This window comes from Procambarus clarkii, chromosome 75, assembly GCF_040958095.1.
Source record: "Procambarus clarkii isolate CNS0578487 chromosome 75, FALCON_Pclarkii_2.0, whole genome shotgun sequence".
In the NCBI taxonomy this organism is placed as follows: Eukaryota; Metazoa; Arthropoda; class Malacostraca; order Decapoda; family Cambaridae; genus Procambarus; species Procambarus clarkii.
The window spans coordinates 22,447,871-22,519,959 of NC_091224.1; the positions used below are offsets into that span (position 1 = coordinate 22,447,871).

Below are 72,089 nucleotides of genomic sequence, written 5' to 3' on the forward strand. Positions count from 1 at the left end.
GAGTTCTTTTTCACGGTGGTTTTTATTCACTGTTGTTCGCAGAGGTTTTTTGTTCACTGTTGTACGCAGAGGTTTTTATTCGCTATTGTTTTCAGAGGTTTTTATTCACTGTTGTTCGCAGAGGTTTTTTGTTCACTGTTGTACGCAGAGGTTTTTATTCGCTATTGTTTTCAGAGGTTTTTATTCACTGTTGTTCGCAGAGGTTTTTTGTTCACTGTTGTACGCAGAGGTTTTTATTCGCTATTGTTTTCAGAGGTTTTTATTCACTATTGTTCACAATGTTGTTCATAGAAGTTCTTATGTCATTGTTGTTCAATGAGGTTGGAATGCCTTTGTTGATCATAAGGGGGTCTTATGTCTCAGGTTCAGAGAGGTTCTTTTGCCACTGTTGTTCATGGGAGTTCTTGTGTCACTCTTGTCCAGAAGAGTGTTTGTGTAATTTCTTCAAATCTCGCCTTTAGGGACATATTCATTGCACGTTCGAACGTTGTTAGTGACTTTGGCTTCGTCTTAACTTTGTTTATGTAAAATTCGTCTAACACTAAATAAAACGTTATAAAAATAAGTGGTATGTATTTCGCGGTTACGATAGGTATCAAAAAAATTTATATTATGCAAATTTTATTGCATATTTTCTAATAGTTATAATAATCATAGTCAGCAATGTGACATCTTCAGAAGTAAACTATGTTGCATAATGCCGGATATTAAAAGTTGTTCAATGACAATCAAACTTTTGACTAGTTGTATATGAAAAGGGCTGCAACTGTTCTAAGTTTCAGTATCGCAGCTTAAATAGAAAGGGAGAACAAATAAACAATTATTTTTCAACAAATTTTCAACATTTTCAAAATTACTCTTACAACCACAAGTTTTAATTGTCATTTATCTTCAACAACTACAAGTTTCACTTCATCATAGCGACGCCCAGGACTTCTTTGTTTCATTCTAAAATGCTCTGATGAAGGCGAATTGTGCCGAAAACACGTTGAGCTTTCTATATTTTTCACATGTGATTTTTCCGTATACTTCTTGGGTCAGTGTTTTTTGTGTTGTTTTGTGTTTTTTTCGTGATCGCAGTGAATATATATATATAAGTCGTACCTAATAGCCAGAACGCACTTCTCAGCCTACTATGCAAGGCCCGATTTGCCTAATAAGCCAAGTTTTCATGAATTAATATATTTTCTCTAATTTTTTGCTTATGAAATGATAAAGCTACCCATTTCATTATGTATGAGGTCAATTTTTTTTTATTGGAGTTAAAATTGACGTAGATATATGACCGAACCTAACCAACCCTACCTAACCTAACCTAACCTATCTTTATAGGTTAGGTTAGGTTAGGTAGCCGAAAAAGTTAGGTTAGGTTAAGTTAGGTAGGTTAGGTAGTCGAAAAACAATTAATTCATGAAAACTTGGCTTATTAGGCAAATTGGGCCTTGCATAGTAGGCTGAGAAGTGCGTTCTGGCTACTAGGTACGACATATATATATACATATATATATATATATATATATATATATATATATATATATATATATATATATATATATATATATACATATGTCGTACCTAGTAGCCAGAACTCACTTCTCAGCCTACTATGCAAGGCACGATTTGCCTAATAAGCCAAGTTTTCCTGAATTAATATATTTTCTCTAATTATTTTCTTATGAAATGATAAAGCTACCCATTTCATTATGTATGAGGTCAATTGTTTTTTATTTGAGTTAAAATTAACGTAGATATATGACCGAACCTAACCAACCCTACCTAACCTAACCTAACCTATCTTTATAGGTTAGGTTAGGTTAGGTAGCCGAAAAAGGTAGGTTAGGTTAGGTTAGGTAGGTTAGGTAGTCGAAAAACAATTAATTCATGAAAACTTGGCTTATTAGGCAAATCGGGCCTTGCATAGTTGGCTGAAAAGTGAGTTCTGGCTACTAGGTACGACATATATATATATATATATATATATATATATATATATATATATATATATATATATATATATATTATTAAATATGACCGAAAAAGTAAGATTAATAATTCTAACACGAATTTTCTCAATCTTTCGTACATTACGCTTCACTGTTGGAGGTAAATCAAAAATCACTTCTCCAAAATTCATTTTTATTTCTAGTCTGACGCGACACGGGCGCGTTTCGTAAAACTTATTACATTTTCAAAGACTTCACAAATACACAACTGATTAGAACGTATCTCTGATTTTATATCTACATTTGAGTGAGGTGGGAAGGGTGATGTGGCATTAACACAAGACAGAACAGGAGGGGATATCTGTCTTGTGTTAATGCCACATCACCCTTCCCACCTCACTCAAATGTAGATATAAAATCAGAGATACGTTCTAATCAGTTGTGTATTTGTGAAGTCTTTGAAAATGTAATAAGTTTTACGAAACGCGCCCGTGTCGCGTCAGACTAGAAATAAAAATGAATTTTGGAGAAGTGATTTTTGATTTACCTCCAACAGTGAAGCGTAATGTACGAAAGATTGAGAAAATTCGTGTTAGAATTATTAATCTTACTTTTTCGGTCATATTTAATAATATATGTCTACAGGAAAGACTGCTACCAAAATATATATATATATATATATATATATATATATATATATATATATATATATATATATATATATATATATATATATATATATATATATATATATATCGTTTAAGTACTTTTATTTTGCTATTTTGGTTGAATTTGTAGTTCACATCTGTAGTAATAATATTTGTTTTAAGTGCTGGCGAAAATTATAACTGTTTTGAATTTCTATAAAAAATATAATTCATAGACTGCCAACTACTGAATGCAGAGTAAGCCTATCAATACCAAATTTATCTGCTAACATCTGAGAACCGGTTTAACAATGCAAAATATTTCGCAATCTGCCAAAGCCGAGCGAGCATGTAAATACCACGGTCATTAAGCCAATCATACAAGATCTATATAATTGGAAAGCAATAATAACAGACATCAGGAAGCCATATATTGCATAGCTGGCACCCGCCGTCTTCCGCCTCGTCGTTTGCAGTGACTTGTTTGATAACTCGGGGATCAGTGATATTAATTCAGGGTGTAAAATGGTTGATTGCTAGCACGTGTGATGGTAATGGCAAGGAGGCTGTTGTTATCTGTGGAATTATAACTAAGTCCTTACTCGTTGATCAGAGATGCGATGAGACGATAATTGCATATTTGCATTTGTACGGTTCTTAAAGTTATGACGTCATGTACGATAATCGGTAGAAAAACATGAATAACCTCAATTAGCAGTCTGCCTGTCTAAAAGTTCAGCCAGGTGTAATTTGCTAAATTATATTTAAAACAATATTCACATCAATTCCCCATATTGCAAGACATGGAGGATATTTTCTCACTAGTATTGTGCTTTATGAAGTATGTAAATGTCCTCTGAATATCATACAGTTCAGCCACTTCCTTTATTAAGGTTTCTCGTTATTATTACAACGACGAGGTTTAAACCATAAAAAGAGAGGAATGTTAGTGGTGGACGCGCTATACAGGCGCGAGTGGCGAGAATGATCAAAACTGTATGACAAAGGCGCACAGGTAAGTCCGCAGTCGAGTCGACGTGGCGCGCATGGTGAGGACCTCTAATTGACTGTAAGACAGGTTCTCGTGAACAGGTGTTGTGTGCTGCTCTGCCAAGGTGAGAGGTGGTGGAGACGAGGTGGTGCTTACCTAGTGGTGACTACGGGAAAGTGAAGCCTAACACTTTATGCACCACTATTTAAATCCGACGGTATGTTGTGGATTGAGGTAGCTTGTTTAACTTCCTTCAGAGTATTTTCTTATATTTCTTCGACTCATTTACGTTTCCAACTTCCATCTATGTCCTTGTCCTACATTTTCTCAATTTAAAGAAGCTTTCCATCTCCACTTTATCTATTCCCTACTAGTATTTAATATGTTGTGATCACCTCTGTATCCTCTCTCAAGGGTATAAGATTTAGTCTTGCCTTTACCGCCTCAGTTCTAGCACTAATGTTTTTTCTGAGAAGTTGCGTCAAGGAGTCGATATGCTTTCGTTAAGATGGTGGTGGCAGAAGTGGAGATAGTGCCATTGGTGTTGCTACAGTTTTTAATTATAATTCTTGAGGGGGGTTATGTGGTAGGAAAAAATCGTTTCATTTTATCCATACCTGCGTTGTAATCCTGGATCACTGGAGCGTTCTATGCTAGTCCCGTACTGTGCTTGTAGTTTTCTGTGGGAGTTATAACATCAATAACTGACCCATCAATGTTGCCTCGATGAGCAGTTCACTGTAGTGCCTCTAGAATACAACGGCTTTCTGTCTCTGCTTGTTTTTTCCTTCTTCTCATAAGACATCATTCATGCTCTCCTGCTAAACCTTTAGTAGTGTTGGTACCTTCAATGATGCGCTTGTTGCTATTAATATTGATGACAATTTGTACAGTTGATCGTCACTCGCTGTGTATTCTGAGCTATTTCTTCACGCGCTGGCAGATGTTTCCTGATGTTGTCACAGCTGTTCTTGCTAGTGGTGTGGTTGTGATTGCTGTTCTTGCTAGTGTTCTCGTTAACGTTGCTGTTCTCACTGCTGTACTTGCTAGTGTTCTTGTTAATGTTGCTGTTCTCACTGCTGTACTTGCTAGTGTTGTTGTTATCACTGCTGTTCTTGACATTGTTATTGTTGTTGCTATTCTTCTAGCTATTGTTGTTTTTTCACTGTTGTTCTTCCTGGTGTTGTTGTGATTGGTGATCTTGTTAGTAGTCCCCTTGTTGTATTTGTAGGGTTGAGCTGCGGTTCTTGGGTCCAACCTCTCGGCCCTATATTGACTGGTGTATAAGCGTCAGGGCTTTTTATTTTGGCCTCTGACATACCATGTGCTTTGCCAGCGTTTGTATTAGAATTATTGTTATTGTTAGAAATGATGCTACTACTGCTGTTCTTGCTAGCGGTAATACGGTCATGGCAATTCTTTTCACCGAGTTGCTACTTCTGTCTTTGTTCAGCTAGTGTTGCCATACCCATTTTCTCTGGAGACTGTGTTTGTGTTGCATAAGAAGTCGAGACCAGTGTTGACTACTAGGCACTTTTAGTGCTACGCGAGTCTTGGCACATATGAGGACGAAACGGTAACTCTCAGGACTCTTGGTTGCTTTACAGAGAGCTACATTGGTGTCTCTTCTTAGTTACTCTACCCAGGGCTACACAGGTGTCTCTTCTTAGTTGCTCTACTCATGGATGCACTGGTATCTCTTATTAGTAATACTACTGAGTGCTACATTAGTGTCTCTTCTTAGATATGATATTCTACCAATAGATACACTGGTATCTCTTCTTCTTTGGTGTGAAACATAAGTATCTTTCTTGTTTACAATGATCTTATTAATAGAGTTGTTTACCTTGATGGCAATGACATGCATCCTATCGTGCAATGGTTTAGGTGGCATGTGCTTCGTTTACAGTCTTTTGTCTAAAACATATTTACTGTCGTCTTGTTGAAAACATTTGATTTACAATTGTCTTTTTGAAATAAAAGCCTTCAGTGTTGGGCTTAAGGCCTACCAACCTCATAGGAAGGGAGTTGGGGAGGGGGGGTTATTTAGGCTTCTCAACCTCTGGAGAGTTAGTATTGTCACCACAATTGCTTACTGATTAACCAACAGGTATACTTTAGTCCTTAATATTGTCCAGGTAAACTCAATGTGTATTCAACCGAAACGCTTAAGTGTTAATAGCTTAGCAAGAATGTACCATTTAATACCACAAGTCTGTACTTTCCAGCTTTCACAACACATTGCACCTTCTTGGTTTTATATATATATATATATATATATATATATATATATATATATATATATATATATATATATATATATATATATATATATATATAATATATATGCATCAAGTAAGTGTCTAATTAGGTTTAAGGCCCATCAACCTCGGAAGAATTACTAATACTTCCTTAATAGCAAACTGCGCAACCAGCAAAAATATCTTAGTTATGACATAATGAAACACACACACACACACATATATATATATATATATATATATATATATATATATATATATATATATATATATATATATATATATATATATATCAATTTTGGTGAAACATAAGTTCAACAACGTAACTACTGCTGACTCAAAGGTAAATTTAGCCAGTGCAAGCCTTTTCCTGAGAAGACTTGTGGCAACTGGACCTGCTGCCGTCTGCCAGAGTTGCTGACCTTGTGGAAGAGGCTGCAACATTCACTCGCTGATCGACGCCAAATACCTTAGCTGGTGATAAGAATCTCACACCTGTCCCGAGTCACCTGTGCACAGTCCATTAACCGCATCTTTATACTGTACATAATTACTTCTCTTCATCTGACGATGATAACTCACAAAATACTTAAGTTTTCTATGCTATTGACTTTGCTCCGCTCTTAATATTTAAAAGGTAAATTGGTAAATTAGAATCACATCTTTGAGAATTTTGCACTGGTGTTATTTTTCTTGATATTACGATATGTGATACAGATTCTTTAAGGAATCTTAGGATACTTCAATCCCCCCCCCATATATTTTTTCTTCATAGAAAAGCGTAAACAAATGTGGCGTCATTTAGGGCATTTCCTGAACCTATGATTTATGACTTGGTTCATGTTCCTAAAATATATATTGCAGAAAATTCGCTGCTTAACATCAACATAAGTAAGACCGAGTACCATCAAGTTTCTCAGACGCTTATCTCTCTCTCTCTGCAACATATCACCGGAATGTGCATGGCTTTAACTAGATGCATGGTCACATTTTATCGCGTATATGATTATTTACATGTCCGGAGCCAGTTTTTTACGAGAAAAAAAATAGAATCTGCGCAAGAATAACGGTATGACAAGAGGCGCTCGTCACAGCTTGAGGTGTCTGGCAAAGCTTAACCAGTGATGCCACATATTCCCCAGCAAGTATTTAATCTTTCCTTGTTTCAACTTGTTTTTATGTTGTTTTTTTAAGTTTTGCTAAGTTTTCTTCTAGTATACTACACTGTACTAATTGCTTGAACTAGATAACTCTTTCGCTATAAAATTAAGCCGGAAGATGCTGTAAAGTTTGATTGTGTGTTTAGGTTTTTAACCCATCATGCAGGTAGTCTTCCGTGTATATCAGCTTCAAGAATATTCTAAACCAAACACCAAACGATACAGCTCAGAATATATATATATATATATATATATATATATATATATATATATATATATATATATATATATATATATATATATATAATATATATATATAATATATATATATATATATATATATATATATATATATATATATATATATATATATATATATATATATATATATATATATATATATATATACTTGTATGGCCTAAAAGGTGCGTATATATACATCGTCGAGGTTTCATAATATGTACTGGTTTATTTAAATCGCTTCTCATTGTATATACACGGTGCCTACTTCTGAACTATGTCCAGTATTGAATAACTTGCTAGTTGGTCAGTAAGCACTTCTCTGGCCTTAGTAACCCTCCCGGGGTTGATAAGCTTGGCACTTATGCAAATTTCCCTATAAAATCACTGCGGTTTATTATTAACAAAGACAAAAGCTTCTGTAACCGCGCCTTTTCGACAAGGACCCTCAAAGCTATCGCCACCAGAAGCAAAGTAAAATGGATATATACTCGCAGAAAGGGGTACACCACTTCTCTGTGTATTCACACTGAGAGATGTACTCCACTTCTCTGTGTATTCACACTGATAGGTGTACCCCACTTCTAGGTGTATGTATACTGAGAGTTTTCTTGAGTCCCAATCAAATATTATTAATATTCACAGCCATGTTCCAGGGTTACCCCTAGTGTTTATATATTGCTCTCTCTAGTTTGTATATGTTCTGTCAACCTACTCTAAATAGTTTGAGAGAAAACTAAAAACAATCTAACCTGAGTGCAAAAAAAAGTTAACAAATCCAAAATGTGGAAAAGAACAGCCCAGCATTTCCTACCGTGCGTGTGTCTGTACTCGCCTATATTTACTCACCTATACATACTTGAAGGGCAAGTTTCAGCTCCTGGACTCCATCTTTCAATTGCCGTTCACCCGTTAACCATGACTCCCGACCCTTCTTGCTCCTAATCCTGCCTATCATTTAAGCAATGCATGAAGTTAGCCTCATCTGTCTAACCTTTCAGGTATCCCTTTTATCATTCTTCAGGCGAGGTCACTGCAGCAGGATAGAAATAGCCTAAGCTACTCTTTCCGTTTTGAGATATATCTTATTGTCTCATTAAACTTGAAGGTCACTGCTAAAGACGAGTCTACCTGTTGGTATCATTATCCAGTACCTGACTCTAGCCTCATCTTAACCTTCCCTTATTCCTCCTTACCTTTCTTCCCTCACAATACCCCACTTCCCTACCCCTTCTCCGCCAGCTTCCCTAACTACCCTACCCCTCCTCCTCCGATAATCCCTTGCTCCTCTATCCCTCCCAGCGCATCTGTTGCAAAGGTGCCTGTAGTTCTCCGCTCGTGGAAGATTTAGCCATTATAACTCATCTTTTATGTATGATGTTCTCCCTCACTAGTGTGTGTGTGTGTGCGCGTGTGCGTGTGTACTCACCTAATTGTGCTTGCGGGGGTTGAGCTTTGTCTCTTTGGTCCCGCCTCTTAACTGTCAATCAACTGGTGTACAGATTCCTGAGCCTACTGGGCTCTATCATGTCTACATTTGAAACTGTGTATGGAGTCAGCCTCTTGAGGTTATCTAGAGTTATCTTGAGATGATTTCGGGGCTTTTAGTGTCCCCGCGGCCCGGTCCTCGACCAGGCCTCCACCCCCAGGAAGCATCCCGTGGCAGCTGACTAACTCCCAGGTACCTATTTACTGCTAGGTAACAGGGACATAGGGTGAAAGAAACTCTCTCCCCATCGTTTCTCGCCGGCGCCCGGGATCGAACCCGGGACCACAGGATCACGTGTCCAGCGTGCTGTTGATGCTTTTGGCTGTCTCTCTACAGGCTGCCTGGCTCACTTTATTGTACACTCTGAGTAAACATAGTCTCATTTCTTCCACCCAGTATTGAGTACACTTCCATCCCGTATTGAGGATACTTCCACTCATTATTAAGTATACTTTCACTCAGCATTATTAACTGTTGAAATTTATAAACAAAAAGGTTAGCGGCCACGATTGTCCTGGAAGTGAATAAGCCTGAACCTCTTAACAAGCTGACGATGAAGATTAAAGATGATGAAGATTAAACCACCCAAAAGGTGGCACGGGCATGAATAGCCCGTAAGTGGTGGCCCTTTTGAGCTATTACCAGTATCAATAGCTGATACTGGAGATCTGTGGAGGTGCGACTGCACCCTGCGTGACGGGAGATGTCTCCCGTGTCTTAACAAGCGAAGTGTACTCGCACGCGTTCTTCCATGAAGGAGGCGAGTTAGTCCTGTGGTGCTCCAGGCTTATTAATTAAGATGCACAGCTCGAAGATTCTTCTCCCGAGCGCTCCTTCCTCGGCTCCTTCCGCTTCGATCGCCTTCATGGAACGTCTTGCTTTTGAATCAGCTGCTCCCATATCGGCTCTTCCTTCATCCGTTTTCTGTTTGATTGTGCGCTGTGTTTCAATATATTTTATATATTCTCATGGCCGTTGTCTTGGGTTTCAGACTTCAGGATCTCGTCACTGTTTCTTGTCTTTCTTCAATGTTTCATCAAATACTGCATTTTGGGTTTCGGTTTCACATCAAACACTGCTGTTTCTTTTGCTTAAGTCTTATGCATTGTCAGGCGTCTTCAAGAATAGCATACGTTGCAGGGGAAACTCTTATGGAGGTGTCTAAAAGTCTCTTGAGACATACAGGTCGTAATGGCACGGTGGTCCGCATAAATCGGGCTCGTAAAATGAAGTTTATAGGAAAAATTAAACACTTGAACAGTTCTACTGACATAAACATTACGTTATTCAAAGCAACCACCCAAACAAAAATGTTATAGTTACAGAGGCAATCATAAAAGACAGGAATTATATGAGATGTTGGTTGAAACTAAACAGCTTTTTTTCGTGGTTCGTGTCTGAAGGCTTGACTTAAATAATCCACAGATGTGTTAGTTTCAGGTGGGACGGAAGAACCAGATGCAAAGATCACGTAATTCATCCATTCAAACATAAATGTTTAATGTACAACTTTGATCCGCCTAATAATACATTAAATATCACACTTACAATTTTTTCTTAACTGTATCACACACAGATCCAGCTGGAGAGTACATATATGTGTGAAATGAGAATGAGCCTGTAATCTGAAATCCATCTTGATGTCACTAAGAGCCAATTCTCCTCCAATCTGAACCAGTTCAAAGGATATTGGCAATCATCCTTGACTAATGTAAGTAGAGCGTTTAAACTTTTCTTACAGATCGCTTATTGCTTTGGGTTATTTGTATTACTCTTCAGTTCACTTACTCTTGGTTTGATGTTGTGCTTAAGGCCTATCACACTTTGACTGGGGGAGGGTTATTACGGTCACCACAATTGCTTATAGACCAACCAGCAACAATACTTTAGTCCTGAACATAGTTCAGGACTAAATTAAACGCTCAGTGTATACACACCGACAAACGGGGTACACCTCTCAGGATAGATATATTCAGTAATGGTCTTCCCACATTATGTTGTAAGTTGTATATGTACTGAACATGTACAGTTTTATCTAGGTTACAACCTAATTCACAAAACGACTGGTGCTACATACTGTGTTGAATCATTTGTCATATATGAAACTCACACCTCATTCATGTGGTAATGTTTCATTTGTTCGTGAACCATTGATGAATCTAAGTTTAGGAAACTGGAGGGGGAAAGTAACCAGTATTTTTCCTTCATCTAACCTTAATGAGTACAAAAAAAGTTCTATATCCCATTACGCCATTATTTCTGCCCTTTTGATGTATTGGTTACCAACTAACTTTGAATTAGAAAGAGACCACAACCCTGCAGCTTATATACCTCCCCTTTAAGGACCTCAATGCTCGGTTTATTAGAGTGGCCTTGATAATGCAGCTGTGTGATTGAAGATAATAACGGCACTCATAATGGAGGGCAGACTACCTTAGTCATATAGTCATGGAGGTTGATGATTTCGGATGTTGCCAATGTCGAAAAATTTTAGGTGATTTTGAAACGGAATGCTGATACAGTATTTTAGTCTCGTCCCAAGTAGCGCCTCAGTATTATGTTAATAGAATAGCTTGTCTATAATTTCATACGTCTTTTAATGAATACGTATTACGTATTACCATAAATAGTCGTATTAATTAAAAGCCGTTAAACATACTAACAACATTATAATATGTATTTCAACAACATAATGCATTTTTGTTTTGGTGTTGTAAGACTTGTTAAACCTCAGTCACGTAAAGTCCATCAGTAGCTGGCTGTCTAACCAAATTTGCTTATTTCAATACTTAACAACATTAAAACTAAAGAAGCATATATATATATATATATATATATATATATATATATATATATATATATATATATATATATATATATATATATATATATATATATATATGAAGAATTTACTGCTTCTATGTATACAATTTAAAGTAGGTTATTTAGATAAGTGCCAATTCAATTTATTAATTATGTCACTACCACTTGATTTAATACCACCAACGCTAATTAACCTATCGTTACTACCATTATCAACTTCGCCCTAGTTACTAGCACACTACTACTACTACTTCTACCAGCACCATGACTATTGTGTAATACTACTACTGTCAGTATCGGCCATGGCACAACCTCACTCTCAATAAACAAACTCAAATAATGTCTGTTGATAACTTAATATTTTGTCCCTAGGCTGTGAAAAGGAAATATTGTGCATTTTTTTCAAATTGTCCGCCATCTTGGGCCCTACCAACGACCACTCGTGACGTCACGGGTGATCCAGAACTTGTTTCAACGTTATTACTAATCGCCAGTAAAAGGCAACTGAATTTTTTTTTCAATATGCAACCCACAACAGTTGCGTAATTCCTGGGTACTTATTTACTGATGGGTAAACAGAGGCATCAGGGTAAGAGGAAACGTTCCCAACCGTTTTTGTCTCCTTCCCGTCGGCTGTCCTGTCGGTTACGTTTTGGGTCCGTCTCCTTGCGACAAAGGTTCCGATTCTGACAGCAGTTCACTGGTCATTTTATGCGCGAACTCTGCTAGATGTCGCTACGATATCAAGACCAGTTTTTGTGACATCTTGAACCAGCTGTTTGCCTTCCCGGGCATCAGGTTTAGCGACCTCTGGAGTACTCAGCTTGGCCCTGAGTCCAGCAAGTTTTGCAAGATTAACTATCCACAAAATTGCACTGTTTTCACCTTACAACAGCGAAAAAACATTAGTTTTTTTATATATCCAAAACGTTTGATAAAAATAAATCGGCCGAATTACATCTTGGGTTTCAAAAGGTTTCAGTAACCTCTCAAAGATTAGTATAGATCGCAGAGGGGCATTTTTAAGACTCCAGGACATATATTATAGTATTGAATATTTCTTGTTCGTTGTGAGTTGTCGTGTACTCACCTAGATGTGTTTGCGGGGGTTGAGCTTCGGCTCTTTGCTCCCGCCTCTCAACTGTGAATCAACTGGTGTACCTGGTTCCTGAGCTTATTGGGCTCTCCACCACACCAAAATTCCTGGACATATATACGATACACAAAGAATAATTACACTAAAATGATGTATCAACAATAAATGTCGTGGCCTAGTTGACTTTGGTGTGTGTGCGTGGAGAACACCCACCGCATAGGTTCGAATCTTCATCACGGCTTCTACGGATTTTCTCATATATATGATTCTTATAAGTTTAAATATTATCCAACAGTCTTATAAATCCTCCAAGAACATTTCAATTTTTTTCAGAAACCTAACTTACTGAGCTTTTCTGAAGGCTTACGTAAACATAACACCATCATGACTTATATTGAATTTTGTAACTAGCTCATCAAGCTTGTAACTTGCTTAGCTAAATGAATTGTGGGGTTAAGTCCCCGAGCCCATTATGTGCCTCTGTAACCCTTTCCACTACCGCCCACAAGATGGGTATGGGGTGCATAATAAATGAACTAAACAACAACAACATTAATGCAACGCGTGGCGTGTCACAACCAACGTTGATGCGTCACCCGAGCCACAACCCTGAGTGTGTATGACCGTGAAGCTAGAGATCCTGTTAGTGAAGTGTGATCTTTTATAGTACTGAGGACTGCTTAGTGTGGCGTTGCGACCCTAACTCTGGCATGGGGAAAGTCTCCCTCTCATATGGCGGGGGATGGGAGGGGAAAGAGAGCCCACAAGCTCAACAATTTCTCTCGCTTGTTCAGATTTCTCTCTCTCTCATTCTCTCTCTCTCTCTCTCTCTCTCTCTCTCTCTCTCTCTCTCTCTCTCTCTCTCTCTCTCTCTCTCTCTCTCTCTCTCTCTCTCTCTCTCTCTCTCTCTCTCTCTCTGGGATCCTATGTTATAGATCTATGGTTTGGGGCATTTATAGGACTTGGTTCGAGGCCCTCATGACCCAGCAAGTATATTATGTTTACGTGAGACCCTCATGGCCAAGGGAGACCCTCAGTGGCCCGGGAACATGGCCTTTTAAATCCATGGGGGAAAGTACTGAAGTTGCTAAGCAACGGAAACGTCTGAGAAATAATGGAAGGTTGTGTGGCGCTCTTGGGGGGGGGGAGGGACACTATAACCTTTCGTTGTGCCAGATGAGCTGTGGTGGGAGGGGAGGAGGTGCTCTAGTGAGTCTTCTACTCTTGTCTTTGTTGGTATCTCACAGCCAACTTACCTGCCTGCCAGCCTGCTAGCTTGGTAGGTGCATAAATTCATGAATTACTGCCTTCTCTTCTGCCAGCTAGACTGCATAAATCACTGCGTGTCTGACAGATTGCCTGCCATTTTGTTATCTCTCTCTCTCTCTGTCTGTCTGTTTCTCTCTCTCTCTCTCTGCATTAAGTCGAGGATGGATTTGTTAAAGGATGGACTTTGTGGAGGCCGGACTGTGTGGATTCAGGATTGTATTCACCTAGTTGTGTTTGCGGGGTTTGATTTCTGGCTCTTGGGTCCCGCCTCTCAACAGTCAATCAACTGGTGAATAGCTTCTTGAGCCTATTGGCCTCTATCAAATCTAGATTTGAAACTATGTATGGAGTCTGCCTCTACCACATCTGCCTCCACAACATCGCTATTTAATGCATTCTATTTGTTAACTACTGTGTGGAGGACGGACTGCGTGGAGGGGGGAACTGAGTGGAAGGGGGAGACTGCGTGGAGGCTGCAGGAGTCGACAGTCCAGCAGGGAAGAGGCGCTGGGGACAGCAGAGGCCCCGAGGGACTTCGTGCTTCTCTTCCCTTGGTGCGTCTCCTTCCTCTTCCCGCTTGTTGCTGTTGTTGTCGTCTTTGTCGTGGTTGATGTTGCACTGGTTGTAGTGGATGATATTCTTCATCTTGCGCTTGTTTAGGATTTATTTGTTATTGAGTAGATCGATATTGTCGTTCTTGTGGCCGCTGTGGACGTTGGTGATTGTTGTTAATGGTAGTGATGCTTTGGTTATATTGTTGTGTTGTATTGAATGCCGCGCTTGTTTTAGTGTTGCATGTATTCAAGGTCAGTGACAGTGTAGGCTGTTGTTGTTGGCAGAGCGCTGTAAGGCGTCCTGCAGTTGTTAGCCTTGACTGTTGGCGGAGGCTGTGGTACTTACCTATCAGTAACAACGGACAAGTGGAGTTCTTACGGGCTCACTGTAGTCCGTGCTACATGGACATTTCGTTCTCAGTAGCTAAATCTAAGATAACAAGTGAGGTTCTAGCTCTTGATGCGCCGCCTGCTAGGCTTGTTGTACTTCTTGCGACACAACTCAACTCTTCTGACGTCCGAATTCCTTTTTGTCGAGTCTGGCCTTCAAGTTGTGGAAGGAGGTGGTGGCTTCCATAACTTCTTTCAGGACGTTCCAATTTACACTCGTTCTACAGGGTTCGAGAATTTTGTTACAGTTCTTCGACTCATTTAAGTTTCCACTTGCCACTTATGTCCTCTCCTCCTACGTTCTCTAAATTGAAAAAGGCTGTATTTGTTCTCCTTGTCACTGCCTCTTCTGTATCGTGTATGTTGTGATCATGTTCCTCGGTTTCTTCTCTTCTCCAGAATTGTAAGGTGATGGTGGTTGTGTTGATGGTGGTAATGGTGGTAATGATAGTGGATGGGGGTTGTGTTGGTAGAGGTAGTGATCCTGTTGGTGGTGGTGGTGGTAGCGGTGGTGGAGGTGGTGGTGGCGGCGGTGAAAGTGGTGGTTGGCGCTGGCTTGTCTGGGAGCACCTGACTACTGACCAAGCATGCCAAGGTCCCCCAGACAAGAACGTAGGCTTCTCCAGGTCCCTCTGACCCCCCCATCGTGCACACGGACGGACCCACACGACCTCAACCCATCCTCAGGGTATGCTCGCCCAAGCTGCAGCCGACCTCAAGACCCAACTAAAGTAATCAATTTTATGGTGTTGTATATTAAGCATATTTTCTCAAATATAAATTTATGGAGGTGAAGGAAAGACCCAATATACCAAATTTTCTGAAGTAACCCACATCCTTTCTCAAGTGCTGTATACAATGTTCTGAGAATTTCAGAACACTGAATACAGTACCGTCAGAAAGGGCGTAGGTTATATTTGAAAATTTGGTTTAAAATATACTAACACATATTTATATATAAAGGATCTTTTCTTCACCTTCATTTAAGCGCTATGGCATGGTAGTGTCTCCATAATTATGGGTTTTTCGTGCCCGTGCCACCTCTTGGGAGGCTTAATCTTCATCAATCAATCATCTCCATAAATGTTTATCAATATACACTATAATTTTGATTGTAGTTAGACCTACGTTAAATATTTTAGTTATTTTTACAATTACTTTTATTTGAAATACGTGGTTATTGCCCATGATAGCGTGTTATGTCAACTGGGGGGGGGGGAGGGGGATGTTAGGTGGCTGGATTATCTAACATTTGGTTATTATTTCTAAGGACCAACTACTGCATTTTTGCAACCCGTCCTCAGGCTTGGCTCGTTACAGCTATGTCCGTCCTCCCCCCATGACGCATTCATTAATTTTAACGTATTGTGTAATACAATATTTTTCTTCTCGTATGTAAATTAATATTATTATATACTGAAGTTTTATGTATAGTTGAGCGTAGGTTAGGTTAGGTTAGGTGTTAGGTTCTGTTGGCAATTTGTTAATCCCGTCCTCAGTGTATTTTCATTCCATCCGGCGGTCGACCCCACAGACGCATTCATCAATTTTAATATGCTATTCTTTCAAAACAGGAATTTTCTAAAATAAAAATTAATATATAAAAATTGATATACATTAGCATACTGCATATCTAGGCATTGGTTAGGTTAGGTGTTTAGGTTCTGTTGGCGATTATTTGTATTTGTAGTAAGTGGGTGAAGCATTTAAGCGTTGTGGTTCGAACAAAATTCGTCAGTGAAGCACTTGTTCCAGAAGTGTTCGAACGAAATCAGTTGTAAGTCGTGTGTAAACCGCTTTTCATTCATAAACAGGGGGTTTGGTGGCTGGATGGAATCACTTTTGGGTCTTTGTTTGGAGGACGGGCTGGCATTTAGACACGTGCGTTTCGAATGCAAGAAGTAAGCAAGTGCACTGTTCGATAAAAGTTCGAACGTAATAAGTTGTGAGTTTTGTGCAAATTGCCTTCCATTCACAGGCAGCTTAGTTAATATGTTAGTCCCTCCTCAGTGTTCACGACGAGCGCTGACGCGGCCTCTCTGATGTTTCTCTGTTCAACTCGACTTTACATTGATCAGCGAGTCCCAGGTGCAGTCTTCCAAACTTTCTCCCGTCCCGAGTGACTATGTTAACTATTATACGTTCGCTTGTTCCAAGTCAATTAGCTCTATTCCTTTTGTTAACGATATTCTACATATCATCATTGATTAAGAGTTGTTTTAGGTTTGGATTCTCTTAAGATACAGCCAGGTAGTTCGTCGGGCCAAGGACAAACCATTTTATGTTATAAACATTTATCTTTGGCACTAAGAGACGCGTCCTCTGAATACAGAAGCACAGCAGCGAGCTCTCTACACACTCCTCACGCGAGCTACTCTTATAAAAACCAGTGTTCGTGTTTAGTATCTAATAGATATTTTTGCGCGTTTTCTGACCCTTATAGAGCTTCGATGGTCCACTAACTTATCTTCCTGAAGTGTGTGAGCAACGGTGTGTGTTTGGTAACGACGCACGATACCTTCCGTTATCTTGGGACATGTACAGAGAGAGAGAGGTGTACTCCGCTTCTCGGTGTATATACACTGAGTTTACCTTGGTCCTACATTTTTTTTACCACAGAGGTCGGCACCGCTCCTTGCCAGGTAAGTCCACTACGGGCTAACCATAGCCCGTGCTACTTGCCCCGCTCCTGTGCCAGGTAAGTTACGGGCTCACCATAGCCCGTACTACTTGGAACTTGTTCCGAGTAACTGAATCTATAACAACAACAACACAATTGGTCCTACACTGCGATGTGGTACGAACGAGCCACTGGGTACTACTCTTTCAAGCCTGGCAAAAAGATATCCAGAGACATTGCAGTAGCCATACACAGACTCAGACTTGGTTACAAGTGCTGCTGGGAGGTAATAAACCCAATAGTTAAAGAGTGTCATATCTGTGGGACAAATGCAGAGGCGCCACTATTGCACTACTTACTGGAATGTGAAGCTACTGAAGCCCTGTGCATCAAGCTCAACATTAATCCAACGACAGCAGCTGCATATTCCACAGCGACTACAATGATTAGAAAAGCAGTTGAAGAATGGGACACACTAGTGAACATTCTGCATCTACATCCGTCACCAAGATAATGATATTAAAACAAGATTAAAACCAGTGCGTTGAAACAGAAGCGAAAAAGAAACAGGTGAAAAGAAGGAAACCCCACCTCCATTTAAAACTTTGACCAAAATATCACAGTAACAAGGTTATCGCGAATAACCGCTCTCAATTACGGGCTCACTATAACCCGTGCTACATGGACACTTCGTTCTGAGTAGCTAAATCTAAAACAACTTGGTCCTGGACCGCCTTATGTTAAAGACACAAGTATTCTTGCTGGCTAGTTAAAACACCACTTGTGGTGCCCGTAATAACCCTTAAGAGGTTGATAGGCCTTGTTCACAAGACTAAACCGCCTCACATGCGTGTTTTAAATTAACTTGAGATAGCTAAGCCAGTGTGACTATATAATGTTGTTAAAGATTCGCCACTTAGAACAAGCAGTTAGCACGGGCTATGGTGAGACCGTAGGACTATATAAGAGGGATACGTGAGCAAGACAGGAAGAACTGAGGAAAAAAGTCACTGGGATCTTCGGGAATAGAAAGGCCTGTTTGCAAGAAGCGAGGCTGTGACGTTCAGTTTAAGTGGATAGGCACTTGCTGAAGTTTGACATCTTCCCGCCTTTGTCATCCCGAATGTTAAAAGTCAATGGTTGCACTTTTGTGTTTATATTTACATAGTTTTTATTTTTGTTTACTAGGCATTCTTTCTGTGATGTTTATATCATGTTTATCTCCTGTTTATATTTGTTGTCCTCTAGACTGTCTCTGTTACCTGTTGTTATCCAGATTGTTTATGTTACCTGTTAGCATCCAGACTCTGTTACCTGTTGTCATCCAGATAAGCTCAGTTGACTATAGTTGGTGTTTGTGGTATTAGTGAAGGTGGTTGGAAGCATAGATGATAGTGATGGGTTGTGATCCTGGTGGTGGGAGGGTTGTGTGGTGGTGTTGTTGGTGGGTAGGATAGAGTAGGTGGTGATGGTGGTGAGAGGAAGGAGGGAAGATTGATTGATTGATGAAGATTAAGCCACCCAAAAGGTGGCACGGGCATGAATAGCCCGTAAGTGGTGGCCCTTCTGAGCCATTACCAGTATCAAGAGCTGATACTGGAGATCTGTGGAGGTGCGACTGCACCCTGCGTGACGGGAGATGTCTCCCGTGAAGGAGGGAAGTAAGTAGTGGAGTTAATATAGTGGTGGTGAGGGGCAGAGTGGTGGTGGTGATGGTGACTTGGTGGCGGTGGCGTGATCAGATGGTTGTGGGGGAGGTCAGGTGGTGGGGCCTAGATGGCGCAGACAACCCCCCCCCCCCCCCCGGAACATGATCGTCCAGCTGGTGGGGGCTGCTGGCCTGCCGGGGGGGGGAGGAGCGGGGGAGACCTCTGGTGGCGACCAGCAGTCTGCGTCTCTGGAGAGTCCTGCTGACGTCATCAACACGTGCAGACGTAGAGCGTCTGAAAGCCAATAAATTTGGTGCAATTGTATCATAAGATCGGGTACTTGTCCCCACTACGTGTGGAAAGTTTGCCTCACCGACTTACTACACCTCATCCTAGAATCCTGGGGCCAGGTTGATGACTGGTCTCTAACCTTTTCCTTATACTAGAGAGGAAATACCCACTCCGACCACAGTCATTCATCACACACTTGAAGCAATATGTGTCTGAGGAAGGTGATGATAAAATATTCATCATTCTGAGGAAATGAAGGTGATGATTAACCCAACCCACATGTGAAATAAAAGTGTCGAAGATTCGGTCCTTGTCAAGTCGTGATAAGATTCAGGAAGGACCTACAGGGAGTCTAAAAGGGACCTCCAGGAGGGACCTACAGGGGGGTCCAGGAGGGACTAGGTCCAGGATGGTTCCGAAAGATTGTCATATTCCTTTATTTTCACATGTGTAGGTTGGGTAAGTTGTCTCAGCTAAAATGTTTATAACTAGGCAGCATTTCATAACCACATGAAGAAGCTAAACAGGAATGGAAGATGTCTCAGCGATGACGTGAACATCCTGATTCTTCACTGACCACGAGACATTCCGTGCTGGACCTTACAAGCAAAGTAGCCATAGCAAAGTTTTGCATGAAGCGCAGGCTTCCTTGCAACTTGTGTATGCACCGCCAGCTCTCTTACAGGGCCTGACCTCCATCCTTTCTCTTACTCCAAGATAAGATTGGAAACTGTGGAAGTTCCATCATTTCAAGTCTTGATCAGTACTGAATGGACCTGGTCTGTTTAGCGGTCAACATAAAGGTGTTGGCGGCCTTACTGCTGTGTATAAGGTCGGCGTTGTCGAGGTTCCCCATCTGACCCAGCATCAAAGACAACCACAGGACGCTCGTTACAACACAAGACGTTCAGTCAGCAGCATATACATTATAATATAATATATATGTTAATCATCAAAAACATCACTCTAAAGATTATTCATGTTAAAAAGATCAATTAATTATATATAAGATCTGGTCTACATATAGCTCCATCGTCAACCCTATCATTATTGATGTAACCTGCCATCAAATAAACGAGTTGATGTAGGACACAGCTCTTATAACCGACAGTATTCATATAGAAAAATGCTGATCCCATTGAATGTTAGTTTCAGATACGATAAATTTAGATATTCAGAGTGATTAGGGGGTAGAGTAAGGCCGCCACCCCTCAGCTGGGCTTGAAGGTCAAGCAGCAGAAGAGATCCACCATCTCCTCCCCCCCCCCCCCCCCCCGTTCTCCCAAACCAACGACAGAATTCCAGGGCTGACAACCAATTTAGCAACATCATGATAATTATGCTGGCCATCAGCCTTTATATACAGTTGATTCGGGTACCAGGTCTCAATATCCTCCTTATTGGTAATGTTGACACCAGGTTATCAGTTACCGGGTGTCAGATGTCTGCTGGTTAGAAAACCTGGACACAAATAATCAAGTTGTAACCGAAGCTCTCATTAGAAGATCTGCAAGACAGGAGTGACAAACAATCGAATATGATGAGCTACAAATATATATGCAACTTATCTCGCATGTTATTGCGTAGATTCAGCTACTCGGAACAAAAAGTTCAAATTAGCACGGACAATGGTGAGCCCGTAGTCTACTTACCTGGCACAGGAGTGAGCTGTAAATTTTTTTAACTTAGCCAAATAGGCCTTTTATTACCTCCTTTATTTTATTGTTGAAATATTTTATGTAAATATTTAAAGGATAATTAATTCCAGATAAAAAGAACTTCTAAATAAAAATTATTTATGAAAACTTAATTTACGATAAATGGAAATATGCAGTGCAAAAAGTAACATGGTTCGTTTATTGTGCATGGATAGGTTGTTGATCTTTAGGCCTCAGTCCATATGCTGGAACCATGTGTAGTTAATACCCAAAAATAGCTCAACATCCAGGTCCTCAACAGTTGGGTGCTACGGACCGAGCAGTGTTGGAACGGTGCCCAGTCGTATCTAGGATTCGAACCTGTTTCCAGCTCGTGTGAGGTGTGCTAAGCACTGCACAACAATGTGTCAACTCGTGCATGAAAGTTGTTTTAATTGGCAGATTTGCTACCAGTTTTATGTAATTTTATATTGAAAGCTACCATGTCTTGTAATGCTAGTTGATCACAGCTAGCGCCTCCGTCATAAATAGGAGCTGCCTCACATGGCATCTATAGGCATTCTGAAGATTATTGTACATTTTTATGTAAATATAGTATATTCATATATAGAATATGGTATATTCTTATGTAAAATATAGTATATTCTTATGTAGAATATTGTATATTCTTATGTAGAATATAGTATATTCTTATGTAGAATATAGTATATTCTTATGTAGAATATAGTGTATATTCTTATGTAAAATATAGTATATTCTTATGTAGAATAGTGTATATTCTTATGTAGAATATAGTATATTCTTGCATTCTTTCTCAGGTCATTATACACACTTTGCCCTTGCTCTTGTGTGAGGCATCCCTTCACTCTGCATGACTCCTCCACTCCCCACATCTATCCTATCCCCCCCCCCCTCAACTACCCTTTCCCTTTCACCACACAAACCCTCTAAATCCTCAGTGCTCACAGAAGCACATGTTTATGTTGCATATATGTGAATGCTACACGACATTCATCTATAGACATCCATACTTGTGAGGAACCTCACACACACACTCTCAGCAACCCTGACAAAAAAGAATATCAAAGTATAATTTAGCTGACACACACACACACACACATCCTGTCAGTAAGATGGACAGCTCGCGTGCTATCGCAACTGATGCTACTTTTCCTTCACTTGCACTTCTCAATCTTCTTTATTAGAAAATTTAATATTTAATTTCTTGCGCATGTTGCGAGAGAGGACAATGAAACACAGGATTTACAAAATAAATGTATCTCTATAAACCGGTATTCATCTTACATGTGGCGTTCACTGAGCCCAGGTGGTCACCCACGTTGACCACCACCTGGCGTTAACCACACTGGCACTGCCTGGCGATGAGCACCACTGGCACCACCTGGCGTTGACCACACTGGCATTACCTCGCGTAAACCTTCAATCAGAAGGTGACGGAGGCAGAAGCCCCGGAACTACTGCCCAATTTTGCAACACAACCACGTACAAGTGCCCACCCCCCGCGCCCTCTTGCTAACACGCCAACACACGAGCCCCTCACGCCCACTAGAGGCGTAGGTGGAGAGGGAGGATCGTTGAACGGGGCGTTCAGTGGGGGGGGGAGGCACGACGGTGTTTGCCTGGGCCACAGACTTGTAAACAAGAACAACAAGAACGAAATAACAAGTGTGGCTGTTTGCCCAGACCGGTGTAGTGACCCCCTAGTGAGCCCCGAGGGGGGCACTCACCCTCTGTTAGTCACAGGGGTCAGTGCTCCCCCTTGGAGCCCCAGAGAGATAGGGAGGGAGAGGATGAAAGGATAATTATCAAATAGGCTGAATGAAATGGTGACAGAAGTCAAGAGTAAGAGTAAATTGGAGGAGAGAATATGAGCTCTAATTGCTAATCTTAAACCACTAATTACCACTAAATCCCAACACCATATAGCAAACTTAACTAGGCTAGGAGACAGAGAGAGCTTATGGATGTACTCATGGTATTCCCTCACAGGAAAGAACAGGTTTTGCTACATAAATAAGCTTGTCGAAGTTCATAGAAAATGTCTTCTGTGAATCTGGGTGAGGCGATGGTAGCAAGGAGTTCTCTGTATCTTGGTGGGAGAGTGATGGGCGTGTTGGGAGGGGAGGGGTGTACGACAGAGTGTGGACGGAGTGGGGGTTACGACAGTGTGTATGGAGGGGGAGTGTACGACAATGTGTATGGAGGGGGAGTGTATGACAGTGTGTATGGAGGGGAGGTGTACGACAAGGTGTGTACGGATTGGGGGGTGTACGACAGTATACGGAGTGAGGGGTGTACGACAGGGTGTGTACGGAGTGGGGTGTGGTATATGTAGGCAGAGAGTGAGAGAAGTGGGCAGGAACTGAGGTGTCGGGTGCGTGTAGAAAGACCTACGTAATGTTTTTGGTACTGATGACAGGGTGAGAAGCTTTTCAAGTGTGAGAGTGAGAGAGAGCCAGGAAAGGCATAAAAGTGAGAGAGGGGCTGAATGAGGGTGAGAGTGAGGCTACAATAAGATAAGCAGGGTGAGAGGGAGCCCCAAAAATGGTGAGAGCGAGGTTGGATAAGGGTGAGAGGGAGGCTGGTTAAGAGTGAGAGGGAGGGGGACAATTCACGCGACCTGAGACACCCTAGCCACGTAGCTGCTGATACCGACGAAGGGGCAGCAGGAGGCAAAGTGGTAGGAGTAGAAGACTTTGAAGGATGACCTCCTGAGCCCTGTCGTCGGGGGATAAGCAGAGAAACGATGAAGGAGAGGCTGCCGGCGAGGATGGGGTCGCCGCCCCCCGGACCAGCCAGGGGCAGCGGGTCCGTCGCGGCAGAACCTTCACTAAAGCTCATTACCAAGTTACAATGGCGGGGGACGCCAAAATGTGTTTGTTTCTCTTTGTACACTTCTCTTTAACACATATTTTGTGCTGTGAGCTGGACGACTCCCGGGACGGGGTGGTTATTGGGGGAATGGAAGGGATCTGGTCACAACACACCTGCAGGGAGAAGCCGCAAGTTACCCAGGGACTCGAGGGCATAAATTGCCCGCGAGTTCGCAAAGGTTAGATTTGCGAAACTGAATCGCCATGATAGTAGTCCTAGCGTCTTCTCCCTGAAGTCCCTTTCATAATGGGGTATGAACACAACCTTGGACGGGCGGTAGAGTAATGGGAGGTCACTTATGAGTGAGGAGAGGCAACATCCAAGACACCCTTACCTTCCGAACTACAGCTCAGAAGGTTTGTTAGGGCGCTGGAAGGATCAGGAGGGCTGGAGAGTGCCAGGGCTTGACAGTAAGCTCAATGTCTTAATTGTATCGACCTATAAGTATAAAAATATTTACATCCCTACAAGCATTTTGCTATCAAGGCATTTGATAATGGTCTTTGGGACAAACTAGTGTATATATAATATACTGTAAACAGAAAGTTTATTACTGTTAACTAATATTACTGCTGCACTGCCTTTGATAATAATTCATCTACTGTTATTATTACTATTGAATGATACACTTATTTATTTCGACTATTATTTCATTGTCAGTTCAAATATAAATTTAGTGACTTCTGTTCTAAGAATTTACTAATTCTAATGTTTAACTCGAAATTATAATTTTTTAATCAAAATTGTAATGCTAGTGAAAAAAAATTCGTTACTATCACTTCCTGACAAATATTTATGCAAATTAGTTTATTCAACAGTTTCTTCAACACTTGTAATATTTAGTCATTTACATAATTTTTTGCATCCCTCCAGCCGCACCAGGTCGCTATTCTCAACACAACCAGAGAGTTGGGGAAAGGGGCCAGAATTTATGAGATCTGGCCCAGTAGCTGAATTATCACACAGCTTGGGGAATTTAACACAGACATAGCTTAACATAGTTGATGGGGGGGGCCTGAATATACAATTTTTAATGATTAAGGAACGTCATTAACATATTAAGATTAGTATTATTAAACATGTAGTCTAGATTTAAAATGATCATGAAGCCCTGAATTTAACATAATCAAGTACTGTACTGGATTTGCAAAAATAGGTAACAATGGTTACAGTGGTCTCATTAAATGATCACATTAATTTTAAATGATCACATTAACTGTGAAAACAATTAACAAGTTTGATTGGATACATAATTTAACAGTATACGAAAATGCGAACAAATAATTAAATCCCACAAGTAAAATAGTTTACACATAAATTAAATTAAACACAGAAAATACAACCTTGAGTCAAATATAACACCGAAAACATCACCTCGGGTCAAATGTACAGGAATAATGTTGATAATTTGATCTTTTAAGGTTTCATTGTTGTGAAGAATAATTTATGCAGCCTAGAGATTGCAAAGACTAAAATAAAGTTATGATGAAACTAGTAATTATGGCACTAAAACAAATGGCTACCTAACTTTACATATTTGAGAGACAAACACTCGCACACACGTCTCAAAAACAATAACAACAACTTATAATAATTAAAATTAAGACGAACACACGGACACAAAATATCACTAACAATTTGGCACAGGCATTGCACCATTATGCAAGTGCATAGATAACTGCTCTTAAAACTACACACAAGGTTAACAAGGCACTTGCAGCTTATTCTTTTTACAAGTAGACAACGTGTTTGCCCGTTTCCTTTGCAGTTAGCTAACACACACGCTCGTTTTCTATAAAAGTGGACAGTGTGTATGCCCGTTTTATTTACAAATAGCTAACATGCATGTCCGTTTTCTATACAACTGGGCGACGTATTTGTCCATTTTCTAAGTGGGCAATATGTTTCTCCATTTTCTATACAAGTGGACATCATGTGGAATCGTTTTCTTTACTTGTATTACCATTTTCTGTACAAGTGGGCAAAGTGTATGGCACATGTATGGACGGGTTCTTCGTCATGGCACCGAAGAGAATACGAACTAAAGAAAATGGCACATGTGGGCACAACCAAGGTCAGAGTGTCACCTGAAGCTAGACACCCAACCACGAGACAGCACACTCAAGACACACAAGATCTGTCAGGGTACACAGTATATATCAAGATACACAAGATATTTTAAAATATGCACAGGATATGGAACGCTTGATAAATCATTGACCGAGTGTCTACACACACCAACCCGTTCTCGCAAATTCGTAAAGTCAATATTGACTTATTAACTACGTGCATAGGTGATATACTAAACATAATAGATACCCTTAAAAAGATTCATAGAAAACACCAACCTTACCTAACCTTGTTAGTATCTTAAGATAAGCATCTTATAGCTTCGTAATTAGAATTATTACTTAACCTATACCTATTATAGGTTAGGTAATAATTGTAATTACGAAGCAATAAGATGCTTATCTTAACATACTAAGTAGGTTAGGTAAGGTCGGTGTTTTCTATGAATCTTTTTAAGGGTATCTATTATGTTAAGTATGTCACCTATGCACATATTTAATAAGTCAATATTGACTTATTAAATTTGCGAGAACGGGTTGCACACACACACACACACAGGTGGACCTACAGCCCACCATCATGCAACACATGGACAAAAGAGGAACTAGATGACAAACGAGAGGGTCTCATAATGGTCATGAGAGAGATTATATTATAAGCAGATAAAGATAAGTCATGATTGTTAGCTCTGGGGGACTTCAACTTGAAATCAATAGACTGGGAGGCCTACAAAGCAAGAACAGAAGTCATTTGAACGGGCAGATTTGTAAATCTCATTCTGGAGACATTCATGTCGTCAAGTAGGCCACAAGCATAAGGGATAGGGTGTGTGTGTGTGTGTGTGTGTGTGTGTGTGTGTGTGTGTGAGAGAGAGAGAGAGAGAGAAAGAGAAATTATATCCTTGAGGAATTTATTGTTTTAAACGAGCGTCAGGAGTTACAGAAATACTGACTGCTTAGGTCAGAGGTCAAGACTGATGAAGATTGAAGAAGTATTTTATCTTTATATTTACACAGATCAACGAAACTACTTGTATAATAATGTCCCGTGACATTATTATGGGATTTGAACCTGTCACACACTCGAAGGGTTAATACGACTACCACAGAATCGCTTCCTGACCAAACAGCAATTACAAAGCAGTCTTGAATTTTATTCGTGACTAATGTAATCTCCTAAGACGAAACTATTGAGGAAAATAAGTATACAATTATTCTAGCCCTTAATGTTCTTTCTAGCAAGGTACTATAATTTTGTTACTGCTGACTACTAGATTTATGAAAACTAGCTATAAAAGACTTATTTTTACAACAAACTTGTTTATGAATAATGAGTTATGAACTTTAGGATAGAAACAAAAGTGTTGACATAAGTGTCGTCGTGAAGAGCTGCCGGGTGTTGTTTCTGGGAAGAATAGAGAGAGAGAAAAAAAAGACTCATTCTCGAGTCATTTCCGTTCTGTCTACTATCGCTGACATGGAGATTTGCCAACCAAGCAAATGTACTTCACTGCAGCAGTAAATAGCAATAAATATAATAAATGTAAGATAATTATTTTTAAAGATTTTAGAATTTTGTATAAATTTTATAATAATTATAGCTTAAGTGAAGGCGTATATTTGTATAATCTGCTGGAAATTGATGGGACGGAAGTTGAGAGCAAGCGTCATGGGTGACCCAAGACGTGCATGTAGATTAGAGTTAAGATAAGGAACTCGATACGAGGCCTCGAATATCTTGGATATCAAATTTGCGGAGCATGCATGGAAATTAATGAATGAACATTAGAAAAGTGAGTAAAGTCTTAGAAAATTAATGTTAACTATAAATAATGGCACATTCTAAGAAAAATAATGATGGACAGTGAGACTGAATGACTGGCAAAATAACAAGGATAGTGATAGCAAATGCGTGGCTGCTCATCGAAATCCTGGAAATATGACTACGAAACTGACATAGGGCAATGGGCGAGTCAGGAAGTCAGCGAGTCAGGAAGCTCTAGTCATGTGAAATCCAAGGTTCTGTTTTCTACAGAAAATCAGCACGGTCAGAGTGTCATGGGTCAGACAAGTCGAACACAGCGTGTAAAGGTCACAACAACCTATGGAAGCGTAAACTCACATGAGTAAGTGGAGATGATTCAAGGCCACGTTTTTGTTGTATGTGCTGTTCACCGTAGAACTTGGCTTGCTGTGTGTTGTGTTTGTACCCCGTAAGACTGTGTAGGGAAGAGCTGGTCGAGGATGGATCATCTTAGTGCAGGAGTTCTCTATAACATTTACAAAGTTTTGCAGTAGTTGAGGCGACAAGGAAGCCTTACCTATTCATTAAATAGTACAAACAAGCTGTAATAATATATATATAATTACAAAATGGCTCTTCGAATGCCTAGACACCATGACATTCGCCTAATGAAGGATTATGTCCATATAAGCAATGCAGCCAGGGCATCGCTCCTGGTTCCTCAGGGCATTGAAGTATCCTGAAGTCGCTGCCCGTTTTCTTTACATTAGAACATCTGAAGGGGGCTCTTCACTAAAAACAGTGGCCGGCCATCTCTCCCTCCTCCCTCCCCAACAGGTCCTTGTGGGAGAGCATTGATAACCAGTTGGCTATCCTCTTCTCCTATTTCTGTGACTTGGGCATGTGTCGCTTCATATGGAGGGCGAGGTGATCAGATCTGGCAAAGGATCTCTCGCACACTTTACACTTGAATGGCTTAGCGCCTGTGTGCTTCCGGTAGTGGCGGGTCAGCTCGTCAGATCTCGCGAACATCCACTGACACTCAGGCCAGCGACACCTGTACGGCTTCTCTCCTGTCAGGGATAAACAAGCAAACACCCGAGTGAGGTAAACATTCTGAATGAACTGAAAATATTTAAAAAATAAGCAATATACCATGCATGATTAAATTTAATAAATATTGATGTTAAACATTTTGAATGATTTAAGCACCGTAAAGTAAATAATTCTTTTGGAATCATCTCTTTGTTTCAAACAGCAGTCGAAGCCAAGACCAGCCGGGTCCGGATGAAGACGGGATGTAAACAAATAGGCAGAAATTTTTATGAATGAACGGGGCAAGGTGTGAAGGAGGGCGTTGTCTCCCCGCTGCCCACACCCACAGTCCTCAATGGACAGAGACTCCGCCCTTCCCCAAATATGGTCACCTCCACCACCTTATATGGACCAATCAGAAAAACGAGAACCGGCCGAGATGCTATGCACTCGGCCGGTCGGTTAAGAGCATCTTTACTAACCCCCATCCCCCCCCCCCACCAATGGGCAGGATCTTCAAACCCTCCCCCTCTCCACTGTCCAGGTTCAATACACCTTCGCCGCCCTCTCGGTATTGCCAGCATAGGAGGGATTTAATTTGCAGGTAGAGAATCCAGCATTGCCTTAAACCTATAGATGGCCGGCCAGTGTTGCCTTGACGACCAGCCGGCCAAATGTTGTTTTGCTGACCAGCTGGTAACGATAATTTTATTAGTGACTCCTATGAATATTTGTACTCGCCTAATAAGGTGAGTGCAAATATTCATAGGAGTCACTAATAAAATATGAATATCTATGAATATTTGTGTTTACCCTCTAATACTTTTTATCGCATGGGGTATAAATTATAGTTGAGGATTAGGAAGAAGGTAAGTCTGAGGCCTTAGGCTCTTGCCACCTCATCTAACATAACTATAACGATATTTCACATAAACAGAACATGAAGAATGGGAAGGACAAAAGGGTATGAAAAGGAGGAAAGATGAGGAGACGAAAGTAGGAGAGATGATGAGAGACGAGGGATTAGGAGAGATATAGAAGAATTACTACGAAATGGGGAGAGTAGACTAGAGCAGACGAGGAAATGAGGAGAGATGAGACGTATTGAAAAAAAAAGAATGAAGCCGCTGTATCCCTGAGTTACAACACAGACCTCGTGTGAACGTCAAGGCAACACTGGTGGAATAGCCATAGACCTAATCTGCAGATACTGGAACCGGTCGGAAAGTAAACCACCTTTAAGACTCAACGCTGCGGTGTTTGGATACCGGTTCAAGCATCACTGCTCTTTGTAATTCAAGATATTGTAACATATCATGTCGTAATGTACCTCCAATGTAACTTTGAAACGGCAAAAACAGCGCGTTCGTTACTTGTGCTGCTTGTTTTATTGCGATAGCCACCAAACTCATGTTTAAAAATGGAAGTTACAACTAATATAATTAATCTAATCTTGCATAGCATAATTAGTCTATCCTAGCTTAAACAATGTACATTTAAAGATTTATTTATTATAAATATGTTTTGCACTTTTTATTTCGCATTTTAATTTTTTCAATTATTTTCGTTAGATTTTATTTTCTATTTAACATAAAATTTATTTTACTGTATTGCTCTGTATTGTGTCTGTTACCGCCATTATTGTCCCTGTGTCTGACGGTGAACAGGTTCTGAAAACTCTTGGGATTGTGTCAGCCTGCGGCCAACACTCACAAGTCCGCAGTTCCCTTTCCTATCCTGCACCACCACTTCTATAAATATAATAAATGTAAGATAATTATTTTTAAAGATTTTAGAATTTTGTATAAATTTTATAATAATTATAGCTTAAGTGAAGGCGTATATTTGTATAATCATCAAAACTGAAGGGGGGAAGTTTCCCCCCTTCAGTTTACTCCAACCCTTGTTGCAGAGTCCTCTGGTGCAGGGGTGATAGTGTCGAGGGTAAAGTAAGTAGTTAGATGGAAGGTGGCGCGACAGAAAGTGATGGATAAGTTGTTGCAAGGGAAGGTGACTGAGAGAGGGCAACGCAAGGGAAAGTGATGGAGAGCAAGAGAAGGTGAGAGGGAGAGATGGGCTCACGCAAAAAATGGTCAGGGTAATAGTGAATGTACAATATATTAGTAACCTAGACCCTGTTATATATTTTTTTATAAATTAATAGCGTGTGCAAACATGTTGATCGCTGCACTGAACACTTGACGTTGGTGCATATTTTTGTATGCAATTATTTTTTATAAATTTATTAAAGATACAAAAATACAGCCGATGAGTAAAAAACTTTCATTCATAATCGGTGAGTAAGAACGCCATTCATTGAGAAACTGGACGGAGTAAACACTGACTGCCATTGGTGGGACGGCCTGCATGCCCTGGGGGAGGTCCGGTCCACGTAGCAACAGTCTCCTAACTCGGCGCCCCTGCCAAAATACCCCGTCCGTCACCCCCCATCCCCTCCCCAACCCCCATCACTCCATACCCAACTCCTGCACACTGGCGGTGACCTCTCATGGCGACCCCGACGAGCCTGCGAGCCACAATCATCCCTGGCTAGAGGATACCTCACTGGGCTCTCCAGTACCCCGACGCTTGCACCAAGATTTTCATTTTAGGTGTTGTTATGTTTCCACGTATTGTGTTGCATACTGCGTGTTGTGGTCTGAAAGATCAGTTTTTCGTAGGTTCGTGTAGCGTATATAGATCAACCGTTATGACATATATTTACCTGAAGGCCTCTATGTCTAATGATCAAGGCGAGGACAGGAAGCGATGACAACTTTCTTTATTATTCTTAAGGATTTTTTATGTGAATTTTGAACTGGAGCCTTGAATTTCAAGACTTGGGCCTTGAATTTTGTCTTGGAATTTGCGAATTCATGGGAGTACATGGGTGAATAGGTATCTTTTTTTCTGTCCTACAATGTGGACGGCTGAGCTTGAAGCTGTTGTCTCTTGTGTGAGTTACAATGACTCTTCTATGTGGTATGAATTATTATTTTCAAATTGATTCAGTATTTTATATTTTAAAGGTCTCGGTGAGATCAACCCTGTAATGTCAGGTTTGTAGTGTTTGTTACTTTTAAGGTCCTAAGCATTTTCAGATAAGAGAGTTGACTTAGCTCTGGGATGGTTTTTGTCGCTCTACGGTGATCTTTATTTTGATTTTATTTTAAGACAGTCTCCCATGCTTGGAAACATTAGTCTTTGAAGTCAAAGATTTGTTTAATTATTTCCAAGGTTTGGTTGAATTTAAAAACATTTCCGCAGCTCTTACTTGCTGAAAAATTTTCAAGGACAGGTGGACCATACATATAATCCTAGAGATGGACCATTTCTAGATCATTTTCTTTAGCAGTTTGCAGCAGGGTGGTGTAAGGTCTTGTTATGTTAAAAACTGAGAAGCCTTTACCAGCCTTCTGACCACATGAGTTTATGTAGATCCTTTTCCATGGCTTAATATAGTTTTCGCTTACCACTTTACCAATGATCCTCGAATTATCTGCAACATTTTTTTAGGTCAGATTCATTTTCATTCACTACGATTCTTTGCTTTCTTGTTTTAAGCATTGTTTTAACCACACTGATATTTTGTCGGTAATTTCACGTGTTTGCAGTTTCTGCGCCAGCCTTTCGTGAGGTACCTTATCAAATACTTTAGGGAAGTGCTTGTATACAAAGTCCACTAGAAGTCCGTTGTCTGTGTTGTTGGCTGCCATTTCCAACATTGTGAGCAGGCTAATTAGGAATGATTTATTTTTTAACAATACCATGTTGTGATGCTTTTACAAGATTGTTCACCGTGGATATGGTGAATAATTCCCTACCTTAGGATTCTCTCTCTATGATCTTGCAGGTATGTGAGGTTAGGCTGATTATTCTGTACATTTCCGCTAACTTTACCTTCCTTTCTTCAATATACGCGTGATATTTATGTTTTTAATCTAAGGACATTTTCCTTATTCCGTGAATTTTCTGAATAGGAATTAATCAGGCACTTCCTTTACCATTTTGGATTTAATTCAATTTAATTGTAATTTTATATTTATTTATGCACACCTGTAACTTGTGATTTCTTTCTCCTCATAATTATCTTACCTTTCCTGATTATTTCGCACGTAATAATTATAACCCTTAAAACTCATTCTCTTTTCCCGTTTAAACGTATGGAGATGATTGGATGTTGCCTATTCTGTTAGTGCGAACACTGATGTAAAGTATTCATTCAGTGTCAACTTTTTTTAATCGTCAGTTATAACATGATTGGTCTCATCTTTCAAGTCAAGTATTTATGTCTTGATTTTACTCATTATATAACCATTAAAAAGACTTGGGGCCTTTCTTGATGTTTTGAGCAAGTTTTCTTTCATAATTACTTCTGGTGGAATCTACTCTGTAATCAAGGAGGCCTTGAGATCCTATCGCCTAGCAAACTGGATAATCGCGAGGGTCGAATCGGTCACTAACACGAGGGCTGAGAGGGCCAGCCGCCCGGGGACCACTTGGAACCTGTCTGTTGATCTTCCCGCACCACTTGCCACACGCCGCCACATGCAACTCGGACAATACACTATCACTGGTTCAAGTCCGTATTTTCCTGTCCGACTTTGTGCGCATATACAGCCATGATCAGACAAATGAGCTAGAGCACGATTGCTTGACAATGGATAATTAATAACATTGTGTACCCCCTATCTTCACCATTCAGTTACAACCCCCACCACCAGATGGCTGGGTAATTATAGGTTTTTACAGGGCGATGAGTACTATCGTGCTCTTTAGTTATTTAACGCGTATTTCTTCCAGTAATGAGGCTGCGTGACCAGATAAAGTTAAGTTTGGAAGGTATCTGTGCTCACGTGATCACAGGCGGTTATCGTAAGAATGCGTGTGTCATCGTACTCCGGCAACACCAAGACTTGTGAATGAAGGCTCGCACCGTCTCTCATTGGCTAGTTTCCCCGCGTCCGATTCCTCGACATCCAATGTCACTTGGATTTTTCATACATATTTTTTTGCATTTTAACTATACAAAGGCTTTCAAATATAATAAAAGTTATATACCCCTTGCTACAGCAACCCAAAACTTTGATATTTTTACGTATTTATATATCTTACGTCTAACCGGAAAATTAATATTCGGATTCCGTTTTCTAATCAAAGATTCCATCAAGAGAAATCTTTGGCATCGGCTGCACGTTTTCTTCCTCGATAATTGCGAGAAACTAACCCAGAGATTTGCAGATGTTTACAAATTCCTACAGGTCCTTGACGTTCTTGACCGAAATTTATTGCAATATTTAAATTGCTTCTGCTTCTGGGTCTGAGACCGCAGACCCAGTACAAAAGCAAGGTACTAATAATAGCATACGTTGCAGCAATAAAAGAAAATGTTTATAACTTTAATTATTTATAAAATCGCGTCCACTACGGGCTCACCATAGCCCGTGCTACTTGGAACTTTTTGTTCCAAGTAGCGAATCTTAAACAACAACAACAACAGCCTTATACCGAATATGAGGAAATATAGCATTAGCATTTCCTCATACTAAATACAGTATTATAACAAAATATTAAAGCTCACGTGAGATATAATTTAAGTTAATTAACTTTATCAACGTTTCCTGCTTAGTTTAGAGAATATTGGAGTCCAGCTCCTGAAACCATTACGTGAGTGTGCACATATTGCCAGGGTCAAGGGGATGGAGATGTGGGTCGCAGTGAGCACCAAGAGACACCTGGTGGTGGTGGTGGTGGTCTTACCTGTGTGGATCCTCTGATGGGCCTTGAGATGAGACGACTTTGTGTACACTTTGGTGCAGCCTGAAATGATGCAGTACAACATAGTTAGTTTTTGTTTATTTCCTGTTCACAATATAGTCAGATAATTAGGGAACATTTATAATATATGATATATAATATTATATATATTATATTATGTATATATTTTATTAATATGTATATTATATTATTATAAAATATATTATATATTTCGTATTAAATATTATATTTTATTAAAACGAGTTATTTATATTACTTTGTATTACTAGGCTTCTAGCATTTAAATATTTTAACTTTATTTTGAAGCATTTTATGAAAGCTCAGTTTTTATTAATGTGCCTGAATATAAATTCACTCTCTGTCTCTTGTCTCCCGGTGAGGGGGGTGTAAGGTTAAGATGCTACGTACCAGCAAAGTCACAGTGGTGTATACGTCTTTTCTCCAGTTCGGGGTTGTTCCTTCGGGAATACTTGACTCCAGGGTCTCCCAGCAGCGATGACGGCAGCGACGGCGCTGATGGCATGATGGCACTGCCGCCGCCCATGCTCCGCCCACCTCCGCCCATGCTGGTGGTGCATACCGGACTGCCGCCCACGCCCCCGCTCGACGTGGGCGACGCAGGGACAATATACGGCGGGGGCGGCGTACGTCGGAAGTGTGGATCCGCCGGTGATCCGTGGTCTGACGCGGGCGGTGTGGGCGGCATGTAGAGCCTCGAGGGCGTGCCCAGGGTGCTGGTGGAGGGGTATCTGAAGGCGGGATGTGTGGAAGTTGGGGTTGAGGACTGGGTGAGTCGGGGGGGCATGATGAGAGGGGGTGGAGATGGCGTAGAGAGCAGTTTGGGCAGTTCGGCCGACAGGTGGCACTGTGACAACGAGGGTTCTTCAAGCTTTATGGTGGCGTTGTGGGCGTAAACCCCCCTCGAGGACCCCAGAAGCCCCCCAGGGGACCCCAAAAGACCCCCGGGGGACCCCAGCAGCCCTCCGTGAGAATCGTGGAGTTCTGGATCAAGGTGTTGAATGGAGGTTGTAACATCCTCCCACATCGTCAGCTTGGATGAGTCAACTGACGTCATGGGTTCGGGCTTAATGAAGACGTCCTCGTCGTGGGCGTCGCGATGGCTGACGCTGGAGACGTAGGTGGTGGCGCCGCCCGCCACCCGCCGCCCAGCCACCCACCCGCCCGTCGTCAGGTCAACCTCACCCTCGAAGAATTCGTCGATTTGAGAGGCGGAGTCTCGGCGGGGCTGGGCAGGAGGCTCGGGTAAGCTTGGCAGGTACTTGTCCAGCTCGGCCTGAGGGATAGAGCGGGGATGTGAGTGGTGACCCGGTACACACGGTACAGGGGGAGAGGTACACACAGTACAGCGTGTACCTGCACCTGACAGTGTTAGTCAGGTGCATGATGGGAGGGGAATATTATCTGGGAGTGACAGGTGAGTTTAAGTGAGGAAGAGAAGTGAGTCCGGGTCTGGTTTAGCGTAAGAGACGAGTGCGGTAATTGAGAAAACAAACGAAATAATTCTGATAATTAACGTCCAGAAATTAACTAATACCTCGTATGCCTCGTTCTGTCATTTTTAACCATGACCTGACACCAATTATTTTATCCTTCCTGGAATCATTCGACGAGGACAGGTCGCTCCAGGTGGGTCCCCAGGGAGGTCTCTGTAGTTAGTATTGATCCCGGTGTACCAGGTCACTGAGATTCCTACCGTCTTAGGTCACTCCTGGTCAAGGAAGAGTAGTCTATATTTTCTCTTTTTACTAATGTGTGCATTTTACTGTTCACGTTGAGGACATGGAGGTATATCCCTCTTCTCCGTGTAGTTACACTTACAAGTAAAGTTTTGAACTGTGTTAAGGACTGAAGTATATTTGTTGATTGGTCAATAGGTTATTGTGGTGGCCTTAGTAACACTCCAGAGGGTGATATCAACACAAAATAGAACACGAAACAATGGATATATATATTGGACAAGTTAAGATTTAAGAAAGATCTGGGTAAATACTGGTTTTGAAAGATGGTTGCTAATTTGTGGAACAGATTAACGTAATAGACGTGGTACCACTCGATTGTTTCAAGCGTAGGTTAAACATATATATGAATAAGTTTGGATGGATAAATATAGGAGTTGCCACGTATAGGCCAAAAGGCATTCTGCAGTTTCCTTAATTCATGTCTTTATAAGTTAAAGATGATGCACAGTGTAACCACAACAATGTAATGTATCCATGGGAGAATATTGTGTCTATGAGAGTCCAGGAGCGCGGGTTCGAGCCCATTGTACGATTTCAATATTTGCTCAGTAATATACTACTTGAATCCTGAACACTGTTCAGAGTTAAAGTATATTTGAGGGACACAAATTAAGGTTAGTTTTAATTAATTAAGGTTAACGTTGCCTAGTTTCCCCGCGTCCGATTCCTCGACATCCAAGTTATTCCGATTCCGACAAGGTAGATGAACACACACACACACACACACACACACACACACACACACACACACACACACACACACACACACACACACACACACACACACCTGGTACGTCACAATACTCGGAAGGTAGTTATAACCAGCTTAACGACCCTCTGCACGTGTTTGACCTCTGGGTCAGGTCACCTCAGGTCAGGGTTATAGCGGATCTTGACTACAAGAAACAATACAATCCACTTCTACACTACAATGAAGGTCGATACAATTGCCCAGAATACAACGTTCAATGCTACAGAAAGAGACACAACAATACCTTCAGAATACAGAAAAGGCACGATACAGCACTACAATGTACAACTACAGCTAAAGGCAATACACTAACAAAAAGAGTATAAAGAGTATTTATTTATATAATAACGACATTGAATTGACACGATACAACAGCAAGACACACTACAGTAACGTAGAAACAGCAATACAGTAACGTAGATACAGCAATACAGTAACGTAGATACAGCAATACAGCACGTCGCAAGGCTACCAACAAAGATCTCAGTGTACTTACCTGAGCATCGCAGGGGTGTCCCCAGGGGGGCCTGCCCGCCTTTGCATTCATAAACTCTCTTGGGTCTACACCTGCATGACCTCCATAGTTGGGAGGGCTCCAGAAATTGCGCGCGTAAATCATAGCGCTTAACTGAGCACCTGAAGGTAAGCTCAACAAATCCGTCTGCTGAATAAAGAGAGATTTTTTACTAGTTTTTAATCCAGTCATTATTTTTTCGTTTGGATTTTTTTTTCGTGAATGAATGTTCTCCTAAACAACTTGAAGAAAATACCAACGTATGAAATTATGTGTTTATACTCACTTATTTGTACCTATAGAGCCGAGGTTTGCTCTTGGAAACCATCTTTCTAGTCGCTGGTTGTAGCTTAGGGGTAATTAAACTGACCGCTCTACTCTATTGTTCAATCATTTTTACTTTTCAAATTATGAATGGAGTTCGCTTCTACAACCTACTCATCGATATTCCCACAATTATCTCAATAAAATAACACTCTAATATCTGTATGATTCGCTGTTTCTCTATCATTCATGCTCTCGAGTCTTATTGATATTCTTTGCAAACACTTCCTCTTTTCCCACACTATTCATACCCGGAAGTATTGCATTCGTCTCTATAACGTCTTTTCTGTCGCTCTCCTCTCCGGCGACGTCAGGTCTAGTTCTTTCAATCTCTTCATATCCCATCCCTTGCAATTTTGAGACAAGCCGCATTGCTAAGCTCTGTACCTCTTCAAGTTTCCTTGTGTTTTTTGAGATGGGCGTTGTAATATGGGGCGGCATACTCCAAGACTGGTCTCGTAGACAGTGTACTGGGATCTAATTATAGCTCCTTATTTGTATTCCTGAATGATGCTCTTACTCTTGCCAGTGTAGAGTATGTTGCTGATGTTATCCCAGCTATGTGTGCCTCCGGAGTTGGATTTGGTTACATCCAGGTATTTTTCTAATTTCTTTACAGTTGGTAGTTTCCCTTCATTACGTAACAACCTTCTGATCTGTTAAATTTTCACATTTCTATGACCTACGCATACGCATAGGCTTGTGTGTGTGTGTGTGTGTGTGTGTGTGTGTGTGTGTGTGTGTGTGTGTGTGTGTGTGTGTGTGTGTGTGTGTGTGTGTGTGTGTGTTTGGTATGGAACGTACGACTTAAATCAGGTCAGTCCGCGCCCTTTTTGGTCCATCCCATGTTCATTCATGAAGATAATTCCCCGCCAAAACTGCGCGCCTTTTTGGGGTCGGTTGAGTGTATGAATGAATGTTGACCAGCTGTATTTGGAGGGTACGAGGGTGAGTAAAATTTTAATGAATGAATCGTGCGCTGGGATTTCCATTAGCAGGAAATCCTGGTTTTGGGTGATTCATTCATAAAAATATCCTCTTAAGGTACATATTTAGGTTTCCAGTCATTCAATTTTTATTTATGTTATTACTTTTCATATAAGGAGCGACCAATAAAACTAAATATTCATTCACTATAGGCGTAGGCCTACTGGAAAGTTGACTGAAGTATACACAAGTAAAATAAGGTCTAATGAAGTAGGATTTATAATAAAGAAAATATAAACTCAAATCGAAACAATAAAATTAATAAATTAAATAGATTAATAAGAAATTGTAAAACTTTGAGTTCTTTATTAGAAAACATTTAACTGTTGCATAAAGTCACAGTACGTGAACTGCCTCGCGTTGGACAATATTTCCTGTACGCGCTGTGATATTATTTTATTATATAGGTAAGGTACCCAAAATAAGGTAGTATGCGCTAGTTTGATTATCTTCATTACTATTATTATTTATAGTTGCATAAGTACATTAATAGTATTAAAAGCAAATTTCAGATTACAAACAAAATTTTGATGCGGACTCGAAGGGGAAACTGTTCATACAGTTTAATGCTCTATTGGGGCCGGAACTTTGATATAAATGCAGTCTTATTATTATTAGTTACATATATGGTTGTAAAGATTTAATAATTGTTATGCATGTGTATATAACACAGAGTTCCTATGCTGTTGTTGGATATTAATAGGAACTGCTTTATAATTATATACACTCAGAGGTGTACCATACTTCTAAGTGTAACTGGAACACTTGTATATAGTAAACTCAACAGGTATACCAGAATCAGGGAATGTAAACTAGCAGTTTATTTTTGTCTTGAGCTTTGTTCAGACAATAATGTAGTTGGTGGTTGGTCCGAAGTTAGTGGTGACGTTAATAACACTATACTGATATTCAGATAAGGAGTCACAATAACGTGGCTGAAAAATTTTGACCAAACCACACACTAGAAAGTGAAGAGACAACGACGTTTCGGTCCGTTAAGGACCAATATCAAGTCGAATGGTCAAGGATGGTCACGGCCCTTGTGGATTTGTTCAATGGATCGAAACGTCGTCGTCTCTTCACTTAATAGTGTGTGGTTTGGTCAACACTATACTGATAGATCAAACGACCAGCACTTGCGACCATTGCCAACCACAACACACAGTCGAAGCTACAGATGGAATGTATAAAAGGTTACTATCTTATATACTCAAGTAAATAGCATATACTAGTTTCAAAATAGCGAGAGAGACACCAAAGGCAAGTTGACCCAACAATTACCCTTAGACACGCCTTTGGGATGGTCAGCCTAAGCCAACCGCGGCCTGACCGGACCCATATCTGCGTCAGGTCAAAAGCTTAAGCGTTCCAAAACCCTGCTTAACAATACAAGGGTCAGGATTGTACATCCTTGGGATAACATTAACACTTGATACAAATGAAGTTGATTCTCTTGTGATTCTTTCGTTCAAATACGCAAAAAGATTTTCTGATCATATCATTGCGAATGTTTTGAATTATACCAGAGGAAATACATAGGATTATATCATAGCGAATGCATAGGATTATATCAGAGTGAATGCATAGGATTATATTAAAGCGAATGCATTAGGTTATTAATGTGAATGCATAGGGGTTATCAAAGCGAATGCATATGATCATATCAGAGCGAATGCATATGATCATATCAGAGCGAATGTATATGATCATATCAGAGCGAATGCATATGATCATATCAGAGCGAATGCACAGAGTCATATCAGAGCGAATGCACAGAATCATATCAGAGCGAATGCATAGGATCATATCAGAGCGAATGTATAGGAATGAACGGCTTTCGCTGAAGACGTGACATTAAAATGAAGAACATATTTAGAAATCTGAAGGCGGCTTATCATCTCCAGACCACACGAAGCATGTTTTATCTATACTCAACTATTTTAAATCGTGAATTTGTCTGAATAGAAAAACAGGAACGCTGCAAAGGTTTTAACCAACCCGCTGTCAGATAAATGTGTGCCTATTACGACCGCCTTCTCACGGCATTATGACCATATTGAATTTGTCCAATTTATACATGAAAGTCTGCAGTAATTTGCTTTCAATAAGGATTTTGTTAATTTAAAATTAAAAGGCATGTCTCTATTCATAATTTATACTCATGTGAGATTACAACAGATTTTTTTTTTTTTTTTTTTTTTTTTTTTTTTGAGATATATACAAGAGTTGTTACATTCTTGTAATTTAATAAGAACAAAGTATCATTGTTCGTTAGTCAATAAGCTTTCGATGTTGTCTCATTGATACTCTAGAGGCTGATAGGCCCTTAATAATGACAGTACTAAACCAAAATTAGTTTTGGTTAAAACTGTTATAGTTTACGATTTGCACTAAACCAAAATCTACAAGCAAGGGGGCCAACGGATCCTTTGCTCTCTGGGGTTAGAGGAAGTAAACAAAGAGACCCGAGCTAAACTTAAATTTCCACTGAATAAAAACAAGTGTTCAGCACTGTGGAGTGTGGTCAAGAGAGCGGAGGACTTGGGGATTGATATACGCGTGTCAAAGGGGTGTCATATGCCTCAGGTAGCCACGTGACATGAGGAGAGGTTGAGTGTCAAAGGGGTGTCATATATCAGGTGGCCACTTGACACTACTGGACTCTGACTGCTCGCTCGTGTCTTAAACGACCCACTTCCGCTGTCTCTGATTGATCATGCAGTGTGCACACAGTTGTGCTCATCATGTTGTACATGCCAGGGTTGAGCTTCAATTCTCTGTTCCCGCTTTTCAATCTTCAATCAACTTGTGTACAAGTTTCCGGGGCTTTTGGGCTTTGTACAAAGTTTTTCTCCATCACCTCACTTCTAAGCATTTTTCTGTGACTCATTCAGGTGCTCAATTTACACATGTGTTCAAGTCTTTGTGTATTTTCCCTTCCGAATAGTACGTTCTTTTCTGTCACGTTTATTACCCATAGAATTTTTTTATGAAATTATCATATCTTCCACGATTTTTATCTCTTCGTGCATTGTGAGGTTTAGTTCCTCTAGTCTGGTATCCAATACCTCTCGGCAGTTTCTTCACCTTAATTATGTGTTTAACGCGATAAGGACTCCAGATTTGTGCATATTTCAATACTGGTCTGATGTATGTGATGTACTAGGTCCAGGACGATTCATGGAAACACTTCTATATTGGCTATCCTTGCACATGCACATACTCGCTTGATGGGGATTTTGGATGACACCAAGTTTTTCACTGTCTAATTCCTGGAGGATTTCCTCTATTCATGTCTTCATTTCTTTGCACTTGAGTTAAACTCTCTAGTAGCCTCTCTCTCTCTCTCTCTCTCTCTCTCTCTCTCTCTCTCTCTCTCTCTCTCTCTCTCTCTCTCTCTCTCTCTCTCTCTCTCTCTCTCTCTCTCTCTCTCTCTCCCTCCCTCTCTCTCTTTGTTACCCGGAAGATGGTCAGCTGTGGATATCCTCCCGTTAAGACACTGAAGCCCTGACTCTTCTTGACCTGAGGTCCCCTGACCCTCTCATAGGTTAAGTTTCATCCTCATCCTAAACCTATCCCCCGTCCTCCGCCTTCCCCTCATGTTGGCCTCGTCACGGCTTGTTAATATCAAAATAAGAAGGAACGACCTTAGCTGTAATCATCGTCACGACTTGGTGTATTCACAATCATGAGCTGGCAGATAGTGATCTATAGTAATAACCATCAATAACTAATAAAGAATATAGGACACAGTCACTTTATTATTTCCAAATATATATTTCTGACTCTTGGTTGTGGTGGAATCGTACACACGATGTTCGTACAAAGCTCACTTTCAAATTTTAAAGTTTTATATATCGCTAGATTAGGCTGTGTTATACTGATTTAACACAAGTTAGGAATTGAGCTTGGATAGATTACGTTAGGTTAGATTAGGACTAGTTAGATAAAATTGTATAATTCGTCATTCAACTTTCTTAAAAGTTACATGTACCCATGGTTCTTGCAGACTTTAGTGTTGAGTGAGAGTGGTTGCAGACTGCTGCTCGCTCTACTGCGCATGTCCATAGACCTTCCTTACAGGGAATCCCACCGCCACATCCTGACTTTCGGGCCAAGGCAGCTTTTATTCTTTTCGCGGAGGTCAGTCATTTTGCTGAGGTATGGGGAATATCCAGCTTGTTTAGTACATTCTTTTGCTGCTTCACTTATTGAATATTTTTTGTCTGCAGTTCTGTATTAAGTTAATCGTTACTGGTTGAATATTGCTGTAATGGTGCTGTATATTAGGTTGTAATTAATGAGTGGTGTTACGATTGGAAATGTTGATTAAAATGATCGATTTAAGATATATGAAAAACTGTAATTGGATCTGGTGATGCTTAGTACAAAAGCCTGGTGTCTGGGGCTAGTGATGTTGAAACATAGCCCAGTACAAAAGCCTGGTGTTTGGGGCTGGTGATGTTGAAACATAGCCCAGTACAGAAACCTAATGTCCGGGGTCTGAGGCTTCCTGTCTGGAGCACATTATTTATAAACTTCCTAGTATTTTTTAACAAAAAATGTTCTCAGTTTCTTATGACTAATTAGACAAGGACAATTACAAAAATAGTCTGTGACGAAGACAAAAGTTCACAAGATGGTCATGTTCAGTACACAGTTATGTTCTCAACTCACATTCGGGAATCCCGGGATTGATCACCGGAAGGTGATAGAAACTGGTTTGGCACGTTTCACTTCACCTTATGTATCTGTTCACCTAACAATAAATAGGCACCGGGGGAGTTAAGCAGCTGTTATGGGCTGCATCTTGTAGAAGGATGAATTACAACCAGGTTGTGATTCATACGTCAGGCAGCGAGCAGCTGCCTCCAACAGCCTGGCTGACAAGACGACCAACCAGGAGGCCTGGTTAAAGACCGGGCCGCAGGGACATTAATCCCCGGAACCAAGAACAGTAGGCAACACGTAGGTAGAGAGGGACGACCTTGATGTATGGCCTAAGAATGAGTCCTGGCAGTTTACTTGCAAGGTTAAGATAAGACAAGGTTGCCACAGTACACAGGTTAAGGGAAATAAAGATTGCCACAGTATACAGGTTAAGGTTACCATAGTACACAGATTAAGGTAAGACAAGGTTACCACAGTATACAAGTTAAGAGAAGCTTTTCACGCCCCGGATGCATTGTTAATTCATAAGCAAAAATATTTAAACATTTAAAATATATGTTCAAAATGCTTGAGATAAGGGTGAGATAGTGAGTGTAATAATTGAATTTTAGAAGAATGGTCTGTAAAAAATTAAGTCAATATAATTGTAAATGTAATATATTTTTATATGAATTAAGGAAGTTTCTGTATATGATAGATGTCATTAAAGAAAACGTGGTTTCACTTTTAATTAAATAATACTACAGTATTTGTTATTTGAAAATCTATGGTAGTTTGTTGATAACTTATAATGTCGGTGATAACTAGTAATGTTGGTGATACGTGACAAATGTCATACAAATTTTACAGTTGGTGTATTCATTCTTACAACTACTTCTCGTTAGTTTTGACTAATCCTGCTTATTGCGGTGTATAGGTTTAACGTTTGCTGAACTTCTGGATGATGTTCAAACTTTATTATGTTGGTTTAATTAGGAAGCTACTGAGATGACCTTAATACATCTGCAAGAGATTTATTTATTTATATACAAGAAGGTACATTGGGTTTGTGAGAATACATAGCATAGTATTTACAATCTTGTAAAGCCACTAGTACGCGCAGCGTTTCGGGCAGGTTCTTAATCTAACAGATAATTTTAAGTAGGTAAATTCTAGCAGAATTAATAAAATGATAACAAATACATTGCAAGAAAAAAATGAGATGAGAGAGATTAGTAAGTATATTAAAGCTCTGGTCTTGAGATTGATTGGTCTTAAATCGTAACGTCAAACCGCGTGATCACTGTACAGGTTCACCAAGCGGTGATCTCTGTTTCTCAGTATACATACACCGAGTTTACTTTAGTCAGGATTACGTTCATGACTGAAGTGTAGTGCCGTTTGATCAGTTAGCACTGTTGTAGCCTTAATACTCCTTCAAAGGTTGATTAACATGGAATCCCGCTTGACTGATTACCATTTAGTTTTGGTCTCTGTTCCATCAAGAAAGTATTCTTGCTGGCTTCCAGGTGACTGGTTGGCTTTTGTCTTAGTAAAAAAAAAGGACAGTTATGTAGGTAAACCAGAATTATGAGCATACATTTAATACAAGATCCCATTAATTGGCCTCAGTGTATAGGTTGAAGGCAACTCTCTTAACCCTTTCCACACTGACTGGAAACACGTCCAGATGCATCAAAATGCTGTGATGTATACCTGGGCCAGATCCACACAGCTAACAGGTATAATTTTAAGGCATTTAACTTGATATTTACTTTAATTTATATAACATGTAATTTATATTAATTGCTTTGGTTAGATGAACAGATTGAGGCATATCAGCCTCATTAGAGTTCGAAACGCCCCACAACACCTTACGGACTAACTACAAAGTATACTTCAGTCAGATACAAACTACAAGAGATTGGTAATATAGAATATATACAGATTAATCGATCGAGTATATCAATAGATATATGATTTATGTGTTATTTGCATTGCTGAAAAGCGTAAATCCTACGCAGGAATATTAAATTTACACAATATTATGATATATTTCGTATTTTACAAACTAATTGCGTGGATTTTCATTTTTAATATTAGATTTAAATAAAGTTAATATAAAATATTGTTGTTATATCCAAACGTTCTAATGAAGACAGATGAAAGTATTATCAGTTGATTTTTTATCAACTTGAGCTAAAGTGATTAATTAAATATTCTGTTACAAAAATAAATCTGTAAGTCAATGTCATGTAAATCACGACACAAAGTGCATTTATCTACGTCACATGAGTAGAAGAGAAGCATTGGAGGACAAACGAGGAGAGGAAACCGGGAAAGAGTGGCGGAGAAATACAGAAGAGAGAAAAGTTTGAAATAGAGAAGGAAAACCGAGAAAGAAGTGGAAAGACAAAAAGGAGAAGAGGAGACAAGAGAGGGATGAAGGAGATATATGGTGGATATCTTAACTGTAAATATAAACCATAATATTGTCATTTAGTTTTCATCAGTTTACGAAGCTTAGCCTATTACTGAAGCGGCGTCTTGGTCAAACCCCAGTGATTCTGACCAGACCCAAACGGCTCTGATCAAACCCCAGAGATTCTGACCAAACCCCAGCATTTCTGTTCAATCCCAAGCAGTTCTGACCAGCTCCATCGGTTCTCAAGATCAAGCCAAATGAGGAAGATATTCCTCTCTGTCACATTGTCTCAGACCCGAATATTCAAATCTTTCCAAATTAAATATCTAAACAATTATCAGCAATAAATGATATGACATGATATCTTTAACTATGAAAACTGAGAGTTCACAATCCAATAATTCCCATCACGATCTAATCTTATCAAGGACGAGATAGTGACAAGTGGGATTATCAGGATAATTCACAGGCCAGATAATTTCCATGGATGTGATTTAAGGCTGCAAGGTAATATTAACACGTATTGCCTTACCGTCTAACAACGCTGCAATTAGCGTTAAAATCCTGAATTTAATATTTATTTGAAGTTAAATTGATGTAAATTTTAGTATATGTCTCTTGCTTTCTCTCTGTCTCTCTCTCTCTCTCTCTCTCTCTCTCTCTCTCTCTCTCTCTCTCTCTCTCTCTCTCTCTCTCTCTCTCTCTCTCTCTCTCTCTCTCTCTCTCTCTCTCTTTTCCCCTGCATTCTATATCTCATTTTGTCAAAAATATCGTCCTATAGGTCTATGTATGTCTGTACAAATATATTGCATTTCCAAGAGGTTGTTCATCACGTGAGCTGCCCATGTAAGTCACAACACACAGACGTATTACGTGATCACGTCACATGGATAGTACAAGCACGTCACATGGATAGTACAAGCACGTCACATGGATAGTACAAGCACGTCACATGGATAGTACAAGCACGTCACATGGATAGTACAAGCACGTCACATGGATAGTACAAGCACGTCACATGGATAGTACAAGCACGTCACATGGATAGTACAAGCACGTCATAAGGATAGTACAAGCATGTCACATGGATAGTACAAGCACGTCATAAGGATAGTACAAGCATGTCACGTGGATAGTACAAGCACGTCACATGGATAGTACAAGCACGTCATAAGGATAGTACAAGCATGTCACGTAGATAGTACAAGCACGTCACATGGATAGTACAAGCACGTCATAAGGATAGCACAAGCACGTCACATGGATAGTACAAGCACGTCATAAGGATAGCACAAGCCCGTCACATGGATAGTACAAGCACGTCACATGGATAGTACAAGCACGTCATAAGGATAGTACAAGCACGTCACATGGATAGTACAAGCACGTCATAAGGATAGTACAAGCATGTCACGTGGATAGTACAAGCACGTCACATGGATAGTACAAGCACGTCATAAGGATAGTACAAGCACGTCACATGGATAGTACACGTCCGTCACATGGATAGTACAAGCACGTCACATGGATAGTACAAGCACGTCATAAGGATAGTACAAGCACGTCACATGGATAGTACAAGCACGTCATAAGGATAGTACAAGCACGTCACATGGATAGTACAAGCACGTCATAAGGATAGTACAAGCACGTCATATGGATAGTACAAGCACGTCACATGGATAGTACAAGCACGTCACATGGATAGTACAAGCTCATTACATGGATAGTACAAGCACGTCATATGGATAGTACAAGCACGTCATATGGATAGTACAAGCACGTCATATGGATAGTACAAGCACGTCACATGGATAGTACAAGCACGTCATAAGAATAGTACAAGCACGTCATATGGATAGTACAAGCACGTCACATGGATAGTACAAGCACGTCACATGGATAGTACAAGCACGTCATATGGATAGTACAAGCACGTCATATGGATAGTACAAGCACGTCATATGGATAGTACAAGCACGTCATATGGATAGTACAAGCACGTCACAAAGATAGTACACAAAGACGTGTCACGTTGTGTCACAATGATAGAATACAGGTACATATCACCGTGACAGGATACATACGTGTCACAAACATAGGATACACACACGTGTCACAAGGACAGTACACAAACACAGGACACGTGCCACAAGGGTGAGGAACACAGGACACGTGCCACAAGGGTGAGGAACACAGGACACGTGCCACAAGGGTGAGGAACACAGGACACGTGTCACAAGGGTGAGGAACACAGGACACGTGCCACAAGGGTGAGGAACACAGGACACGTGCCACAAGGGTGAGGAACACAGGACACGTGCCACAAGGGTGAGGAACACAGGACACGTGCCACAAGTGTGAGGAACACAGACACGTGTCACAAGGGTGATGAACACAGGACACGTGCCACAAGGGTGAGGAACACAGGACATGTGTCACAAGGGTGAGGAACACAGGACACGTGTCACAAGGGTGAGGAACACAGACACGTGTCACAAGGGTGAGGAACACAGACACGTGTCACAAGGGTGAGGAACACAGGACACGTGTCACAAGGGTGAGGAACACAGGACACGTGTCACAAGGGTGACGAACAGACACGTGTCACAAGGGTGAGGAACACAGACACGTGTCACAAGGGTGAGGAACACAGGACACGTGCCACAAGGGTGAGGAACACAGGACACGTGTCACAAGGGTGAGGAACACAGGATGAGGAACACAGACACGTGTCACAAGGGTGAGGAACACAGGACACGTGCCACAAGGGTGAGGAACACAGGACACGTGCCACAAGGGTGAGGAACACAGGACACGTGTCACAAGGGTGAGGAACACAGGACACGTGCCACAAGGGTGAGGAACACAGGACACGTGCCACAAGGGTGAGGAACACAGGATGAGGAACACAGACACGTGTCACAAGGGTGAGGAACACAGGACACGTGCCACAAGGGTGAAGAACACAGGACACGTGCCACAAGGGTGAGGAACACAGGACACGTGTCACAAGGGTGAGGAACACAGGACACGTGCCACAAGGGTGAGGAACACAGGACACGTGCCACAAGGGTGAGGAACACAGGACACGTGCCACAAGGGTGAGGAACACAGGACACGTGTCACAAGGGTGAGGAACACAGGACACGTGCCACAAGGGTGAGGAACACAGGACACGTGTCACAAGGGTGAGGAACACAGGACACGTGCCACAAGGATGAGGAACACAGACAAGTGTCACAAGGGTGAGGAACACAGGATACGTGCCACAAGGATGAGGAACACAGACAAGTGTCACAAGGGTGAGGAACACAGGACACGTGCCACAAGGGTGAGGAACACAGACAAGTGTCACAAGGGTGAGGAGTACAGACACGTGTCACTTCTAGGAAAAGAAACACACTGCTAGGAGAGCCCAATACTAAAGGGGAAGGTACTCACAGAGACGGAGGCCCAAGGTAGGCCGGTCTGGTCGTGAGAGTCGTTCATGTGGTCGTCGCAGTCGGGGACGATTTGGTCGTCATCACTTATAACAGCGACACGACGTACGCGCTCGCACACTGCCTCCATCTGAGCACCGGGGCTCTTAACTTGCTGTGAGCTCCGGGCTCAAATACCCCCCCTTCGAAGTCCGGTAATTGGCTTGAACTTCGGGGACTCTCTCTTTCGGCTTCACCTGTATCGAGATCCAGGGCGCTCTATCGGCGGGCTGTGAGCCGTCTAGCTGGGCGCTCACTACGGAGCTCAAAGGTGCTCAACGACACCAGATGCAACACACATGCCTCAAGGGGCCTGGCAACGCCCCCCCACCAGGTACTCAGACGTCAAGTTACCCAGATATCAACGTGGGGCGACAAATTGTGTAAGCGAACAGACGGAGGTCTTAACCAGGCTTCCCTACACTGGGATGGGAGGAGGGGGGTCATGAACGTGCGAGGGGGGGTGGGTGGGAAGGTGGGAGGTCGGACGGAAGGAGAGGAGCGGGCGGACGGAGGTCTGAGGGCAGGAGAGGAACGTGTGTCTCCCACCGTGGTCGCTAGCGGACTGTCGCTGCCCGCCTTGATCGGGCACGTTTTCTTCTGCCCGACGTCTCAGAAGATGTCCCGGTACAGTCGCTAGTTGTCCCGTCACAGTTACTAGTTGTGTCGTTACAGTCGCTAGTTGTGTCGTTACAGTCGCTAGTTGTGTCGTCACAGTCGCTAGTTGTGTCGTCACAGTCGCTAGTTGTGTCGTTACAGTCGCTAGTTGTGTCATCACAGTCACTAGTTGTGTCGTCACAATCACTAGTCGTCCCGTCACAGTCGCTAGTTGTGTCGTTACAGTCGCTAGTTGTGTCGTCACAGTCGCTAGTTGTGTCGTTACGGTCGCTAGTTGTGTCGTTACAGTCGCTAGTTGTGTCGTTACAGTCGCTAGTTGTGTCATCACAGTCACTAGTTGTGTCGTCACAATCACTAGTCGTCCCGTCACAGTCACTAGTTGTGTCGTTACAGTCACTAGTTGTGTCGTTACAGTCACTAGTTGTGTCGGTACAGTCACTAGTTGTGTCGTCACAGTCACTAGTTGTGTCGGTACAGTCACGAGTTGTGTCGTCACAGTCACTAGCTGTGTCGTCACAGTCACTAGTTGTGTCGTCACAGTCACTAGTTGTGTCGTCACAGTCACTAGTTGTGTCGTCACAGTCACTAGTTGTGTCGTCACAGTCACTAGTTGTGTCGTCACAGTCACTAGTTATCCCATTACAGTCACCAGTTGTCCCAATCACCAGACATAAGACTAAACAGTAAAATTAGGAAATTTGCAAATGATAATAAAATAGGGGAAATAAATCGATATAAAAGACAAAATACCGTACACAGGTTCTTCAAATGTCTGGGAGATAATACAGTGACCAGGTATTAATTGAAGAATGTTTAAATTGTCAAATCTGATTGCGATAAATATGTTGGAGTTATAATTAGTATGGATCATCAGGGGAAAAAAATTGTATAGATGTTAGATACAAGGCAAATAGAGTTTTGTGATTCATGTCTTCATGAGGTAATAGTATGGTGCACAAGTATACTTACGGGTTCACCATGGGAAGTTCCCTGCTGCTTGGATATTTTGTTCAGAGTGGCTGAAAAATATATATATACATCGAAGAGTGTAATCCACTTCACGATATATATATACAATGAGAGTTTAGTTTAGCCGTCACAACTGCAAGAAAAGTAACAGGTTAACAAGAACCTCCGTTACCAGGGATCACTCCTCCAAAATTAAACAGAAAACCTGGATAAATACTTGCTTAGGATTGAGTTCTGCATAATTTTAAGATACAATTATCGGGTAACATAATAGACGTGATATCGCTGCCGTGTTTCAAGCTAAGGATAGACATATATTTGAATTATTTGGGCGGTTATAAATATGAGCTGCCTCTTGTTTTATGTTCCTATGCTCTAATTCCTTATTCCGATTGAAATTCTTTCATGTATAAATTCAAGCTTTTTCACATAAAAGGACGTAATGAAGAGACGGTGTTAGATAATCAGATGGTAGGGTATAGGGACCGGACAGACAGAAGTAGCAGGATGTCAGTACCGGACAGAGATAGTTGGCGGGAGTTCAGGGCTGGACAGATGAGACGGGAGTTCAGGGCTGGACAGACGAGGCGGGACATTAGCGAGGGAATGTTCAACGCGGGAGGGCGGCTAGTTTCCGGTGAAGGCTCTTACGTGCTTTGCCACCTTCATCGCCAGTTAGCCATTAACCTTCCACCTCTAGCGCCAGTTATCCGTTAACCTTCCAGGTTTGGTACTAGTTATCCGTTCAAAATAATGGAGACTTTGCAAGTCGAGCAGGAAGTCCTCGCAGATAAGGTTTGGCTCTCGAGTGGCCGTCATGATAACGTGAGAGATGACGGCATATGATAGATCGAGCAACTATAGTGTTTTATCGACACGCTGAGGGAGGGAAGAGGAGTAACAGAGTGTTTTGGCAATGATATTCCATCATTCCCCTTTCTCTGGAAGCTGAGAAGGGATTAAATAATGGAATAACGCGAGGGCTTGAAGATGGTGTAAGGATAATTCTGTCCCCTTGATTCATTTGATTCAGTTTCAAGAAACAGGACGCGCAATCTCGGATCTGGGAGCAGCGTCGAAGGACTGCCATAGGCTTTTTTTCTAAATCTAGAAGGCTTAATTAAGGCTGGGTCCGCCTAAGGCCTAAGGCTAACGCTTCGTCCGGTCGCTGAGAAGGGCATGATTTCTCTTGATCCTGATGCTGGGGGATCATGCCATCGCTTCGTCCGGACGCTGGGAGAGGCATGACTTCTTTTTATCCGAACGCTGGAAGATCATGCCATCGCTTCATCCGGACGCTGGGAGACTGACATGACTTCTCTTTATCCGGACGCTGCGAAGAGGCATGACGTCTCTTTATCCGGATGCTGGGAGAGGCATGGCATGACTTCTCTTTATCCGGACACTAGGAGAGGCACGACTTCTCTTTATTCGGATGCTGGGAGAGGCATAATGTATATTTTACTGATCTAGTGTCTGCGAATGACGAATTGTTTTATAATGGAGACGAAGAGCAATGAGATGAGCATAGTCTCTCCTCATTGATGTAATCGGCACGCTGGAGAGAGAGAGAGAGAGAGAGAGAGAGAGACAGGGAGGGGATAAATTTCCTTCAGTAAACATGACCTCGGAGGAAATAGCCTTTTTTGTGTGCGTATCGACGACGAACAGTGAAGCTTATAAACAAAGCCCCGCTCAGCATTGAACTGTTCAACGTGTAGGAAATACTGGTCTATAGTGAGAGTGGTAGACAAAGGGGCGGGAGCCAGAGGTGGCGGAAACTGGCACCATTCCCAGCTAGATCCAGAGGTGGCTGAAGTTGCCACCATTTGCAGCTTCAGGTGCAAATATGACGAAGTACTGGACCGTTGGGAGGCATCAGTGGATCGGGGACGCAGCCCGTCCTCCAAAAATGGGGTGGTAAATGTAAGGAGACAAATAAGTTCAATTATGTACATAGCAGTTAGGAATTGTACTTATTTTCACTTAGTATTAAATCGTAGTCAAATATATTGTGAATATTTGAGTTTACCTGAAAAACTGAATAGAAAACCACAACCTCACCTAACCGTCTTAGTTTTTTGAAGATAATTATTTTATTGCTGCTTAATTACAATTAGTACTTAACCTATAGCTATATTAATATTACAGTTTTATAAAACTAATAAAACAAAACTAAAATATATCAATAAATTGTAAAGTAACTCAGGATATTTCAAAATTTTGTATAAAATCTATATTGTTTAATAAACCTGAAAAATAAATTTTTGATATTTAAAACTTGTGTGAAACAAAGTGAAATAGAAATCGTCATCCTATATTTTTGAGTGTCTTAGCAGAAAATGAGGAGAATTAAATCAGGGGAGGGGGTTGGGTAAATATAACAGCCCCATAAGTGCATTTATGCACTGTTTATTAGAGTAACAAAGTATACTTAGTATTAAATCGTATTGTTAATTCGGAGGATGGGTTGGGGTACGAGAGCTATGAGGCAGGACTCAAGAGCTGCATCTTGTTTTTTGCACAAGTTGGTAAGCATAACTAAATTGAGACACACACAGTGTGTGTGTGTGTGGTTTTGAGGCGGGACCAAAGAGCCAAAGCTCAACCCCCGCAAGCACAAATAGGTGAGTACACACACACACACTGCACCGGAAGACTTACTGATAACATACACGTAACTTATTCTTTGTACCAGGATGCTAATTTGATTATTATGTGGTTATATTAAAGGTATTAAAAGTCTTCTGGACTCCTCACGAATAGTTTTATTGTGAACTGTATTTGCTCTCTTTTTGTTGTATTAGTTTAGTTCATGGGTTCCCGCCCCAGAGATGCCCGCACCTTCAGTGTGTGTCAAAAATCTAGCTTCGTGATGCTAAAATCCCCCATCACACAGGATGGTTAGTCGTTCAGGGCCATGTGATAAGCAGTCTGCACTGGCAGACTCTGGGTGCATTATGAGGAAAACATCATGAACACAAGAGTGAATAAGGCAGCAGTCATACTAAAAGTTTCCATCTCGCAGGATGGTTAGTCATACTGCCCCTTTCCCTGCCCCCTTCCCTTGCCCCCTTTCCCTGTCCCCTTTCCCTGTCCCCTTTCCCCCTCTCCCCCCCCCCCCGTGTCCCTGCCTAGCGGCCCATGGGCTGGTGGTCTGACCAAGAGGAAGAGCTGAAGCCTCCCGGACATTTCACCGCTGACATTATGTCAGACAAGACAGAGCTGTCACTTCGGAGCTCAACATTCTCATGCCGTCATACATCATTATGTTGGACAGGACAGTTCAAGCTTTCAAGCAAGGAGGATTGACATAGAGGAAAGAGCAATACTGATGGAGGAATGTCAAGACTGAGGAATGTGAATAAACGGGTGAAAAAATAACAGCCAGAGGACGCGGGAAAAGATAGCAGCCAGAGGACGCGGGAAAAGATAGCAGCCAGAGGACGCGGGAAAAGATAGCAGCCAGAGGACGCAAGAAAAAAGACAGCAGCCAGAGGACGCAAGAAAAAAGACAGCAGACAGAGGACGCAAGAAAAAGATAGCAGCCAGAGGACGCGGGAAAAGATAGCAGCCAGAGGACGCGGGAAAAGATAGCAGCCAGAGTACGCGGAAAAATATAGCAGCCAGAGGACGCAAGAAAAAGATAGCAGCCAGAGGACGCAAGAAAAAGACAGCAGCCAGAGGACGCAAGAAAAAGATAGCAGACAGAGGACGCAGGAAAAGATAACAGCCAGAGGACGCGGGGAAAAAAAGGCTTTAGAAGACGTTAAAACATTTCGTAATCATTTTGTCTGAAGCTAGCGTTATAATGGTAATTAAGCTAAGGAACCCCAACACTATGAATAGATTGTTGATGTATATGTTAACAAACTCTGGAATTAGCTCATCAATGCTGTAACTTGTTTAGCTAAACAAATATTGAGGTTCAGTTCCTAAACCCATTATGCACCTTTGTAATCACTCTCTCCACCATACACGCTCGCCTACGGGACGTTCAACGATGATATGAACTAAACGAACTGTTTGCAGCAACACTAGTGTGTTGAATTAGTTGCAGCACTGTGCAGTCGATGAGTCACAATAACGTGACTGAAGATATGATGACCAAACCGGACATCGGAAGGTGTCGAAACGACAACGTTTCAGTCCGTGCTGGAACATTATCATGCCGTATAATTGATAATGGTCCGAAACGTCGTCTTTTCTTCACGTCTTGATGTGTGGCTTGGTCATCATACTTGCAACACTGGTGTTTCATTAGTAGTAACACTGGTAGTGTGAGGCCCTCTGTGTATTACCGGAACAGATGGCAGCTTCGCCAGCTTGTGCGAGCATAATAATGATGAATTTGTGCATCAAAACATTGAAAAGTTGTGCGCTAGGCGCTGCTCCTTTCCAATGTTTATTGGCGGACGCTCATGCTACATATTTACTTTGTACGAGCCTTTTGTGAATTTAAACTCATCAATTGTTGAATACCAAATAGTTCCTGTCTTTGGGAGAGAAAAACGCATCGTAAAGCCACAATTCTGATGTTTTTTTTAAGCTGTATGAATAATATTTCACTACATGCCCACTAGTGCGCAATTATTCACGCGAGTCATAGGCTTTTAGGATTCGTTTGTTTATACGTTAATGCAATTGCTTGATGATGTGGCCATCTATTGTGCGCGCGCACACGTCGTTGACGTCAGCAATGTTTGAAATGAGGTTGATTAACGCCATGTTCTTTGTTTATATAATTCAGCCAGAGGTCACACGTGGCTTTGTATAACTACACAGGAAACAACAGAGTTAACATCAATTAAGAAAAATATGCTCGGGAACAGCGTAAGCGTAGTGCTGGAGGGCAGTGTTTTAGGTCCATTTGAATAACAATATTTCGACACAAATTATCTATTTATAAACTTGAGTGAGCAGCAGCTTAAGAGATATGGATATTCATTAACATAAAGTTGGTAATTGATTCATATGGATATTACAAGGAAGGGTCAAATATGTATACTATAATTTGGCAAATATTAAATGACGTAGAACAAAAGACAACTAAAACAAAAAAGGTAATCAGAGAAAAAATATATTACATAAAAATATCCAAATGAGAAATCGATAAATTTCACAAGAATAAGTATATTTCACGCTCACGTCATTCACAATAACACGTAAACAAACGTACATGTCACAAGTGAGAATGTAATCTATAATAGTAAACAAATGTCGGAGGTAATTTCATTCACAAAAACATAGAGAGAAGCACATGTTGCCGGCTAGAATGTAAACACAGCGGGAGTGGGAACAGCTGGCCTCAACAATGACGTAAATGTCACATGTAATGAGCCGTCAGGCAACTGCAGGAGGATGAGTGTGTTGACTTGTTCGTTCATGTTTCCTTGAGGCACTTCATGGATTGTCCTCTTCTTTCTCGCTGTTTTGAGGCACTGGATTGTCTTCTTCTTTACTACTATCTTTAGTCTCTGGATTGTCTCATTGTCTTGGGGCACGTCACTGTCTATGTCCCTGTACGACCCGGCCCCCCAATTCAGTTTGATGCTGATAAAAATTGTACTTCAAACTTCAGGTCTGTAAATGGCAGATTTTATCAAGAGTAGAAACTAAGTAATAATAAAAAAAAGAGGCGCCAGGCCGGACAAGGGTATTACCACCAAGATGTAAACTAGAAAATATAATAACAAGACAATAGATTACATATCTACACGGGTGGACGCGTCAAACAACGTGCGGCTACTAATAAAAGCTTTCTAACTCTACACGTTTTGCTACACATAGCTACTACTTAATATCTTAATTGATGTTCACTTATTAACAGTTAAACCTAACTGTTAAACTTAGCTGGTTATGTAACACGAAAACAGAAACACAGGGCACTTTTTATTAAATAATACTTGGAGAGTTACCAGGTATTCAGGCGATGAGTCACAATAACGTGGCTGAAGTATGTTGACCAGACCACACACTAGAAATTGAAGGGACGACGACGTTTCGGTCCGTCCTGGACCATTCTCAAGTCGATTCAATCGACTTGAGAATGGTCCAGGACGGACCGAAACGTCGTCGTCCCTTCAATTTCTAGTGTGTGGTCTGGTCAACTTACCAGGTATTCATCCGTCCAGCCTCTATGCAAACATTCTTTTGAACCTGTGCAAGTCTTCATGTAGTCTTTTTCTTTGTCTGTCCTAATCCTTCTCATAATTTTAGCATCATCAGCGAACATTGAGAGGAATGAGTCTAGAAACCTCTGGAATATTGTTTACATATATCAGAAACAAGATAGGTCCAATTACAGAACCCTGTTGGACTTCACTGATGACATTTCGCCATTCTGAGCCCTGGAAACACAAACCGAAACTGTCTCTATTTTCCGCTTGTTACAACTTGTAATAAAGTTGTTACATCTTGGCTTAACGTGTTTATGACGTATTAGAACGTTGTTACAACTTGCTATATTGGTTGTTATAACTGGTTAGGAGGTGTTAAAACTTGTTCGAACGTTGTACCAACGTCGTAGTTTCGGTGTGTGTTTGGTGGGAGGTCTCCCCCTCTCACAGTAACTCGCTGTTTTCTGTTGTTTAGATACTCCCTTATCCACTGGAGCATTTTGCCTGTTATTCCTGCCTTTTTCTCCAAGTTCTATACCAGCCACTCATGGGGTACTGTGTAATAGGCTTTTTTACAGTCCAAGAAAATGCAGTCTGCCCACGAACTCATCCAAATCATGAGTGTATAAGAGCCCTCTCCCCGGTGTGATGATAATTTTAGTGATTACTTCATTGCACTGAAGCTCTTTTAAGTGTCAAAAGGTCTGAGTGTTCCCCGGAGTTGACACTACAAGGAGCGCGAGTGGGCAGCGCGCACCATGATGCTCCTCTTGTCAGGACGCTTCCTCTGGATGACGTGGTGGTGACGTCAGTATGACGCCATGGACAGGTGTGGACAATGACGTATCTCATACTATGGTGTTTGTTTTTAAAACAGTACATTAACTTAAACTAAATAACTAAGCAAATAAACGAATGAAATCATTAACTTTGGCTGCGAATGAATGAACATGCACCCCCACCTCCACCCCACCCCCATCAATACACACACACACACACACACACACACACACGTATCAAGTGATGGAAATGGGAATATATCACAGATCAGAGGGACGGTACACAATGCAGGCGAACTGTAGCGACTAGAGAAAAAGAAGTGGGAGTGGACATAACACCTAACTCCAAAAGTTAGAACATTATTCAGGAACCTAAATAAGGTGGCTTTATTTAGTACACCGCCTACGTTAGACCAGTCCTGAAATATGCAGCGCCATCGTGGAGCTCCCATCGCTAAAAGCTTATAACGAAACTTGATTAGGTACAATGATTTGCAACGATCGAGGTTCGTCCTAGAAACGTGAGAGATGAACTATGAAGAAAGCCGGAGAGAGAACTGGAACTAACATCGCCAAAAAAGAGAAGAGAGAGAGAGAGGAAACATAATAGAGATGTGTAAAACATTTAGGGGGATTGACCGAGTGGAAAAAAGGAACTATTTCAATGAATACCAGTAGAACAAGAGGACATGGATGGAAGCTTGAGAATCAGGTGAGCCATTGAGCTGTGAAAAAGTTTTCTTTCAGCGTAAGAATAGCGGGAATATGAAATTATCTAAAGGAACATATTGTAGAAGCGAAATTCAGTCCATCACTTCAAAAGTAGATATAACAGAAAAATAAACCAGGAGTCACTGAATCAGACAATTGGCGGCTGGAGTTTTGAAGACCCGTCTCATGACATAGGCGTAGATCTCCCTCTGTTCTTTAGTAGCAGCCGGGGAAAGTATAAAATTCCACCTGGGTAGCGGTTAGTTGCTCTTGGAAACTTTCCTTATTAAGGCAGTTCATAGCACAGTGGTTAGAGCTTCCGTCTCCCACTCGTGGGGGTTTAACTTCTCTCTTAATTCAACAATTTGTTTAATAATTATGCAGATTATAACAAGGGTCGCCATTGTGAGCACTACCACAGGACGCTGGTCATTATATCTCCTTGTACTTTCACGAAGCTTACGGAGAAGCACTTAGGAACATCCGATCGTGACATTTCCTTCGTGGTCCACCGCGAATATAGCGCTCCCAATTCTTAAGGACCGGAACTCCATATAAAGTCAATCCGTTTTTGGCACCGGAATTCTTACCACAGAATAAGTGATAACAAAAGACATTATTTCCCACATTTAGCTGAACACTGGTGCAGCACTTCTGTTTTCTGCGGCTAACACCAAGTCCTCAGTCGTGGAACGTTAAGAGTTATTTGATTGTATTAAGAAATTAAGTAAAAAAACATATATTTTTCGCTATTCAGTGTATGTGTTTTGTATATTTACGATAGTCATTGACAATATTCAGATTATAAATACAATTGCTGGTTGATCAATATGGTATTGTGGCACATCGGCAGCATTAATAATGCTCAAGACATTTGGGCTGGTTGTTACGTTTAGGCTCTGAACCTACCTTACTGACCAAGCAGTAACGTACTTTAGTTTTGGACTAAAGATAAATTTCAGTGAATATTCCCCGAGACGCGACCTACACTTACGATTTAGTTATCAGGCAGGCCTTCAAATGAAAGGAAAATATCAGGAGAAAGCACCAAAGCCATTGCGATTATTTAGCACCAGGCCTTGAAGTGAAACCAAAATTATTTAATCTTAGTTTATAATTTAATAATAAAATTTTAAACATTTGATGTTTTTAAATTTTTTAAACACTTACATTTAAACATGTAAGTTTTTTTTAAATAACTTAAGACAACACAACAGCCTTATCTTATTAAGCCTTCCGGTGTGCTATAATTTTCCCGGAGGATTACAGAGCACACCGACTGCGTTCTCTGGGGTGATACCTGAGTCAACTCTTTCTTTCTTTCTTGTTATCTGACTCCTGCAGACGCGCGTAGGTCTGCATAAACGAACTCACTGGCGGAGACATGACGGCTCCAGTCATTAGTCTACGTCCTCGATTTACAGTCGAGGGTTTGAACCCCGGACGAGACGGAAATCGTTGGGCACGTATCCTTTCACCTCCTTCCTCTGTTCACCCAGTAGTAAATATGTAGGCGGGAGTTTAGAACTATATTATGGGATTGCATCATTGGGAAGAGCAATAGGTAACCTGGATTTGGAGGAAGGGGGATCAATCATAGGCCTAAGTACAGGCTTCCTGTCCCAGATCAATAGAAATAATCTAACAGTATGTGTCGAGAGAGAGAGAGAGAGACAAAGAGCAGCTGAAATCCTGTTCACGAATAATGTAATGCGATAGTGTTTCTTAATGGCTTTTATTCTAGGACTTTTGCCTTGGGCACGGGGTTGTCTAACCATTGGAATAGGGAAATTTCTAACAAATTATTGTGCAATCTTCGGTTTAAGTTTATAGTGACTTTTCCTGTTTTGTTGTTTGCAGATTAAAATTGCTAGCTATAATTGCTTTACATTCAATGTAAATATTTACTATTTGATAACATATATCATCAATAATGACGAATTACTGAGCAGCTGCATGTACATTACTGCCTAGGATTATTTTACTATGTTAATTTTTATTTCTATGAACATAAAAAAATCTAAATTTTCATTGCGAATGGACCTGTTATTATAGGCTTTAAACATGGCATAGTTAATAGCATGACTCTGTAACTTTATTTTATTGTCACTAGCAACAAGGTGTATCCTAGAATTTCGTACTCGGTCTGATAGTCTCTGTTTTCTTCATCAAACCAAGTTTCTGTTATGCGCTTGTCATAACAAAGTCTTCATCTATGACTAAGTCTTTCGAGCTCTGAGAATTTGTTTCCTGTGCCTTGAGTTGACCTTCAATAGATTGAATTATGATTTCATTTACGAATTTGTTGTATTACAGGAGTTTGTTGAATGTCATTTTTATTAGTTTTAATGCTGATAAATGTATTGGAGTCAAAAATTAAAAAGCAAGAGTTAATTAAAGCGGTCGAGGACATGGGATTGAGAGTGACTAATGATGTGAAGCCTCATATATATATATATTTATATATATATATATATATATATATATATATATATATATATATATATATATATATATATATATATATATATATATATATATATATATAGTAGGTACATTAGTACATTGTGAGACTTTTTGAGTTTCGATCGGAAAGAATTGTTCTCACACTGTACAATTCACTAGTTTTGTTTATACTGAAATATTGCATTTTTTGAGAAAGGGTATTACCAAATTGTGTGTTCAGTGTTGAGCAATAAATATTTAAGACTGGAAATAAATCGTACGAAGTTCGTGCTGCATGTATTCAGTTTTGAGATAACAAAAATTAATGGATGATTTAACACAAGTATTTTAGATTATTAGAGAGCATGACATTCTTGACTCAAACAGACACTCTAATGTTGCAGTGTCTAATATCCCTGCAAATAGAATTAGCAAGCACTCTCATTCAGTCCTCTCCTGTCATTGTTTACACCCCTGTAAGTTTTCCATGAATCAAACAGCCTTGTTTGAACTAATGGTCTGTTGCTGGAGGAATTCCTTTGTATCCATGGTACTCATTTAAGACGATTTTTGTGGCGAATATTATTTCTCAGTGTAAACCGGGGTTCCCAAATCTTGGTGCGTATATCCCTTGTTTAATGTCTGAACCCAAGTTGGTGTTGAGGTGGTCCACCCGGTGGACTGTTTCACGGGCTCACCATAGCCCGTGCTACATGGACACTTCGTTCTGAGTAGCTAAATCTGAAACAACAGGGGGACTGTATCCCAGATGGTGTTGAGGTGTTTTTTTTTTTAATCCGCGTTGGTATTGACGTCAAACTATAGGAAATCGGAGTTATATATACGAACAGCTGCACGCGTCAATGAACGTGCGTGTGCTGGAGCGTGAGAACATCCTGTAGCCTGTTCAGCTTGTTCTTGTTAATATTTTGAGTCATACTTAACGTTGTAGGGGACCTGTTGACAAAGGGCAAGCTTTCCGGATTAGCAATACTATGGTTAAATGTCATTATATGAGGCAGCATCAGTTACGTGACAACATCTGGGCATGTGTGTGTGTTTCACTTTCCTGGATTTCCCATATATATATATATATATATATATAGATATATATATATATATATATATATATATATATATATATATATATATATATATATATATATATATATATATATATATATATATATATATATATGTGTGTGTGTGTGTATCACGAAAATAAACACGTGATTAAAAATGTGACAATGTCAGACCACGGAGGAAAAATGAAACAGGAATTACTCAAAAACAGTGCACTCCTTCTGAAGATGTATTAATATACGAAAGTACTTAAGGAAATTCCTGTTTCATTTTTCCTCCGTGGTCTGACATTGTCATATATATATATATATATATATATATATATATATATATATATATATATATATATATATATATATATATATATATATATATATATATATATATATATATATATGTCGTACCTAGTAGCCAGAATGCACTTTTCAGCCTACTATGCAAGGCCCGATTTGCCTAATAAGCCAAGTTTTACTGAATTAATATATTTTCTCTAATTTTTTTATTATGAAATGATTAAGCTACCCATTTCATTATATATGAGGTCAATTTTTTTTTATTGGAGTTAAAATTAACGTAGATATATGACCGAACCTAACCAACCCTACCTAACCTAACCTAACATATCTTTATAGGTTAGGTTAGGTTAGGTAGCCGAAAAAGTTAGGTTAGGTAGTCGAAAACACATTAATTCATGAAAACTTGGCTTATTAGGCAAATCAGGAATTGCATAGAAGTGCGTTCTGGCTACTAGGTACGACATATATATATATATATATATATATATATATATATATATATATATATATATATATATATATATATATATATATATATATATATATATATATATATATATATATATATATATATCTTTCCTTTCCTTTCTCATTTATTAGGCGTCAAATTGTAGAGGTCTGAATTTTTGCCTGATCTGGCGTCTCACCTTGCCCCCTGGCGTCCCACCTTGACCCCTGGCGTCCCACCTTGACCCCTGGCATCCCACCTTGACCCCTGGCGTCCCACTTTGACCCCTGGCATCCCGCCTCGACCCCTGGCGTCCCACCAGTGGACCCCTGGCGTTCCACCTTGACCCCTGGCGTCCCACCAGTGAACCCCTGGCGTCCCACCTTGACCCCTAGCGTCCCACTTTGACCCCTGGCATCCCGCCTTGACCCCTGGCGTCCCACTTTGACCCCTGGCATCCCGCCTTGACCCCTGGCGTCCCACCAGTGGACCCCTGGCGTTCCACCTTGACCCCTGGCGTCCCACTTTGACCCCTGGCATCCCGCCTTGACCCCTGGCGTCCCACTTTGACCCCTGGCATCCCGCCTTGACCCCTGGCGTCCCACCTTGACCCCTGGCGTCCCACCAGTGGACCCCAGTGGTCAATAAAATGTAGTAGGTATTTTCTATGTTTAGTGTGAGTTTGCTGGTCGACTTCAATTAGGGTCCTTTTCTAACGCGTTATTTACAATATTAATTAGACCAACCACGATGTATCACATCAGGTAACCTTGGATATAACCTGATTTAGTTTAGGACTAAGTCCACTCAGTGTATGTAAACCAAGACACATGGTAAACCTATGTGTAGGCGTTTCTTGTAAATGTGGTATATGTGACTACTAAGTAACTTTATACCACATATGTGCAAACTTTATAACATATTTATTGATGCATATAACACACAACACATTGTACCTTCTTGTAAATAAAAATTATTATTATTATTATTATTATTATTATTATTATTATTATTATTATTATTATTATTATTATTATATGAAGGACATTCAGAAACACTGCATGGATATACGGTTAAATTTCGTTTTCTTTTAAAGTGTTCTGTGAAATCAAAGAAAACGGTACAGTGATGTTAATCTAAGGGGTAAATAAAATATATATTTCAGTGCACGTAAAAATGCATTAGGGGGAAATATATGTGCAGAAAAGCGAGGATGAGGAAGTACAAGGCTGACGATAAGGGATAATAAGGATGAGGGTGAAGAGAGTATACGATTTAGGGTAATGGGGTATAAGGGTGAGGGAGTATACGGTTGAGGATGAGGGAGTATAAGGTTTAGTCTAATGAAGTATAAAGGTGAGGGTGAGAGAGAATAACAGCAGGAAGAAGGTTCATTATCTTCACGTAGTGAGGAAAAAAGATACGAAATTGAAGCTGAGTCTTCCTGTGTGTTGGTCCCGGGAAGTGATGACACTCCCCTCTATCCCCATATCTCTCATAAGAACATAAGAACATAAGAACAAAGGTAACTGCAGAAGGCCTATTGGCCCATACGAGGCAGCTCCTATTCTATAACCACCCAATCCCACTCATATACTTGTCCAACCCGTGCTTGAAACAATCGAGGGACCCCACCTCCACAATGTTACGCGGCAATTGGTTCCACAAATCAACAACCCTGTTACTGAACCAGTATTTACCCAAGTCTTTCCTAAATCTAAACTTATCCAATTTATATCCATTGTTTCGTGTTCTGTCCTGTGTTGATACTTTTAATACCCTATTAATATCCCCCCGGTTATGTCCATTCATCCACTTGTAAACCTCTATCATGTCACCCCTAACTCTTCGCCTTTCCAGTGAATGCAACTTAAGCTTTGTTAATCTTTCTTCATATGAAAGATTTCTAATTTGGGGAATTAACTTAGTCATCCTACGCTGGACACGTTCAAGTGAATTTATATCCATTCTATAATATGGCGACCAAAACTGAACTGCATAATCTAAATGGGGCCTAACTAGAGCAAGATATAGCTTGAGAACCACACCAGGTGTCTTGTTACTAACGCTGCGATTAATAAATCCAAGTGTCCGATTTGCCTTATTACGAACATTTATGCATTGATCCTTTTGTTTTAAATTCTTACTAATCATAACTCCCAGATCCCTTTCGCAATCCGACTTCGCAATCACAACACCATCTAGCTCGTATCTTGTAACTCTATCATCATTACCTAACCTCAGAACTTTACATTTATCAGCATTAAACTGCATCTGCCAATCCTTTGACCATTTCAAAACCCTATCTAGATCAACTTGAAGTGATAGTGAGTCCTCCTCCGAATTAATTTCCCTACCGATTTTCGTATCATCGGCAAATTTGCAAATGTTGCTACTCAAACCTGAATCTAAATCATTGATATATATTATAAACAACAGAGGTCCCAGGACAGAGCCTTGAGGCACTCCACTTACAACATTTTCCCACTCTGACTTGATTCCATTTATACTAACTCTCTGTTTCCTTTGGTATAGCCATGCCCTAATCCAGCTTAATATAGCACCCCCAAAACACCTCTCTCTCTATAGCACCTCTCTCTCTCTCTCTCTCTCTCTCTCTCTCTCTCTCTCTCTCTCTCTCTCTCTCTCTCTCTCTCTCTCTCTCTCTCTCTCTCTCTCTCTCTCTCTCTCGCTCTCTCTGAATTTACCTAAGGGCCGCTATCTCTCCAGTGGCCTCTAAGAGGACAGGAAGCCAGCGGCTTGTCATAGGGCCCCCAATTGTCCTGATGATGTTATCGAGCTGGATTTAAAAATTCAGCAGTGTTTTGGCTTTGGCGGGTAGGCGGTTCTATGAGTTTATAACCCTATGGGTGAAAAACGTCTGATTTTCTGTCCTACATTGTAGCTTGTTGAGCTTGAGACCGTTGTTCCTTGTTCGTGTTACATCTGACATTTTGAAGAAGCTGTCTGGATCAATATCCTCCAAACTCTTCAGTATTTTAAAGGTTAAATAAGCCTGCGCAGATGAGTGTTGACAATTAAATAAATGGCGAGAAGGCCCATGCCCACAATTAGGATAAACTATAAAAACTTAACATAATTTTTTGTTAATAAACTGTTATTTTGATGGATATTTTGTTTATACATTTTCTCCAGTGAAAAATAAACACCAGAAGTTATTATGTAACTATTTATTGTTTAATTGCGGTTTCCATCATTAATTAATACAGCGTATTAATTTAGCAAACAATAGCAGATTTCAATTATATACATTATATACATGCTGAATTGCTGACGACGGGTTTTGGATACACATTTATGCGATTATGTTGTAAAAGTGATCTTGTGCTGTTTTAACAACAGTCTGCTAAGCATTTGCTTCCAGAAAATTTTTCAGTTGTTTAATAATGAAACATAAATTGCTTGCTCATATATAATTTTCTTTAGTAATTGAATCGGTTGCTACAATTTAAGTGTGTTTTTCTGCAGCAAGTTTGAAAATATTTGTAATGTACAATAGGAAGACTCGTCATGGGGTGATGAGAAACATCGAGGCAGTCCGTCACCTTCCACAGTAGTACACCGTCAGTATGTCGTCTCCTTTCCACTCATCACATCGAATTTTGAATTTGAAAATTTGAATTTGAATTTGAATCACAGCAGCAACAGCGTCATCAAGCACGACGTGCCCGCATGACCAGCAGTGTGGTCACTATACCCATGATGCAGGCACATTCCGCCACCAGGAGCCCGACGGCCCACCATGCAATGGGGCCCGTCGGAGACTGGCACTCGCCCATGTCTTCTGGAGATTCACGCCCGGGATTTCTCACCTGATTCCACTCGATCGCCCTATTTGCCGTAATGGAGAAGTGGCTGAATATGAAAGATTCATTGGTGGATTTAATCTTTGAGTCGGTGCTTAGTTTCATAACGAAGGTATACGGTTTACATTGTCCTGTATACTTGAGGGTGAGCATCTGGACCTGAGCGTTTGTGATGAGGAAAGTCGAGTTGAGAATTGGCGTCGAGGAATTGAGAACATGCAGATGACCAGTAATGTTGGCGGCATCACTGGCTTTGGAAATTATTTTTAACATCAGTGGGTTGGATGTGAAGTTTCTGTTGTCAAATGTTTTGTTCCATTCGTGGCTGGAGGAGTTAGTACTTGGGGAAGGTGTGGCCGCCACTACAACCGCCACCAGCGCTACTACCCATATTTTCCCACTTTGGACAATCATCAGGATAATGCCCACTGACAAAACACTCGATTATGAGTATAATGTGCGCGATGTATTCCTCTAAGATAGTGGCGGACCAGACAGCGGTGATGAACGCGTCCAGCCGCCTCCACTAGGGAACTGACGAACGCGTCACTAAGGAGGCTTGGCTGCTTCACAAGATGGCTATCTCCTTGCCACCCTTGGCGTCTCCCTGCTACCATCGGCGTCTCTCTGCCACTTTTGGCCTTTTCCTGCCACTATCTGTGTTTCACTGAGAGTGGCAGTAAGACGCCAATGGTAGCAGAAAGACACCGAGGATGGCAAGGAGATATATATCCTCTAAGTGCAGATCTGATGGCAGTTAGCTGTCATATACCTCCTTCCTAGCCCTACCACTTGGGCTGCACGGTATAGCGACGATCTCGCTTCATGCAGGTCGGCGTTCAATCCCCGACCGTCCAAGTGGCTGGGCACCATTCCTTCCCGCTGTCCCATCCCAAATCCTTATCCCGACCCTTTCCAAGTGCTGTACAGTCGTAATGATTTGGCGCTTTCTCCTAATAGTTTCCTGCCTCCTCCCTTTTTCAAAACCATACATAAGCTACCAAACCAATCCGTTAATAAACTCCTTTACAACATTGCTCTGAAATTATTTACACAAATCATACATAAACGTCCGAGTAATTTAAAACAGAATATATTTAAGTCTTCAGTCGGATACATGTATACCAAGACGGTCTCGGAGGCGTTTATTCCAAACTTGTTAAAAAATTTCATAACGAGGTTCCAGGATGATGACGACCTGAAGGGTCTCCAAAACGCCACCCTGATATAGTTATCTGAGCTAGTTGACTTATTCATGTTCACACAGCAGAGAAAAGTAATATCTAATCTAGCGACGGATACTGCGCAGAAGCCTCAACGCCGCCTGCGTAGAAACTTAAACGTCACCTGCACAGAAGTCTTAATGCTGCCTGCGCAGAAACCTCACACGAGACCCACAAGCCACCAGGTGTGTACAGACCACCAAGACTTCAGTAGTAAAAGAAACATACAACATTTAACCCAGTCGAAGAAGACAGGCTTGGAGCTCCATCGTATAAAACTGGCTCAGCTCTTCAGTTTTAGAAGACAGACTTGGAACTTCAGTTATAGATGACAAGCTCGAAACTCAATTCATTGAAAACCTACAGACACTGATCCTCAGTCGCAGGTAAAAACAGGCAGAGTGTACGATGTGGGTAGTGACGGCAGCGTGTTTGTGGTGCGTGGCGGTGTCCGTGTCTGGGCAGCGCTCACACTGCTTTGTTCACAACCGACTTAATAATAATTTCACCGACAACCCTCAAGTGCTCTTTTTGAGGCCTCTAACCAAGGCAGTCACCATTACCGTTCAGCTTCTATTGGGTGGAGACGGGGGTTCGTATCTCCAGCAGAGTTCCGAATCCCTGTCTGACAATGGTTGGATGACCATGATCGCGAGATGCGACTGTGACAAATCCGACAAGAATTTTACCTTACACCTGGGTAATTGGAGTAAGATGCTTTATGTACGGGAAGCCAAGGCTTTTAGTTCCTTCTATATAACATCGAACAGCACAGTCGAGTGGAGTAGCTGTGACCCCAACACGACTACGACAGAGAGCATCCCGTCGACCTCTGCTGCTAACGGCGTCGACACTGGCCCCAGCACCTCAGGGGGTCACGGCCCCCTCGGTAAACCGTCTATAATGATTATGTTAATGGTACTAGTGGTCCAGCTGGGGTATGTTGTCTTACCCTAGCAGTTCTTAAGCCGCCACAGGGACACAACGATGCCTCTCCAAGATGTCAGGGTAACATCTCAAATCTGCTTCTCGCTCTTGGAAGTGGTGGTGGTGTGAATTTTACAGATGGAAAACGCAACATGACCAGAAATAACAATCACAGGACTACATAGTCCCAGCCATATAATTTAGTCATCAGTTAAATGAAAAGTCAGAGACATGAGAGGTGTAGCCTTCTAGGTGTATATACATTATTGGTCAGTAAGCACTCGTGGTGGCATAATAACCAGCCAAATGTTGATAGATATTGATATGTTATGTTTTAAGACTTCAGTCATGTTGTCTGTCTGGTACATCAAAACCAGTATCATCAAGGATATAGTTTTCGTTTTTGCAAACCTTTGAGACAAATGATTGATTGGTTATTCAATCATTTGGCGCTTTCTCCTGATTGTTGATTGATTAATCAAACCTTTGGCACCACTAGAGGTGCCACGGGCATGAGCAGCCCGTAGTTGGTAGATGTTTGAAGTGAATGTGATCTTTGGTCGTGTATCATTTTGAAATGATTTTGAGCCTGAGTGTGTGTGAATAATTATATCCTTTAAATAATGTAGGATGAGGTCTGAGGACCGTGATGTAAGTGGTTTGAAGTCTACATAGTGTAAGGAATTTAAATCGCAGTCTGTGGTTGAAAAGTTAAGGAATAATATATATGTATTTTTTTAAATATATACAGGACATAGAATGGGTTTCTAATAGTACATAATTTTTTATTATATAAAATCACTGATTACGCACAGTTTCTGGTATGGCAAAGTCAATTTAATTGTTAATTCTACCTCTTAACTGTATGTACATAGGCTAAATACGTTGTGTTTGTTATCATTTTTGTCATAGAACGTGTACTTGATCACAGAAGTCTGGCGCCATAGGCATTTATAGACAAAGAAATTATTCTGTATTGGCAACTCGAGCCAAATTCTACACTAGTATTTATGTTATTATAAATTTAAGGCGGATACGTTACCAATTTACGGCAAGTCGATGATCAAATAACAATGTTGATGTTCCTGTGGTATGTGTACTAGTTAACTAGCTAAGTTAGATTATGCATTCTCAAACTCTGTCTTCGTTATCCTGTCATGTAAATAACGAGGAATCTACAGAATATTTTAAGTTGATTGTGCATCCTCACCTTTATGCATAATATAAACTTATATATATATATATATATATATATATATATATATATATATATATATATATATATATATATATATATATATATATATATATATATATATATATATATATATATATATATATTATACAATTTTACACAAACGAATATTGGAACTTATGATAAGCCGCCGGCTTCCTGTCCTTGTATCCGTGTTCCTTCAATGAAAACAACTGGATTATAGTTTGTGTATTTAATGAAAAATATAATATATATTATGTATGTAAACTGACATTAAACTTTACTCTGGAAGAGTTTACATTGATATTTAAGTGTTGCCATTACTTTACCACCCACACAATATATACATTATCCAGCTTCTTGGTGTATTAATTATGAAAGTTTATGGTAATGGATTATGTACATACTTGAAGTATACTTTCTAATTGATCTGTAAGCTCTTGTTTGGTCTTAATAACCCTCTCGCGGGTAATATAAGGCTCGAAACACAAAACCAAGTTCTATATATTTGACCAAGTGGCCAAACAACTCCTCCGACCGTTACTTGCTTCAGAACTAATTTCGAAAGCCCTTTGCGTCGTCAATCACTCTCGAGTCTATTAGGGAAATTTAGTCATTAGTCTCCAATCTTCGTACCTACAGTGTCGTGGGAACTGCTCTTGAAACACTAGAAATCACAATAACGTTATGTCTAGTGTTACAACCCACATTGGTGACGATTTTCAATATGCATGAGAACCGATTCATTGAGATAGCGTCTGTGAAAAAACAGGCGGAAAGATTATTTTGGAAGAAGACCAAACTATATGAGGATTGGACTCCTTAACATGACAGAAGACACCATTGTTAACGGTGTTTATAAAATTTTCCGTCCCTCTTGTCTTCACCAATACTTTGGTGGAACTGGTCGTACAGTTTATGCTAGACTTAATGTACACAAAAGAACTAGCTGACGCGAAAAAGTATAATTTTCTAGTATAATCAGCAGACTCATAGATGCTACTACTGCTCGGGTTAGACTAGGCGATAAGTATCTCTGGGAATTTACATTGCTTGTTGATGTAGATCAAATGTAAACTGTTTTAGGTAATTTATCCGCGCACCCTCCGTCACTATGCAATGCAATACGAAAATATATGTGAATTTAGAGACAGCTCTATAACAAGTGTTCAAGATGTCTGTAAATATTTAATTCAAAATGATCTACTACCAGAAATTTTAGCCTCGCCATTGGTGCCTTCTTTTGATAATTACTTTCTTAGCCAAATAATAATTCCCCTAAATATTCCCAGTTTGTTAACTGTTGTTAGTAAATGTGGGTGACTGTAACCCTTTCCACTACCACCCCCAGGGTGGGTATGGGGTCCACTGCCGCCCACAGGATGGATATGGGGTCCATTACCGACCACAGGATGGGTATGGGGTCCACTACCGACCACAGGATAGGTATGGGGTCCACTGCCGCCCACAGGATAGATATGGGGTCCACAACCACCCACAGGATGGGTATGGGGTCCACTACCGACCACAGGATAGGTATGGGGTCCACAACCACCCACAGGCTGAGTATGGGGTCCACAACCATCCACAGGATAGGTATGGGGTCCACTACTACCCACAGGATGGGTATGATGGGGTCCACAACCACCCACGGAACAGTCGCAGTCATTATCAATGTAAGTATTGAGGCGTGATAAGAGAATCATACTTTCTATCACATTTGAGGAAACCATGTACAGTATACTGTTAAACCTGTCTGTGTTAGGTGTTATATCTGTCTCTGTTAGGTGTTATACCTGTCTCTTTGGGTGTTACACCTCCCTGTTGGGTGTTACACCTCTCCCTGCTCCATCTTAGTAAGGTGGGAGCGAAGGAAGTGGAGGAGGAAGCGGGTACATCTTATGTCGTGTTATTGTCCTCACATCTCTTCATA

The 72,089-nt window shown here is 40.8% G+C and overlaps 2 protein-coding genes across 4 annotated transcripts; both read right to left on the reverse strand.

Moving 5' to 3' along the window:
- Window positions 1-22,343: 22,343 nt before the first annotated feature.
- Window positions 22,344-50,043, reverse strand: LOC123771727 (Krueppel-like factor 5). Of its 3 annotated transcripts, XR_006774562.2 has the most exons (6): window positions 49,458-50,043; window positions 37,610-37,777; window positions 35,011-35,896; window positions 34,585-34,644; window positions 28,168-28,862; window positions 22,344-26,113 (listed from the first exon to the last, which is right to left on the reverse strand). XR_006774562.2 is itself a non-coding variant. In XM_045764444.2 (5 exons), the coding sequence occupies exons 1-5, from the start codon at window positions 49,584-49,586 to the stop codon at window positions 28,672-28,674; spliced, it is 1,434 nt and encodes a 477-aa protein (XP_045620400.1). In that variant the 5' UTR covers window positions 49,587-50,043; the 3' UTR covers window positions 22,344-28,671. The 3 variants fall into 3 exon arrangements, 2 of the variants coding, with proteins under 2 accessions (XP_045620400.1, XP_045620401.1); XM_045764444.2 differs by having other exon boundaries at window positions 22,344-28,862; XM_045764445.2 differs by lacking the exon at window positions 37,610-37,777 and having other exon boundaries at window positions 22,344-28,862.
- A 9-nt stretch (window positions 50,044-50,052) lies between these two features.
- LOC123771843 (cysteine-rich, acidic integral membrane protein-like) lies at window positions 50,053-51,901 on the reverse strand. The gene is made up of 2 exons (XM_045764569.2): window positions 51,844-51,901; window positions 50,053-50,789 (listed from the first exon to the last, which is right to left on the reverse strand). Exons 1-2 carry the CDS (start codon window positions 51,899-51,901, stop codon window positions 50,053-50,055), a joined length of 795 nt encoding a protein of 264 aa, XP_045620525.2.
- Window positions 51,902-72,089: the final 20,188 nt, after the last annotated feature.

What these genes read in the sequence shown, in the direction of transcription:
- LOC123771843 (XM_045764569.2), bottom strand. Translation starts at nt 51,901, where the DNA reads ATGACGGCCACTCGAGAGCCAAACCTTATCTGCGAGGACTTCCTGCTC. An exon ending in CTTCCTGCTCGACTTGCAAA is followed by an intron (nt 50,790 to 51,843) that starts GTCTCCATTATT and finishes TTTACTGTTTAG; the next exon opens with TCTTATGTCTGGTGATTGGG.
- LOC123771727 (XM_045764444.2), bottom strand. Translation starts at nt 49,586, where the DNA reads ATGGAGGCAGTGTGCGAGCGCGTACGTCGTGTCGCTGTTATAAGTGAT. An exon ending in GACACCCCTGCGATGCTCAG is followed by an intron (nt 35,897 to 37,609) that starts GTAAGTACACTG and finishes TCTATCCCTCAG; the next exon opens with GCCGAGCTGGACAAGTACCT. An exon ending in CCATCAGAGGATCCACACAG is followed by an intron (nt 28,863 to 34,584) that starts GTAAGACCACCA and finishes TATCCCTGACAG; the next exon opens with GAGAGAAGCCGTACAGGTGT.